Source organism: Argopecten irradians, chromosome 3 (genome assembly GCF_041381155.1).
Source record: "Argopecten irradians isolate NY chromosome 3, Ai_NY, whole genome shotgun sequence".
Classification (NCBI taxonomy): domain Eukaryota; kingdom Metazoa; phylum Mollusca; class Bivalvia; order Pectinida; family Pectinidae; genus Argopecten; species Argopecten irradians.
This window is the reverse complement of record NC_091136.1, coordinates 55,039,567-55,111,655: the sequence shown is the minus strand read 5'-3', so window position 1 is coordinate 55,111,655 and position 72,089 is coordinate 55,039,567. Positions and strand designations below refer to the sequence as shown.

The 72,089-nt window shown below is 36.2% G+C and overlaps 1 long non-coding RNA gene across 1 annotated transcript; it reads right to left on the bottom strand.

Moving 5' to 3' along the window:
- Positions 1–12,704: 12,704 nt before the first annotated feature.
- On the bottom strand, positions 12,705–68,379 carry LOC138319126 (uncharacterized). The gene is made up of 2 exons (XR_011207960.1): positions 68,314–68,379; positions 12,705–18,528 (listed from the first exon to the last, which is right to left on the bottom strand). It is a non-coding gene; the product is annotated as an uncharacterized lncRNA (long non-coding RNA).
- Between the last annotated feature and the right edge of the window lie 3,710 nt (positions 68,380–72,089).

Below are 72,089 nucleotides of genomic sequence, written 5' to 3'. Positions count from 1 at the left end.
CACCTCACTCTTTGGTTGTTTGTTTGATTAACTAACGTCCTATTAACAGCAATGATCATGTAAGGACGGCCTCCCATGTATGCGCTTTGTTGTGTGTATGTTATGCGCGGTGCGTGTTTTCGGAGACTGCGTTATATTCATGTTGTGTCATCTTGTATAGTCGAACTGTTGCCCTTTTATAGTGCTATATCACTGAAATATGCCGCCGAAAACACCAAGCAACACCCCCATCCCCACCCGGTCACATTATACTGACAACGGGCTAACCAGTCGTCCGACTCCCTGTATGCTGAACGCTAAGCAGGAGCAGATACTACCACTTTTATAGACTTTGTTGTGTCTCGGCCAGGGGACAGAACCCAGTCCCAATTTTAATATATCGTCCCCCACATGTTACATCCCCATTTATTGAAATTAAACAACTCTAATGGCAGCCGTATACACATTTAGTAGAGCAAACGGCAGCCAATCAACTTCGCTTCCGGTTTTATTTTTAAGAAACCACGTGTAGTTGAAAGATAAACAAAATTCTACCGTGTATATGCTACATGTATATGCAACGTGAATATCGCGAAAGTGATGCGGTACCAGCAATGGTCGTGTTCAATTTGAATATTTGACAACATGTCGTGTATGTCGACCATAATTTCACTATAAAAACTCTAACTGGCTAGCATTTTGTTTATCTTTCAACTACACGTGTTTTTTTTTTAAATAAAACCGGAAGCGAAGTTGATTGGCTGCCGTTTGCTCTACTAAATGTGTATACGGCGGCCATTACAGTTGTTTAATTTCATAAATGGGATGTAACATGGGGGCAGTGGAGTACATAAGATCCCAATATATAGGTATGTGTACGTTTTCCCGGCATTGCATGGACGATATATTAGAAATATGCCGCTGACGTAGCGTAGGCCAAATCTGGCCTACGATTTCACATTTTTAAGAGATATCGCGAGCTGACTTTATATTAGGCAAACAAAAAAATTTTTAAAAAAAGAGCCTAATAATATAGGCAGGTTTAGCGGACTAAGGGCGTTAGAATTGTACCTGTTGCCCCTATTGCATGATCGTAAAAGGCGACTAAATTTAGGATCTTATCAATTCTCTTCTTCCTAACTTACTTTATCTTCCCTAATGCCTCCCTTGGCACCGCCTCACTTTTGGCCTTGAGTTGAGCGTTCGCCCCTGTGAGGAAGGCTCTGGGTTCTGTCCCCTGGCCGAGACACACAAAAGTCTGCTCCTGCTTAGCGCTCATCATACAGGGAGTGGGACGACTGGTTCGCCCGTTGTCAGTATAATGTGACCGGGTGGGGTGTGTTGCTTGGTGTCTTTGGCGGCATACTTCAGTGATATAGCACTATAAAAAGGGCAACAGTTCCACTATACAAGAAGACACAACATGAATATACCGCAGTCTCCCAAAACATGCACCTCGCACAACATACTCGCAACACACCACACACATTGGAGGCCGTCTTTACATGACCATAGCTCTTAATAGGACGTTAATTAATCAAACAAACAAGCAAATTATCGAATTTTTACTACAAACTATGTTAGTAAAAATCAAATATTTAAAAAATCCTCAAAATCGTATTATTTATATCATAACCTGTTCTGTTCGCATAAAAAATCTTTTGTGGTTTCAGAACTGAATGCTTTTTCATAAGTGCATAAAGTATACATTTTGGTGGTCAATGCATATACTATAATATCATGTGATCCGTTGTTTCTATATATGAGGATACCTCCAAATCACAAACGTGATTTACAAAACGAAAAATCCATACTATAATGCTACAGGTCTATGTATTTCATTATTTTTCGTTTGGTTTTCCATGATATTTGATATTTAGTATTTTCTTTTTAGATTCTAAATGATGCCAATGGTGAACGGGAAGATACATCGGAATTGGTTTTGAGAGAAATGATTAGCTATATACTTGTTAGAAACATAACATCACGGCATCGTTATGTTGCGTTTTATCGCATCATCTGACAAGCTATTTTATGAATTCCGTCATTTAGCCTCTATCTAGGTGATACTTGTGTAATTGTATACGAACAAAGTCATATTACACTAGTTTTATGTGCGTCATGAAAGTCGCTTCGTTTCAGTCACACATTTTAACGTATATGTATTTCCTTTTATATTGGGGAAAATCAAAGAAGTACTGTGTTTCCATTTCAAGTTAAACTGGGATAAATATGTTGAGGTGGATTCCCCTGATAAATCAACGCATTCATTTTTAAAGAGACAACGCGTTAAATTAGAGACCAAATAGAAGAAAATCAGCGGTTACCCGACAAAGATACCAATTCCATGTGAATCCTAAGAAATCATCCCGTCTAAATGCCTATTGTAGAAGCAGTTTTATATAATACTTCAAACATTTTGACCTTGTTTCAGGTGCTTGAAAACACCGTCATGGACGAACCCCCAGAAGAGTGGAGAGTACTCCGGCTGTAACCCACCCGTACTTATCTATGGTGTGGTTGATCGTGATTTATGTGTCACATTGTTTTCCAACCCTAATTCACGAAGACTATAGTACAGACATGTTAGAATGACCTGTTTTTCTGTTTCACCGATCATTTCACAATGGATTATATATATCTAAAAGGTACCTGTTGAAGTTTAGAAAACTTCGGATTTTGTGGAACTCTATATCCAGTCGTCTGTTGCCACAAGACATTCTGATGTTCTCAAGGCTTAATTCGTTTCCAATATAAACTTGATGATGAAATCCTTTTATATACAATAACCAAAGCTTTTAGACAATTATACGATTACAATGCAAATTGTACTATAAAAAATTAGGGATCTTCCTCTAAGAAGTCTTTATCAAAAACCCTTAGTTGTCCACAGCATCTGCAGGTAATTTTGATGAAGTATAGCAATTGACCAACACTTTTAAGCAAATCGTTTGACTTTCAACTTTAGAAGAAACAACAGAAAGACGTGGCTAATGATGGCTGTGTGATTATTTCAGTCTGTTTGTTATTAAGACACCGAGACACCAGAACGATCTGGCTAATTATGTGTGTGTGATGATATCAATCTGTTTGTTACTATGACACCGAGACACCAGAACGACTTGGCTAGATATGTCTGTGTGATGATATCAATCTGTTTGTTACTATGACACCGAGACACCAGAACGACCAGGCTAATTATGTCTGTGTGATGATATTAATTTGTTTGTTACTTGGACATCGAGACACCAGAACGACCTGGCTAGATATGTCTGTGTGATGATATCAATCTGTTTTTTACTAAGACACAGAGACACCAGAACGTCCTGGCTAATATGTCTGTGTGATGATATCAATTTGTTTGTTACTATGACACCGAGACACCAGAACGACCTGGCTAGATATGTCTGTGTGATGATATCAATCTGTTTGTTACTATGACACCGAGACACCAGAACGTCCTGGCTAATATGTCTGTGTGATGATATCAATTTGTTTATTACTATGACACCAAGACAGCAGAACGACCTGGCTAATTATGTCTGTGTGATGATATCAATCTGTTTGTTACTAAGACACCGAGACACCAGAACGACCTGGCTAATTATGTCTGTGTGATGATATCAATCTGTTTGTTACTAAGACACCGAGACACCAGAACGACCTGGCTAGATATGTCTGTGTGATGATATCAATCTGTTTGTTACTAAGACACCGAGACACCAGAACGACCTGGCTAATTATGTCTGTGTGATGATATCAATCTGTTTGTTACTAAGACACCGAGACACCAGAACGACCTGGCTAATTATGTCTGTGTGATGATATCAATCTGTTTGTTACTATGACACCGAGACACCAGAACGACCTGTCTAATTATGTCTGTGTGATGATATCAATTTGTTTGTTACTAAGATACCGAGACACCAGAACGACCTGGCTAATTATGTCTGTGTGATGATATCAATCTGTTTGTTACTATGACACCGAGACACCAGAACGACCTGGCTAATTATGTCTGTGTGATGATATCAATCTGTTTGTTACTATGACACCGAGACACCAGAACGACCTGGCTAATTACGTCTGTATGATATGATATCAGCCTCCCACTGAAGTGCCAAACGGGAACAGCACTCTTTAGCAAAATATTAGGCTGGATTTCTAAGAATAATGATAATTATATAAATAGATTTCAGACACACGAACGAGTCCCGAAGAACCTATCTAGTTTATAGATTGTATGAAAGCCACCTGTGTTTTAGCCTCCTGATATAAGATGACTGATAATTCTCTACCGGTAGCCGGTCCCGAGCCCATGGGGGAAAGGAGGAGGGAATAACCCCTGGTTACTAACAAGTGCAGAGTAGAGGTTGTTACCTAAATCAGGACTTTAAACTACTAAACCACCAACCACCTCTACCGCCGTATGCCCGGGGAATCCTGTATGGTGTACACAGATATCACTTACGTCACAGGTCAGGCTTTTATTATTGTGAAATCGCCGAAAATGACAAACGTGCATGCAGTCATGGTTTTATCATTTCATTGTCATCATATGCACGATATGGGACTTCACTTTCGTATGAACTATTTACCACTAATCGAAATATTTTGACTTTGACTATTCACCGTTTATGACCATATTTATTTTCTTGTTCATTATGAATTTCACATTATCGTCAGAGGATTTCGCCCTCATTTTTGTCAGTATATCCTGCCTGATGCTATTTTGATAAACATACATTGTTTCCATGTAATCAACGTACAGTTCCCCAACGAAAGGTGCACACAAGTGTTGACTGACAAATGCGTGCTATAACATTTTTTCGTCAGTAAGTCGTGTTTTATTCCTGCATACTTAATTGTATTTAATTAAGCCCTAATGGAACTACATCATAGTTATTCAACAGTACAATGTTTCTAAAAAGCACAGCATTGTATCTACCCTGGATCACTTTAATTAATGCTACAATTGTCCTGAAATGATAACTCACAGACGCCGTCCACGTAATAGGCGGTTCATCATACATAATACATACACTCGAAATAGCTTTTAGTCCCCAAGGATTCATATAAACAGAGCTAGCCTGAGGGGTCGGCGGCCAATATTCACCAGCGCCCTCATTGACCCCGGTTGTCTGGTGATCGCTTTTGGTGGTCAATTTCCGTATTCCTATAGACGTAATCATAAAATGTAAGTCCGCTGATGAAGCAATTATCGCTGATCACAGGAAGCCTAGCAATATCGTCGACTTGTACCACAAATCATTTAAGAGGAAGTGACGTGTTTTTATCTGAGACAACCTGTTGTGTGCTTCAATAATGTTTCCTCTCTGTCACGTATAAATAGGAAGACATTTTATTGATTATTGTTTCAAATTTTAAAATACAAGAACATACATATGTAGTACCAATATACGCATTGCATCTCATAATTAATATAATAATTCGATGTATCCTTAAGTTTTATCGTGTGATATCAGTTCATTGATTTGTTTTAAATGGTTTCTAAAGACAAGATTTCAATGTTATGTGAACTTTCTGCATACAATAGTTCATCGTATTAACTTTAAATAGAAAGGACTTATTGTAAAGTTATATAAACCCTGATCTGGTAGCTGCTGGCCGTTCACCTAGGTCGATGTAGCACTAGATAACCTGTACAGACTATAATAATAAAATGATATAATAGAAAGTCTGACATGCAACAAGCTTCATCATGTTCTAGAAAGCAGCAGCGAATACACAGATGACCGCCGAATACCACATTTGATGAACATGACCTTCGGAGACATCCTTCAGCGCCGAAATGTCTTACACAATGCTAGTAGTTTTCATTTCAATTTAAGTTATTAATGAGTATTGTTAAGCAAATGTTCGAAGTCAACTCGTCTTGAGTGATTCTGGGACTTAATGAGACGGCGAATCCGTTAGCTGACCAGCGGTTTGACCTTGACCTTGACACGTTGTGGTCTAGTTGGACGACTAGGTAGGATTAGCCATGGAAATTGAGATGTAGATTCCAGATACGTGTTGGGTCAGACGTATTAATGATGGTACGTAATGATCCTTACACTATATCATCTCCGAGGGCACAACACGCGGAAACCTGGTGGGCTAGTGTATAGAGATGTATCCGGGGCAAGCTGATACTTCCAGGACCAGATCCAAACACATTGATCAGTTAGTGTTCAAGTATATACTTGGGACTGGCGTGTATTTATAAGATCAAAACATTATTTTTATAGATACGCCACAGTATTTGTGTTGTGCATGTAAAAGAAAATAATATGCCTGTTTTAGTATAGAATAGGTAAAAATCATGCATTTTTTGATACAAGCATGAAACTTCATGAAATTTAGCATGCGAGTAGCCTAGACTACCAAAATAATATTTAAACTGTGAGCAATTATACCTACTTCGTTGAAACTCAACAAAGTAATGAAATAACATGCTGTACATCTCAATAACAACATTAAACTTGTCATGTTAGTTACCAAGACTACCAAAATGATATTAAAAGCGGGAACCATTACAAAAGTACCTACTTACGGTAATTCTAAGATGGCCGCCCATTGAATAGACGAAACTATGAAAAGTAAAAATACCTTGAACGTTTTAATATACCCATTAAACTTGGACTACCAAAATACAATTAAAATCGGGAGACATCGCAAAATAAGCCCACTTCCGGGTTTTTTTCAAGTTGTCCATTTTTTTGTAGGTGAAACTTCGAGAAATAACGAAATAACAAACTGCACGTTTTGATAAAAACATAAAAATTGGCATGTGAGTAGCCAAGACATTCAAATTAAGATTTAAACCGGGAGCCACTGAAAAAAGTATCTACTTCCGGTAATTTCAAGATGGTAGCCTTATTAACAGTTGATCTGTACAGTAGTCATTACAAAAACACATGTTTTGTATAACACGATATTTTCATAAAAATCATAAGTATAGTTTCAATCAGAGACACCACATATGTTTTATATAACACGATATTTTTTATAAAACTCATATGTATAGTTTCTATCAGAGACACAACTAACATATACGAGTATGGGTAAACTCTATTAATTATTTTATTCCATTTCCGGTATTTTTAAAATGGCGACTATGTGAAAGTCGAAATATGTAACAAGAAAATGTGAAGTATTGATACATTTACTTAAGGATTAACTTGAATAGATTTTTTATGTTATGGAGATATAACACAAAAATCTGAGTGTACTCTAAATAAACCGCGAAGCGGTTTATGATGAGAGTACACTCAGATTTTTGTGTTATATCTCCATAACATAAAAAATCTATTCAAATTAATCCTTATAATTCAATTTACTAAAGATAATCTCTTCAACATTTAAAATTCATTTTGGGACTCTTTTGTCTATGAAATTATTACGCCGTCATTTCAGCCAATCAGAAGCGACGTTACAAACGGCGACGCCATTTTTTCCTTTATGGGATGATAAAGTAAATTGTTAAGCCAATGAAAATGCTCGTAACAAGCAAAATTGAATTATATTATTATAATTTTTATTCGCCTTTCAAGAGGTTGGACAGAACTTTAACTATTCCGTCTATGCATATTACAGAGCTAACTCCCTTGCGGGTAGGTATCAATATTTACGTCATTATTATTATTTTTGTGAGCGCAGTTCATGTCGTTTTCTCCGAAAAAGTATGACGTTACGCACGCAAACAACACTTTGACATTACAAAAACAAGACCTACCCTTAAAGGAAAGATAAATCTGTATTGTGCAAACACAGAATATATTTCCAAAACCAAAACAATGAAAATGACAACATTTAATATAACCGGAAGTGTTTTTAGTAGCTTAATTATTTTCTGGTTAGGCAAGATACTTGGCTTCATAATACATTAATTTATGTATATTCCTATCTTGTTAAGCTAAGTCAGTTAGCCATAAAATTTTGTTTTATTGAGTTTCATAGTATAAATACAGTTTGTTATTTAATCATCCATATTGCAAAACCGAAAGTGCGTTTTTAGGTCATCTGACCCGAAGGGTCAGGATGACCTATAGTCATCATGTTTCGTCCGTCGTCGTCCGCCGTCCGCCGTCCGCCGTCCGCCGTGCGCCGTCCGCCGTGCGTTAACTTTTCACATTTTGAACTTCTTCTCAAGTTCTACCGGTGCAATTTGGCTGAAACTTGCATGAAATGATCCTGACATGGTCCCGACAAAGTGTTGTTATTTTTTCGGGTCAATCCGAAATCCAAGATGGCCGCCACAGCCGCCATCTTGAAAACACATTTTGAACTTCTTCTCAAGTTCTACCGGTGCGATTTGGCTGAAACTTTCATGAAATGATCCTGACATGGTCCCGACAAAGTTTTGTTATTTTTCGGGTCAATCCGAAATCCAAGATGGCTGCCACAGCGGCCATCTTGAAAACACATTTTGAACTTCTTCTCAAGTTCTACCAGTGCGATTGGGCTGAAACTTGCATGAAATGATCCTGACATGGCCCCGACAAAGTGTTGTTATGTTTCGGGTCGATCCGATATCCAAGATGGCCGCCACAGCTGCCATCTTGAAAACACATTTTGAACTTCTTCTCAAGTTCTACCGGTGCGATTTGGCTGAAACTTTCATGAAATGATCCTGACATGGTCCCGACAAAGTTTTGTTATTTTTCGGGTCGATCCGAAATCCAAGATGGCCGCCAGAGCCGCCATCTTGAAAACACATTTTGAACTTCTTCTCAAGTTCTACCGGTGCAATTTGGCTGAAACTTGCATGAAATGATCCTGACATGGTCCCGACAAAGTGTTGTTATTTTTCGGGTCAATCCGAAATCCAAGATGGCTGCCACAGCCGCCATCTTGAAAACACATTTTGAACTTCTTTTCAAGTTCTACCAGTGCGATTGGGCTGAAACTTGCATGAAATGATCCTGACATGGTCCCGACAAAGTGTTGTTATTTTTCGGGTCGATCCGATATCCAAGATGGCCGCCACAGCCGCCATCTTGAAAACACATTTTGAACTTCTTCTCAAGTTCTACCGGTGCGATTTGGCTGAAACTTTCATGAAATGATCCTGACATGGTCCCGACAAAGTGTTGTTATTTTTCGGGTCGATCCGAAATCCAAGATGGCCGCCAGAGCCGCCATCTTGAAAACACATTTTAAACTTCTTCTCAAGTTCTACCGGTGCGATTTGACTGAAACTTGCATGAAATGATCCTAACATAATCCTGACAAAGTGTTGTTATTTTTTTGGTTGATCCGAAACCCAAGATGGCTGCCACAGCCGCCATCTTGAAAACACATTTTGAACTTCTTCTCAAGTTCTACCGGTGCGATTAGACTGAAACTTGCATGAAATGATCCTGACATGGTCCTGACAAAGTGTTGTTATTTTTTAGGTTGATCCGAAATCCAAGATGGCCGCCACAGCCGCCATCTTGAAAACATATTTCGAACTTCTTATCAAGTTTTACCGGTGCGATTTGGTTGAAACTTGCATGAAATGATCCTCACTTGGTCCTGATAAAGTGTTGTTATTTTTCGGGTTGATCTGAAATCCCAAGATGGCTGCCACAGCGGCCATCTTGAAAACACATTTTGAACTTCTTATCAAGTTCTACCTGTGCGATTTTGCTGAAACTTGCATGAATGATCCTGACATGGTCCGACAAAGTATTGTTACATCTCTGGTTGATCACAAATCGAAGATGGCTACCATGACACTATATCTAATTAATTTCCTATATGTTAAGGCCCTTGGGCCTCTTGTTTGAATAAAATTTGTTGAAAGAAATTGAAAATGATCCTGACATGTCTGACAAAGTGACACCTATATAATTAATTTTACTATTGCCAAGGTAGTCAGATGACCGTTAAGGCCCTTTGGGCCTCTTTTCTTTTGTAAAAGACTGATGTTGTTTTTCTTGATATTTTACTTCTATCAATATCATTTTTTAACATGTAGCTTCGTGATGAGTTTGTTGCGAAACAAAAATGTTCCAATGTACGTCCCTGAATATGACTTTTAAATGATATGTTAACAATTTAACCTGAGTAGTCGCACAATATACTTGGTATATGTTTGTTATATATGTGTACAACATGCTTCAAATTCCCATCAATGCATCAATCATCTTTCAAAACAATATCCTCAAAAACATTTTTACATTCGGTTTTACTTCCATGCCACCTTTTACGGACCATGACAAGATACATTTTCTTTGCATGTTTAAGGTGTACGTTTTATCGAAATCAAGACACACAGCGTACTTAAGACCAACCAAATAGTCTTATTCTATATATAAGAGATAATCTGCGTATCTGCACAAAGAATATGTCTACACTACAATGATTGTATTATTACCATTGTTCTAAAGGCTGCCAGTAAACGTTCATATGTACGTTATATATGTTTACAAAAATTTATAATACACTACGTAAGTTTAATAAAAGATTGATGTTAAAGATATGTGAATATTGGTTGACTCATAAAATACCTGTCTGTTTTAATTTGACGATAATTACCTGTTCTTTACATAATCGATATACCACGGCAGTCTCTTATTACTTGATTCTGAATGTCAGAATCATGCTCCCATGGGTCGGCTAATTTACAGGTGTCTTCTTTCTGATCTAGTTTCCTATATTTATGGGATTTCATTACCTGCTGAAGACATGACTGCTGTCTGTGATGGCCTAGACCTAGCAGTGTCCTCGATTTCACAGAAGACATGGAGGTGTCACTTGTAGAATGAGTATTTTGTCATTGTTGGCAGCTTTGCAATGCTTTGAATTCGTTGGCATTTTCGTCATTTAATTGCTTTCTTTTTGATCTTGTATGTAGTGAGTCAATGAACATTCATGGACAATGCAATGGTACATCAAAAACAGCTTAAGTGACCAATTATTAGACCAATGTTAACATAAAGACACACGTCTATAAAAGCCAAATTACATTTGTTTCTGTTTCCCTTGTCGTAAAATAAAACAAAATAGTGAAATCAACATCTGCACAATGTCGGGACATTGATGAGACTCGGCTATAAATTTCGTTCCACTTTAATTGGTGTAGCATGGTAAATGTGCATCGCTAGTGTTTATACTTTTATTTTGACATTTAATGCCAATTGTGTCTGGTATTCTGTGTTAAAACGATCCAAATGATCTATTGCAATATTAGGTTATTATTGAATCCGTGTGAACTATTTGTATATACAATAAACCTCATCAGTACGGCACATAAGAATTATATGTATTTCTGATAGAATATTACTTTTCCCTTTTCTTTTCATTTCCCACTTTATAATTATTACAGTTGCTGTTGTTTTGAAAAAAGGTGTTCCTTGTATATAGATACATGTAGCATTCATGGATAAATGGTGTTTGACGCACATTGCACACCACTTTACGATAAAATTGGAAAAAAGAATAAGGGTGATAATGTGTCAAACATTGAAAAGAAATCACTTGAATATAATTTACAGAGTAGGCAATGGTCAACCCGATCAACAATACAACTTCATTTGGCATCATTGTCCAAAGACATTGTGATCATGATGAAAATAATGACATGTTGTATAAATTCTATGGTATTAATGCCCCTCGGTACTGTTACAAGGGTTCAATGTCTTCAATAGTCGTAGTTATGTTACATCTATCTCTTTTATGCTGACTTATCAGTGTATCATTTTATCAGTTTTCCCTATTCATTATCCTCAATTCATTTGATGCACACTATAAGTGTCTGTTTTAAGTGTACATGCCTCCAGGAGCCACGCGCTGTTTCCACGATGAACAATACTTATCAGGGTTGTAATGTAGATCGCCAGATGTCCCCAGCCCGCTCCTTTCTCCCGAAGTGAACTCTTCTATTAGATTGTGCCTCATCTGTATCTTTAATGAGCCTCGATTTCCGTGACAAACAGCCATTGACTTCCCCAACCCTATCTAGTATGTTTCACTTCAATATGTCACAATACATTATCAGGCCACAATAGCTATAATTATGAGGTATTTAAAATCATATTTATCGTATAGTACGTTTTATTGGTTCCGGAAACAAAACATGGTCTAAGTGGAAAGGGGATGAAGATTTCGGATATGAAACCATATAATGAAGTAGGAATCCCGACACAAATCATCTGTTTAACGTTATTAGGAAGAGTCTTATAAACTATATAGGACATTCATTTCCCCGAGCTCCGTCCATCCGCACTTTCCCATTTAGACTTGGGAATATAAAATCAAATATGCCATCATATTCAGGAATATTTGAGAAAATGTAAGAACCCTATTCTCGGCTGATCCAGAAAGGAGAAAAAGAAGCATTATATGAAAAGAAAATTTTCAATGTTTTGTTTTTCACATTTGGTTTTCGCCAAACTGATATAACATTACATTTACATTATGTACGTCATTTATTTTATTGCTAATTGTTCATAGGTTATCTTGATGTTGTTGAAGTAGCGTGAAAGCTTGTCAATTCAACCCTTAGTCAAAACAGACTGAAATTATATGGATCTGCCTTGATGAATATTGACCTTTCTGAACTTCTTCGAAGCAATTTTCCATTGTAAACACACATCCCTGTTTCAGTTTATGATGTATGAGAATTGATTTAAATGTCGTGTACGAATAACGATCACCGATCTGACTAGCTGTCTCGCCGTCATCACCACATCCTTCCGAATCGAGACATTTTTGGAAGCATAACACAAAGGATGTTTCAACAAATATTTTCTTTATTTATATTTTAAAGAAAACATCATCAGCTACCAAAATCGTCCACCTGTCCAATCTCTTTCTCAGCATCATTAACATTCATACAATCTGGTCAGGTAAATCCCTGATCACCATCCTCAAATCCACAACCTCCAAAGTGCCATTATATCACATTGACAAAAATATAATTATAATTAATTATCTGTTCATATTATTTGTCAATCATTCTGGTCAATTCGTTACCATTCAATGGGCCAACATCAGTCAATTATCCAGCCACTTCCGCAACACACAGCAAAGTATCCTGAGCTTTACCGTGTAGTTTAATACTAAAACCATGTAAATAAAAACATGAATGGTAGGACTAGCGATTTTGAAATGTTTTTAAGCATTAATGGACTTTAAGCTTACATATAAATTTATAGTAAAGTTCAACGCAAAGGTCAACACAAAGGTCAACAGAGATGACGTAGTAGCAGTTTAAAAAGCGTTTTATCACCAGATATATTGACTGATGTGGCCAAAAAATCATCAGTATTTCACAGGAGAGGTAGTATGTGACAGTAGCTATAATAAAATGTCAGAAGCTTGGACATACAAAAAATAGAATGTATGTATCATGGCTTCAACACGCAATCAATAAAATGTATTAAAAGCTTCATCAAGTAAACAACGAAATATCGCTCATGATAAAACCTTTGGCATACAAACAGTGATTCAAGGTCGTATGCGATAGAGGCTTCGACAAACAAACGCTAAAATGTTGTGTGACGACAGCTGCATCGACTGATAGAAGCTTCGACACCGACAAATGATATCAGATCCAACAACACCTCGAGCCAACATCGCACGTTTATATCCATTGGGCCACTTTAAGGTGTCAATGTAATAGGAACCAGCAACAAAGTCACGAATTAATCAGTAACTATAAGATAACTACGATTAAAACAGTAGTTAAAAGATAGTTATTAATCAAGTAGTTCTGGTCACTGATACTATTTATATAAGTAAAAATGATAATAAAACATTGTAATGATAGAACAATGAGGAGCTACATATGTCATACAAGCAATGGAATAAGTGGTCTCTACCAACTGAAATGATATGACTGTACAGAATGTCATGTAAAGAAAGGCAAACATTTCTGTTAAAGATTTGTCAATATAATGATCACATATACTTAACACAGTTTAATAGCATACACAGTTATGTAACGGCGTATATACTGTAATGCAAAACATGAAATAGAATATATGCTTGCGTGATAGGGAAATGCACAAATGAAAATACATATTCGAGATCAAAGGTATTGTAATCTTACGACGAATGCTAAATAATTATAATTACTCATCTACTCTCATCGATATAGAAAGTGCTTGGTTGGACGATATGATGGATTTAGTGGTCAGAAGGGACAACTATGTACAAATGATTTCAGTGAATCATATATCTATATATACATATGTAATGAACTAAATTGTTAAGCAGCATTTCGCCATGTTGATACCAATGTTTACTATTGCGCCCTGACAATGGATAGCTAAATTACAAGTAAATGATTCTACAGAAACAAAGTTGATTAAACGGACAAATTACCGCAATAATGGATCGGAAATCAACACTACTGGAGATTCCAGTCTTCTGACACCAGAATATGTTACCATGGTTCCTGCCCTGTTGCTAAGAACCATTTGCTTTATCACAGATTACACGATATGACCTGAGAATTGATGCATGCCGAATCACATGGGTTTTTTTCTAGTTCAATGAAATAAAGGGAGATGAGTTGAAGAGTCACATGGTATATGATCAAGTTTGAACTCGGGACTCTTTATTTTGTGTCCATGACCCTGATTGCAAATGCATAAATTAATGAGTGACTACACATAGTCACTAGTCAATAACACAATCAAACATGATAAAAACAGAAGTATATCTACATGCGTCATTTAGAAAATAGCAATTTAAAAATCATATAGGAAAGATTGAGAGATTCTCTTACTTGGCGAGATAAAACTACAATATAATACATGTTTACCTTATGAATGAGGCAGCACAACAATTACTTTGTTTTCCTTGAAACACGTTAACACGAATCTTCATTGCATCTCAATTTTGCTTATGTTTGGCAATCATTTTATTGATTATCAATTAGATTAAAATTATGTAATGCTGTAGATATGATAAAAGAAAATCTACTTGATCTATTAAAACAGTTTCTGAGGGACAAATGTCAATATTCCCTATGTAACAAGAAGTTAAAACGGTGTAGTTAACTACAGTAGTTGAACCAGAAACAACCTTAATTTTGGCCTCATATCCTTTCAATCCATCTTTTTTTTAATCGAGAATACGTTTCGTAATTTTGATTAAACTTCGACAAATGTTATCAATAATTTCCTATTAAATACATTCTGTTATTTTGGTGATGTTTTTAATTAACATACTATATAAGGTAGGGAATGCTATCATCCTATGATACAATGGAAACGATCTAAGTATTGACGAACAAATAAACACATCTAACTGATCTAATGTAAACACATATATTACATGACAAAATGGAATCTATGCGTTCTATAACGACATGATCGAGGCAGCTAGATCATATTAAGGCTGATACACCATCAGATATACCTGAGCTCCTGATAAAGGCTAAATCAAATTCCGTCTTAGAGAGTACCTGTTGTTAAAGGTCACAGATGCCGACTTACCTGGAGCTGTACTGCTGACATTTCCTAATGGTCTTCATTACAATATCAGTTTGATATTCATTCTATTTGCAATACAGGTTTCAATATATATTTTTATAATTGGGAACCTGAAGAACGTGATTTGATTTCGGTCCGTATTGCGTGTTTAATTGGAAAGACACCTGGGAATTGTCCTCGAAATATTGTTTGATGCTTGAGACGACATCTTTATACTTTACTTTAAATAAGTGTTTTACCAGTAGTTTTACTTTGACATGTATTTATTACTAAATAGTGAATATCTCAGTTAAGGAAAACATTCATTTGTTTATAATAATAAAGAGTCTGGATATGTAAGCAGTAAGTTGCATTGTGAACTTTGGAATATGTCTTAGATTAGCTTTTCAATCGAGTAAAAAACAGTTACATGTATTACCTAATTGCTTAAAAAAAGAAGCTGTATCCACTACCATTAAGGAAAACAAAATAGAGAAGATGTGAAATGTAACACAACATCAATACTATACTTACACTATACTATCTTTCAACGAGCAGAAAATAAACGGATTATAAGGATTTAGTTAAAGATGCTCCACCGCTAACAAACGGTATTTTTTCTCTATCAAAAACAGGAGCAGGCTATTCAGTAGTTTTTCCAGTTACAAAAGTCACAATTTTTACACCATTATCATCACTGAAAATTGTTAGGTTCTAATTTTACGTCAAGATACAAATATCGATAATAATTAATTGCATCCCGAAAAAAAATCCATGGCACTGTGTCCTATATGGAATGAAGTTGAAGTACTGGTGCGCATGCACCAAAAGAAAAATAAATTATTTTATATGAGTTTCTGTGTTGATTAGACATATATATACACGACTAAACACCAATTATTATTTCAATGATGAGTATTGTTTAAGCTCTGTCGGCGGTGGAACATCTTTAATATCACACGATAGAAATATTAACCATCAATCGAAACAGAGAGTTTAGGAGGATTCTTCGTAATAAGAGAGGAAAATTATCACTGGAGACGTGTTTTGATTAGAGTTTCTTGCGACACATAACTTTATAACAGAGCTGAAAATTGTTCATTTTCATCACAATAACTTACAACCGTAACATAGGCAACATAGTGTACATCCATAGAAGTGTATTAAGAACTAATAAATATGTAAAGGATATTACGAGAAAGCAACAGTTTAATCAACCTATCTGACTTTCTCAGTAAATTGTTTTATGACAAGAGGTAGGTTTGTTCAAGACAATAGGGTTTTACTCAAAAAACCCATATGGCATAATCCTGAGAAATCCAGGGATTTTACTCATATTTACTTAAAAAGGCTAAGAATGTAATTCTTGATTAATGGCAATACACCCATTTTTAAACAGAAATAATAATTATATCTAAATACAATTTAATTCATAAGTATGTAATGGCAAAAACATATTAATATTCATTCAATAAAAACTAACATTGTAAGAACTGCATGTATTTACAAAGTGCCAGCACTTTTTACATGCCTCTGATTTATAACAGGTAGTTCTGTGGGAGTTACTCCCCTTTTTCGATAAAATCGCAGGTCCAGGAATGACTGCTCAAATTAAACAACACTTGGTACCTATAGGTCTAATAAAATAGGGAGGTTTCAAACCTTACATTACCAAACAATTAAAGCTGTGGACGTTTTAAAATATACATATTTGTACGTAGCATATGTTATACGTGGTAACTAAATATTAATTGCTGATATTGATGGAGACTCAAGATATGTTACACTTGATAGGACATCCACTCCATAAACACCTTATACCTTGTTATAATGACGATATCTTAGTGAGGATAAATAATTCTGTATAAAATGAATGCTGCACTAACCGCTTAGGGCTTCCTTATAAATATATTTTTGTTCAAAATGTCATGTTCCTACAAATACCATTATCTAATTGAAATGTCACAAATGTTGAAAGAGCACTAGAAAATAAAAGCATTTATGAACGTTTTTCCTTTTATGGATATAGTCTATACGATATAACAACGTTTCGATAAGATTGCAGCCATTTCAAAGTCACTTAAAATGAATCTATATCAATAAAGAAGACTTATATACAGTGTTTAAACATCTCGAGAATATGGATAAAGAAAATATTTACAAGATCCATTTTCATCAAGGCATAACTGCCTGGTTACCTCGTAGTTAGTCACAAACGTTCTCCTGCATATACTGCTAATATAACCCCAATACATACGGAATTATACATAGTACAACCTCAGACAAGATAATGGAGTTGTATCTCAAATACACGAACTTGGAGTATGCATGTTGTATTAATATAAATTTTGATATAATATATATAATAGTATATAGTTTAGGTTTTGATATATATACATATATTTATGTAATAATGATATATTTCATTAACACAAAGATAAGATGATAAATGGGGCGATGTGTTGTTTATAACAAAGAAAACAATATACAATGATAATTACATTCCAACAGGTTATTGTATAACGTTAGAGCCGAGGAGTGGAGGGTTGTTAGTACTTAGGTGCCATTATGGTCGGCAAAGGATATGGATGGTTATAAATTACTGGTATATAATCCATACAATACAATGAAAGTGTAACACTTTTTTTAAATCATGGCGTGTATATCAAGTAAAGATCATAGCCCTGATCTCCATAAGTCAACACTTCCTTGGCTTCTGACTTCATTGACACGATCGTTAATGTTTTCGTCTCTAGCTGTGTAAGAGTTCCCCCTGAGATGTACTCGTTTGTGTTTTTTAACAAGAGATATCAGGTTTAAGTAGAGTCAATAGCAGGAATTGTAATGTTTATTCTGTTCCTGAATAAATTGCTTTCCATCCTACAAACCAGTCACAATTTCAACAACCAGTAGACGTTATGTGTCCACCTCATAACGCTATGCCAATCAATGACGCCACACAAAGGTTGCGATATGTTGGACACACGTGAGTGGACAGCAAGGGTCAAGGTCAGTAAGCGCACGAAGGTTCCTCCACTGGAGTCAAAGCGTTATACGAGGAAGTGCTGATCGAACGGAAGGAAAAGATGGCCGGGTCGGAAATACACCGAGGTGTTCGAAGGGTTCCAGTCACTGTCTGAAACATACAAATAAAGTACACGTGTGTTAGCTACATCAATCAAAACTCAAATAAAAAGGTATTTTAGGATTAGTTATAACATTGAATTGATCAGAAGGTTCAATGTAGTCAAGTGTACATTTTGATGGATCGAAGACATTCAGAAACACAATAACTATGCATATGTAAATAAATCCATGTCTTTTTATTTATAAGAAATTTTGAGTTTTGATTTAACATGACATGGATATTAAGCAGGCCCCAGTTTATCTACTGGCCTACTCCTCTTGTCTCTACTATCTATATCATCCGTCAACATCACTCATACCCACACCGCTATTACCCAAAACCATTGCAGACTTTTTCAAACTCCATCCTCGTTAAAATGCGTGGAGTCTGTAGCATTATCACTGTCCACATCCGCTACTTATTACTGGAAACTTAATAAGGTACAGGAATGTATTGAACGCTGATGAAAATTATTTTAATTTCAAGTTTATTTATTGAAGAAATGTTGACATCATTCAATCGATTTATTATAATATAATAAACCCTATGAAATACCAATGTTAACAGAAACGCCTGTTGTTTAGCTTGAGCATCAATACTATATAGAATTATATATTTTAAAAATTGGCTAAAACTTCATTCTACAAACCACTTGTGCTTTCTTGGCGATATTAGTGTGGACTATTTTATTTTATACATGTTACAATTGGATTTATGATATTTTGAAATATATTGGCATTTTGAATTCCTTCTTGATTTTTTAATTATTCTTATAATATAGCGGATTTGTTCAATAGACACTGGAAATATACATGATATATACACAACAAAGCACACCGAGCGCAGGTTGATTAAACACGAGAGTCTGAGCAAGGATAAAACAACCGGCGTCTACAATTCCTTTTTCATGTCGGAATTGGCTATTACCATGTGGATGGTGGACAGCGGAGACAGGAAATGATACTTAAGAAAGTGCAGACGTGCCTGCACTGTGGGAGACTCGATAGTATATCTCGACACAGGAAAAATGTTACAGTGCTGTGGCCAAGGCAACATGCCTCAGGCCAGGCTCGCTGTGATGACAAAAAACGGTTTCAAAGTGCTCAGCATAAGTGCTGCTTCATTCCAATGGCAAAAGATGACAAAGGATTATACGGATGGGAAAGAGTCAATGCACCAGCAACTTTGAACAGCTGAATAAAAAAATAAAAACATAAAAAAAAACGAAATAAAAACAGCAATTTTAAGTTTTTAAGATATTTTATTCAGCACTGGTGCTCTCTCTGATAGACATCTACAACAGTTTGATATTCAAAAGATAATTAGGTTCCCAGCATGTAGAAAGGGATACAGGTCTGTTACAAAGATAGTGTATTAACAGAGAACAGAATAACTAGATCACACAAACACATACGTAGTCAACAGGAAAAGTATCAATATAATGGATTGAGATCAATTATAAACTAAAAGAATATTTTCAAACCACATCTCGATAGAGTTTATCGTACAAATTCCATGTCTGCAGTCCCAAACTGATACTAGTATATATATCATTTAGATAGTTTCATACAATGTAGTTTCAACAAGCATTCTCTTGAATTGGTACTTCTGGCATTTTGTTCTTCTAACCTTGACAAAGCTAAAGGTATGTCTTGTTTTGATATTTCCTAGCTTGATGTCAGTAGCAATTTTCGCTGGCTAAATCTTTCAGGTTTTATTAGCATCTTCTGCCTTGTGAAGAGGTTAAACATAGTATCATTTCATAGTATAGCCGTGAGAAAATATGGCATGAGGAAAAACGATAAAAACTATCTGTACGTATACCCCCTTCCTAGTGGGAACGTTCGCCCCATCACCCTCCCCATCGCTCTAATGACTGGCACCCCACACTTACCATAAATTTCATCATTTCATTTACAGCCAAGATGTATATCAAAGTTTACCGGTAATAGGCCCATCATCGGGATAACTTACTCGTTTTTACCTATTTAATTTATTACTGATATGATTGCCGAGTTATTGGCCTGAATTATGATAAAGTATGGACACAACAGGTAACCAGTATAGTGCTGGTCTGCCATGAGACAGGCTCTCTCGCTTGTCTTCAGCTCACGGTTGAACGTTGATAGATCAAATTAGGCACGCGCGGCGATCGCCAGTAATGGCTACCTTGACCAGTAGGTGGCCTGTAACTGATGATATCGTTTTAATTGCGGACTCGGTAAACTAATCGCATTAGACTGAAATATCCATACTAAATCAAATAGCCCATGCACTTTTAAGAAATACTATCTTCTCTTTCCCCTTTCGCCTTCTGTTGCTTATAAAGCAATTGCTCTTGAAAAAGATCCTTTGTTGACATAGGAAGTAAAATGTTCATTCAATCATATCATTTCTATAATCGCTACCATTACACTGTCCAACAGGACACAATTAAATGCAATTTACTAAAAAAACATCTTGTCAATTTGAAACAGAATTGTGATTTATATATAAATCCGAAATCGTCTGGTATCCATGTTTAATGAGAATATGCTTAAAAAATGGTAAGTGATATATCCCTATCCTATTTGTTACTGCCGTTGTACTAATGTTTACTAACAAAAAAACAACTTTATGAACCCCACACTTTGTCAATAAGATCAATCAGATAGCCCCGAGGAACAGAGTTCTTATCCTCAACTAAACTAGGCATGTCCTCTTTAGAGCAAGGTCTCCATTTCCCAATAGCTCCTTCGGCCATAAAGGCAACGTCTCTTTATTGGTAAAGCAAATTGACATCAATCGGTGGAGACGATCAACAAAAATGCCATCTATAAGCAATGTACCTGTAAAAATTTAATCGTTTTGGTATTCTCTTTTTTATGGTGCCTGAAAAATGTCACAAATATGCTATGGCCCATACTAATCAACAATTATAAATCCTGCAAGCTGTACATATATGAAATTATTCCACCCACAAAATGTGAAAAATAACCAACCACAACTTCCCTTACATAGGATATTGACATTGTACCAGAAACCTATGTAGCATGACCATCGATGAGACCTGAGAGTAACATGATATTAGATGACATTGTGTAAACAGTCTGATTCTGGCATCTATTGTGACAGCGCTAGGTAGGTATAGTGGTCAAAACTGACCGCTGTGCTATTTCCTACCGCCTGATATAGAACCTGCTGACAAGCATGTTGAAGATTGTGATAAAGTTTCTCCCACTGACTGTAGGAGACCACCTAGCTGCACGTTAGTCAGTCCTTTGTTTATTTTTCATTCAGATATCATTACATACCAGAAGTATTTATACCAGACATAAATACCACAGGGCTGTCACACATGCATATGTCACTACATAAGATCCTCGTATATAAACATTATACCGTCCACCATCTGTAGATGTGTATGAATGAAATTCTTCCCCTTGACCGGCGGTCAAAATTTGACAGGATAAGGAATGCCACCCATACACTTAGGTTTCACTGACCCCGCATATCACTGGCCAATATTGACGTACGATAGTAGGAACTCAACAAAAGCATAGATAACATTAACAAAATATCATATCCGAGTGAAATATATCAAGGACCTCAAATTTATTGATTTGATAATACAATGTATCAATATATGCATATTGTCTATCATGGCCGCATATTAGCCATGCATGCGTTGTGTCCTGCACATCAATCTTTTCCAACTAGAGTTAACATATGTGTTTAACACAGAACATCATATGTTGTTTTAAAATTGTTGTATGACACTAATCTAAATATCGATTTTACTTGACCTTGCAGCATCAACTTTCTATATCGTAAAAATGATATGATATTAAGATTTTATAAGTGTAGATGGCCTATGTATGTTTGTTATTCAAACATGTGAGTGAATAATTGACTAAATATTCTTTTATTGTTCAATCTAGAATATTTAGTGCAATGTAACGAAAGTAAGTTACTAAGTAGCAGAACAAAGGTATTTATGAACGTAAACTACTACAAAGCTGCTAACGTTATCTATATACGTACATACAGATCAAAGGTTGGCCACATCGCGTTTTAACTTTACCCTTTCTCGATGAGAAGGATTTCAAGTGGTCGATCAGTGACGTAGGGAGTTGTCGGAACAAATGTTCTGGGAATACATAACATGCAAACATTATTACAGCGATCCGCTATGACTCATTCCATGTAGGACAGATTCGGTATGTAATTGAATAATCATGAAATATGACATTGGTCTTATATTGATAGCTATCTTGAATGTTTCTCCTGACAATCAAAAAGCTAGTGAAGTGTTCCAGTAATAAGAGTATACCTATACCAATAATGCAGAGCGAGGAATTTAATGTTCTGTCTTTTATCGCCAATGGAAACAAACTGATATGAGATATGTCCGCGGAGAAGTACATTTAGATTAAAGGCTTCAAACAAATAGTCAAGACGGCAAGGCATCTTTTATACCAGAAAGAATTAAACCTCTTGTATTTGAGGGATTTATTATTTCTGAAACTCGCTTGCAGAAACCTGATCAGAAGGATTACTTTAGAATATAAATTGAAAATTCTAGCCTTCCAGTTCTGCAATGCGTTTTTGTTTTTGCTATAGCTGCCTGCAAATTAAGACACATTGAGAGAAGTAAAATCCATGTAATAAATCGGCTTTGCCGATCAGTCTTCCCAAATAGGGTTTCTCTGCTCTCCTCTTACATCAATAACGAGGTTGTTGCTACCAGTGCCGGAATACACCTGAAGGCTCCTAATGGGCAATATCATATCTCATGATTTCAGGTGCAGTGCTGAATCGACATAATTATCTCAAGTCCTTATGGACCCTGTTTTACCTGGGGTCAAACCTTGGACCCGCAAAAGGCTATTCGTGTGTGTCATTAGCGTTAACAATATGATTGGCGATAATTTGACTGTCGATTGGACGTCGTGAAGGTGGCACTGGTACAACAGTTAACGGAATTCCGCAATCGACTGATTGATAGAGGTGAATCACCATCTCGAACATCATGACCAGTCATTAGAAAGGACCCTGTTCGAGAAGGGTCACTAATTTGGGTTTGTTGTGGTAACAATAGAGCTGACCTGGCTGTGTTTGGCTGACCACTACCTGATAGGTGGAGTACCTGCAGGTGACATGCACAGAGGGCCTGACCGATATGCCCGATATCGCCTTTGTGTCCGGGACCAACAGCCAGGATACCTCGTCACAAATTCTAATAGATATGACAATTCGTGATAATTATCAGAATTGGATACCTCAAGTCTTGACATGATGTCAAAGGCCGAATCCTTCCCACACTTAAGGGTCATGGGAGTCGTTGTGGTAACAGTTATTAATTTGACAACAAACTTTTATTGTTGAAGGGAATACTACGGGTAATAACGGCATTTAAATGATAAATCTGAATCCCCGGGGACCTTTATTAACGTTTTGGTCAAATGCTGTCACCATGTGTCACGTGTGTTATTTATTGTATAGTATTTACTTGTCACCACATTACTTTTAAAGCAAAAAATAGCGACACTATATTTTAATTGAAATTTATTGCAATTATAACACTTCCGATGCTTAATTAAAGCAAATTTGAGTTATACGAAAATGCCATCGAACGCCATATAAACTTTCATTAAATTCCACTTTGCTACAGCTATGTCTAGCAAATTAATGAACCAATACTTCTCCGCCGTCTAATTAAATATTAATAAAGCTTTCACAAATGCTTCTGTTATATCTGTGTACATTTTGTACATCACGTAATCCACTGCACATGTCGTAGTTTCTACATAATATATTACAAGACAATATCTCCCATGCGTGTCTGAATAGTTCAGTTGATATACTTTGTGTGCTATAAATAAGTATCATATTTTAGAATGTTGCAATAGTAGCCAAATCAGTAGAGTTTTATTTTTTCAAATAAAAACAAACTGTTTTCCTAATGCAATTATTTATTCTTTAGCAATAAGTAAAAAGATATATAACTGTTTCACGTTTAATAGCATTTAACAGTAATAGCTAGTCTTACGTTTATGCTGGAATGTTCACCAATTCTAAAATCCTGTAGGTGCACAAGGTACCAGTGGTTGTGATTTTCTGGTTTGAATCATGATGAGCAATAGCTAAGAGTAGACGCCGATAATGGCTCCACTTAAGTGATTTAAAGTGCCTTTTTACGAAAAATCACCATCAATTGTGCATCCCGAGTGACTCAGTGATGTAAACAGTCAGACAATGGGACATAGAGGCTCGTAAGCGGAACTTTGCCGTCAAAACCAATGGTTTTAACCTTTTGAAATGCAACATTATGTTTTTTAAAAGTCTTTTTAAATAATGTACATGTATATGCTTTACAGTCCTATCAAGATTTTTTGGGTTGGGTTTGATTTTAGTTGAGTTTCAGTTTGCTGATCTCCTATCATTTCTATCATTAAAGATGCTCCACCGCTGACAAATGGTATTTTTTCACTATCAAAAACAGGAGCAGACGATTTAGTATTTTTCTTCAGTTACAAAAGTTACTTACTTTACACCATTACCACCAATGAAAAGTTTGAGCTTCTAATTTTACTTCAAGTTAAAAATATGAAAAATAATTAATTGCATCCCGAAAAAAATCCGTACCACTATATCCTATATGAAATGAACTAGTGAATGCGCATGTACCAAAGGCAAAATAAATTATTTTATATTATTTTTGTGTTAATTAGACTATCATATACACGATTAAACACCAATTATTGTTCAAATGATGAATGTCATTTTTGGTCTGTCGGCGGTGGAGCATCTTTAAGTATTTGGTCCATCGACAACGAGGACGAATGAAGTATGACATCAATGACTTATACATTATTTTCTGAAGTCTACAACAAGGATGTATGAAGCATGACATCAAGAACTTTTAAAATTATTATCTGAGGTCGAACTACAATGTATATGTTTAACCTTCTATATCAATGCCATATCAACATTCTATGTATCTTATAATCCAATCCACCAAACTACCTTTCATTTCCATAAATTTACAAGAAGCGACATTACAGGAAATATTTTGCAACCTGATATGTTTTACAAATATATTTCTCAATTGCCAATACGCAAAATCTTGATTTTATAGATAAGTGATAAAACGTTACAAATTGTACTGTATTTATTTTCATCACACATTTATTCCAATATCTAATTTCATCTAATTTCATTAGCACTATACAATGCATGCTAAGGTAGCAAATAGTCTACCTTTACGGGTCTAGAGAGATGACGGATGTGTATTAGCCGTGCAGCTTAGCGGTCGCCTGACCGCGTGGCAGACCTTTAGTCCCTACTGACATCAATGGTGAAGTACAATTATCGGTTTTGTTGGCTCGCATGTTAGGGTTAAAAGAGCACGGATACAATGTCCCTTTGGGACTTCATCCATGATATAGTTTGAAACGGAAAGGTGTCAAAAAATGGAAACGTTTCCTTATTATCTAAAAAGGATACATTTGGGCAATTAGTACAATTCTAGCGGGCACGAACTTTAGTCCGAGCTCTGAGGTGTCACTCGGCTTTGTCCATCAGATAATGAAACCCACTTGGATCCTTTGGGGCCTTTTCGGCCGGAGTGATAAGCTTTGATTTGTGATGGTAATGGATGCGAGACGGACAAGCGGTCATCTTTGCTGGATATGCCTTATCACCATCTTCTCATCCCTACATTATTCAATCCGGCCATACATGCAAACATTACTACACCAATGCAGACGAAGCCTTCCTTTGATTATACATAATTTTACAGGTAAAACAATAAATGAACCAATGAAATACACATAAACCAGTAAATTGTCGTTTAAAAATATTAGCGTTACCATTTAATTGACAATCGATACGTTTGACATCCCCTATTTTACACTAGAACCTGTAGGGTGGAGTACTAACTACCAAACCATGCATGTCCAATATTTGTTTATGATCAGAGGAAGAGAAAGTCGATCTAGCCATTTCCATTTAATGTGTGGACATATATCCTCACTTATGCAAAAATAAACAGTACAATACCGACCATAGCGCTCCGATTATCATGTCTGTCTTAGTGAAAATCAGAGCAACCAGGGCTACGCATTTAATGTTAGGAAAATAGAAAAGATAAAGCGTATTGTTATTACATTTTGCTATTGATTAATATCATAATTATTGTACTCTTGTCTTTTGTAATATTTCAACACTTAAAATGAAGTTCACAGATTTTAATCATCTGAAGGCAAATTTCTGTAAATTAAAGAAACATGTTAATTAATGTAGCTGCATTTATTTTCTTTTGCTTTTTATTTAACTTTATCCATCTTGTGTGCATAGCAATTCATGACAAGTAATTTCAAAATCCTTATATGGATTTACAAGAATACAGACTTAGAAGTTTTGTAAATGAAGAAGTGGCATTTCAGTAAAACAAATATCAATAATGATAGCGGAACAGTTGACACTGTCATGACCTTCGCCTGGCTATCATCGTAGATGGAGTAGAATCCTGATGGACAACGCTTACACAAGACGCCACGGTCTATGTCTCCAGAGACCGGAGACGGTGATCTATTAACATCAGGACGTATGCATCCACATTCACACAACATCTTATTAAATATATGCTGTCCAGGAGTAATGGACGAAGGAGTGTTTTATCACTCATTCACCACTGTCTTGTGTCAAATTAATCCCAGCTTACATCAAAATAGCCATCACAAAAATAATGAATTGGTGTCCTTTCCATTTTCTCCTCATGGAGACCAGAGCAAATTACTTAATGAGAACGACGTTTTCTTCTCATTTAATCATTACAGTTTAATGGTGGCTACAAGATCGGCAAAATGTTTTGGATAAAGTACAAGAAAATTAATCACTTCATTAAAGCTATTTTTTCCTCACACTCACAACTGTAGAAAAAAATATCAAACTCAATGATCAATTTGAAATTTAGAAACATAATCTAGAAAACACATTTCGTTTCAAAATGACACAATGCATTCTGCTGAAACATTGGTCAAGATACTCCAAAGTGTACATAAATAGATAAAATATAAACTGTTATTTAAGTGTAGTTTCAGCTGCGAGTCGGTGATCAACTGTAATATCAGTTTAACACCAGCTGTGGTATCAGTATAATACCAGCAACTTCGGCATCAGTATTACACCAACTGTGGTATCAGTATTACACCGACTATGTATGGTATCAGTATTACACCAACAGTGGTATCAGTATTACACCAACTGTGGTATCATTATTACACCGACTGTGGTATCAGTATTATATCACCTGTAGTATCAGTATTACACAAACTGTGGTATCAGTATTACACCAACAGTGGTATCAGTATTACACCAACTGTGGTATCAGTATTACACCAACAGTGGTATCAGTATTACATCACCTATAGTATCAGTATTACACAAACTGTGGTATCAGTATTACACAAATTGTGGTATCAGTATTACACCAACAGTGGTATCAGTATTACATCATCTGAAGTATCAATATTACACTGACTGAGGTATCAGTATTACACCGACTATGGTATCAGAATTACACCGACTGTGGTATCAGTATTACACCAACAGTGGTATCAGTATTACATCACCTATAGTATCAGTATTACACAAACTGTGGTATCAGTATTACACAAATTGTGGTATCAGTATTACACCAACAGTGGTATCAGTATTACATCATCTGAAGTATCAATATTACACTGACTGAGGTATCAGTATTACACCGACTATGGTATCAGAATTACACCGACTGTGGTATCAGTATTACACCAACAGTGGTATCAGTATTAAACAACAGTGGCCTCAGTATTACACCAACTGTGGTATCAGTATTACACCGGCTGTGGTATCAGTATTACACCAACAGTGGTATCAGTATTACACCAACAGTGGTATCAGTATTACACCAACAGTGGTATCATTATTATATCGACTGTGGTATCAGTATTAAACCAACTGTGGCATCAGTATTACACCAAAAGTGGTATCAGTATTACACCGACTGTGGTATCAGTATTACACCAACTGTGGTATCAGTATTACACCAACATTGGTATCAGTATTACATAAACAATGATATCAGTATTACACCAACAGTGGTATCAGTATTACACCGACTGTGGTATCAGTATTAAACAACAGTGGCATCAGTATTACACAAACTGTGGTATCAGTATAACAGCAACTGTTGTATCAGTATTATAACAACTGTGGTATCATTACACAAACTGTGGTATCAATATTACACCGAGTATGGTATCATTACACCGACTGTGGTATCAGTATTAAACAACAGTGGCATCAGTATTACACAAACTGTGGTATCATTATTACACGAACTGTGGTATCAGTATTACACCAACCGTGGTATCAGTATAACACCAACTGTGGTATCAGTATTATAACAACTGTGGTATCATTACACAAACTGTGGTATCAATATTACACCGAGTATGGTATCATTACACGGACTGTGGTATCAGTATTACAACTGTGGATTCAGTGTCAGTACAACAATAGTTGTCATTACAGTACAATACTAGCTATGGTATCTTCATAATAACATGATTAATTTCAGTATCACACTATCTGTAATTTCAGCATGAGCTATCAGTGAACAATCTAGGTTAATTAAAGCTGAAAAAAAAACACTAAAACCATTTATCAAGCTGATGTAGTGTGCAATCAGGGTGCCGCGGAAGCTCCATCTATCAGGCAGAGTACTGTAACATGGCGGGTTTATTACTAAAACATGGACAGATCACATGTTCTGCCAATGGATTCATATGAATTAATGTCTTAAAGCATGTTCTCCGTGCTTGTTGTACGTGGCGGTGAGCTCCTGTAATTCCAGTATCTAAATGCTTGTCTCGGAGTTCGTCTAGTATTCAGCACACTCGCAAATTTACCTTATCGGTACAAAACGTCAAGCTAATTATTCAAGATTGGCTGCTCTTTTATGGAACAGTTCAGGGAAACGAGCAGATTAGGTCATCTACAAATTTGAATTCGTATGAATCATCAGCGCGGAGTTGTTTTTTTGTTGTTTTTTTGGGTTTTTTTTCTTTTAGTTTGAAGAATTTACAAATGTAAAAGCATGCAGAACTATAACCATTGTTTAGATACAGTAAATCCAATGGTCAAGGTCACATCGCGTACAGGACCCGTTAGCGTTGTTAAAGTCGTTGACCTTTACCTATGCATCTATCCTAATGAACTATTGTGCACCAGTATGCGGGCTGTCACTGTAAGCTGGAGTGTATTGTCCACTGAATTGCGATGCTGTATTGGCATTAATGAGTTGATACCCTGCTGCCATACGTTGTCTTTGGTGCCAAGAAATTGTTTGTATGTATAGGAATTTTGATTTGTCAAAATTTTAATGCATGTAATATACTGTTTTTTGTTTTATGTTTTTGTTTTGTTTATTTATACAGACTGGAAAAATGTAAGTCTGAAGAGCGTGAATATATTTTCAATCTTATTTTTCGTGTCTGGAACTAAAGCCCAATCAACATCCTTTGTCATCCGAAAAAGAATAAACACATTCAAATGATTAAGATGGATCTTAACACGTAGAAAACCCTGTTCATAATACATGACTGACGCTTGGTTGTTTTACAGGGGAAAAAACATTTTCTATGATATAAGTTATATTTCATATTAAAACAATTCTCTGGAAAAACAAGGAAATGATTTAAACAATTTTTTCTCAAACTTTTAACAAGTTCTACCATCGTATTATTTTGCCTCTGAACATCTGAATTCGAATCATGTGTGTTGATTGTGTTGTTGGAGGCGCGTTGATTGGTAAGATAAGTGGTTTACTAGCGTTGTTTAGAGTCACATTATCTCTGTCTCCTCATACGTATCAGTTTAATCCGGCCAGCGGAGGGCACAGCTTCCATTACCGGTGGGAATCATCTCAAAGCAGGAGCATTACTTTGAATTAACGATTCGTATTTCTTATTAGTGGGCGCACACTTGATAGAAAACATAATTTGCCTCTCGAAAGTACATCATAATTTCTAATCATGTAGCCTTAGTCCCGTTACTAGCAGCCCAATCAACACCCTTTGTCAACCGAGAAAGACCACATTAAATTGAAAAAATCGAATTATGGCAAGCCCTACAGCACCTCAATGTAGTGGTCAGAAAAGTGTTGAATGACCATCAAGACTTCTTACAATTAGTGATGTATTTGGTCAAGACAGATGCGGACCGATATGTTTGAAATGACTGTTTCCTTTCAAGTGTGGGGCTAAAACAGGAAAGGTTTCTCCGGGCTTTAGGTCAACTATTATGTCCTTTTGTGCTGGGTGTTGGAGGGAAACACTGGCAGTAATTAGACTTACGTTACAATTAATGTGTTATTCTATCGGGACATGACCATAAGCAATAATTATCTACACTCTATACATGAGGACTGCAGATGGTATTACACTTATAAACGGTTCCCTATAGGCTAAATGACATCTCAATTAGGACCCTACCACACAAAAAGTGCGCGCAAACAGTCTGTCAATTTCATTGTTGACAGTATTATGGAGCATTTGATTTTCTTTGATGTATAAAGCATTTCTGCCACAGCAATAACTGAAGAACCCGTTTTTTATTACTCTTCCTATCTTCTCCTCTTGGTCATCAAATTATATCTGTTAAAAACAACTGATACTCTACAAATGTGATAATGAACATTTCTTCCTAGTTCCTTTGTATACATAAATAGCAGAGATGACAAATGGAGATCACCATTTGTATATTACCCAACAGACGAAGATGTCGGTTTCCGCCGTCGTAGAGAACATAAAGTCAGTCAACGTGCTGGTTGTCGTTCTCGACACGTGCTTCCGCTCTCGAGTTACGTAAGACATGTCCGAAACTTTGTCAAGCAGGATATGCGTACGTGACCTAGAATACGCGAACAGACTTAAAATTATTCAATTTATTACAGGCCTAACGGACATTGGAAGATCAATCCTGCTTTAAAACCGTTCTATTTTTGTCTAGCCGTACAGCAGCAGACAAAGCATTACATAGCAAAGGTAATCAATGCCATTAAACCGGTTAGGTTTTCTTCGTGCACTGGCTTTTGAGTATGGCTTTATATCAAACTTTTAAAGCTTCGGTAGATATTAGCCCTCGGCTTCAGTACCAAAACAGATTTATATATCAACTACATAACAATCGATACAACTATTAGACGTGTCAGTGAAACATATGAAAGTTTTATCGTCTGTGATTGCAATTGAATTCAAAGCCAAAAAACACCAAACCATCCAGTGACTCATTGGTGCATTCTGCTTTGAGAAAGCCGCTATTCCAATTGGATTGTCAAAAATTAAAACAGGTTGATGGATCTAGCATGTGCAGGAAGGAGTTTGATATTCCACAGAAAGTATCACCAGAAACCATCTGTTCTGGCCGTAAGCTTCTAGAAGATCGTTTCACAGGATGTCCGTCGCCACGATACACATATAACCGGGATTAACATACAGATATATGTGCATTGCTATCCATTTAAAAACATCTGGCGGCTTATTTTACACAACATTTCCCTAACTAAATTTTCAAAACAATTTCGTTCAGATTTTATTTTCCTAATGCCAGTCTAGGTATCGATTCCAGGCTGTTTTGAGGAGTTATTAGACCTAACGCTGTATTGGCCACTTGTCTGTATACTTGAGGAGAGACACCTCTCACCGAATTGTCGTCTGGTAAAACTCTTTATAACCCCTGCTGTTGGTAGTAATAGCCCTAACGCTAAGTCTTTCTCTAAGTCCTCATTAAAATATCATCAAAATACTCAGTGCGAAAGTCAGATAAAGGTCACATATCTGGCATTAAAGTTTGCCAAAGTTTACAGGTAAAACATAATGGAATGGATGGATCTCTAACATGTTCCATCACTCTGAAGCTGCTCTATTATTATTTACCAACCATCACGTAACTGTCATGGCTGTCGACGTCCTTCACCTTACCACAGTATTTGGAGACTGTCATTTATTTCAGTGTGAAATGCCTTTTCTGAATAATGGTCGTGGAAGGATCTGACGCGATATCTCGGCTATCTTTTCCAGTTTGGTAGCTCCAGACACAGCAAATGAAATCAGAATTCAATCCTCATATCTGCTTGTGTCAGCCATTGATTTTGTGTATCCGTACCACTGCCTAAGCAGCATATATCTTTCACCATGTATATCTCTCATGCCTAATAGTTACGTGTCATGCTTTTCAAAATGCTATGTACTGTCTGATTTATATATTTTATATATTTCCTACCCTTCAACTTAAGTATGGCTTTTCAACATTTCACGAGTAGATATACGTACAGATGAAACAATTATACCGCTGTGATTGCCAACTCATTGCGGCTCCCAAATAATTGTCTTGATGAACAACTTAATGGCGTATGTGTAATCAGCAAGTCGTATCGACTTTCTGCTGTCACGTGACAGGTTCACGTCAATACGGAACTACTTATCTAATGGGTAATAACACAACTGATACCTTCTTTTAACCTAACTCGTAGACAATTAGAGATCAGCAGTTTATTCCACACATGCAAAGTACTACAACACAAGGCGAGTGTTAAGCACTAAAATATATCAAAAGAAAGGGTTTTCAGTCCTTGACAAAAGCGGTTGCTTAATAAGGAGGTTTAAAATTTCTCATTGTATTTGATGTAAAATGCGACATGTGTGTGCTTAATCTTGCGGATTTCCTACTAACACCTGTGATTTTACTGTTATAATTACCAAGTTCCTGTTATTAACTACAAATTCCAAGGTCGTTTCCCGCAAAATTGACCTTCAAGAATTTGGCAGGCCCTATTGTATGTTAGTGTTGGCACCGCTGATGGGCAGTCTGGCCTTCTGAAACAAGGTTCATCAACACTCCATTCTGACATTGGCAAGTCAGTCGGCCATTTCTCAACTTATTTCTTGCAACACAATGAGGATAAGTAAGCCCCAGACTTATTACTTTATAATGACCGAAAGATAATTAATCTAAAACCTGACTGATTGGCCTTGAACGAGAAGAATGGAATGCAGTTGTATTATCCAAGAAAATGTTGACGATGTTGGCAATTTCGACAGAAAAACGAATAAGGACGATAAGACTTATGTTGGCGCTTGTTGGAGCTCCCGACCATGGCATGACATGGGAAAGCTTTTAGCCAGTACTAGATAAGGACACGCGACTAGAGCTAGTTCGAGCTCCTGTTATGGGACCAGAACGGGTGCCCTACAGCTCACACATATTTCACTCATAATCACCTCCACATATAAACTCTAAGGCCTTGTTTAACTACAAGATAATGTTACAGCAGCACACATATACTACAGTTGATATATTCAATCTTACAATGGTACAGCTGACGCGTAACCGAATCAAAGGCGACGTCTTTACTACAAGCCAGATAATGTAGCTCCAAGGAATTGGACAGGAACACTTGTAAATGTTTCTTTCGTTTAATTCACAACGTTTACTTAGAAGCTGCACATTTATAAAATAGTTGCTAAATGAACAGATTTGTTGCTGAGTAAATAATTGGACAGCGTTCAATTGTGAAAACATATGGGTTTCCTCTCAAGACTTTACATAGTGAACTTAAAGCCTTAAAATAAAAACATCAAAACATACCTTTATGTATTGGAGTGTCAAGTTAAGAAAAAATATTCCGTGGTGAACTTTAATGTGAGACATGATAACGAGAGCCCATAGATGTAAAGTTGTGTTGTTTAATTACAGGTAATGGAGGAAACAATTATTCCTGATCATGACATTTGCCTACTACAGCAACATCAAAGGGAACATGTAAGCCTTAAGCCTTCCTACGTGTGTAATAAAGGTTTTTACAAACATGGACATACAATTACTAATAGGATTTGTCAGCAGCTATCCGCGTCTATCTAGCGCAGTTTTTATCAAAGGATCCGGCAGAGGTCTGGTATTTAGTCAGAACTATTTAGATTTTAACCTCATTTTTTGTGTAGGTCAAATGCTTCACCTGCCAAGTTCCGGTCATAGCTGGGATCATAACCATCGGCTGACCGATGACCAGTCAGCCTCCGCATTCCTGGCACGATACGCCTGGGCTGACCGCTAGTTTATCACTTTCCAACAGAACTTTATAGATCATTAACATAGCCCTATCTGTTATAAAGATTCTCTGTTTGTCAGACGTACACGCGTGCACATTTACAGTTGGGTTTAGAACGGGCGATATCAAGGAAATCAGCGCAAGGAAAGCTTTATTATGTTTATAAAAATATAGGGAAATAATCAGAATGACCATCAACGCGAAGGATAAATCGGAAATCAATCGGATTGTTGGAAATAAAATTGAAATCTAGCATCAAAGTCCTATGGCACGACTCAGTTGTATTTCGGATCGTTTCTGTGGCAGCACAAATAAATAGAATAAAGCATGTACACCATGACGTCTTTGAGTGGAGTCCGTGCACGAGGGGTCAATATTGACCACGGCTACACAGACCACGGCTGATAATGTTTCGTTTATTTTACCTGACTTCTATAGCAACTAATACCATGTCTGTTTGTGGACATATTTGTCAGGCGTCTCTGTGATACAGACCTTGTGCAAACACAATCTGGATACAGATTATAGTGGTGGTCAGTCTAGCCCTTATCATTGACCTTTGTTTCATATTTGAACTCGTTAAAAAAGTCATGGTAACTCGATCAGAAAAATCATTTACAGTTATCCCTACAATATTTCATATGAAGATATCTGAAATGAACATTTATCTATTTAATGTTGAGATTGATATCATCAACTTGAAATGGTAATCCTTTTATACATTCTTGGCCATGCATTCTGTCTCGGTGGCGAGATCTACAGTCGGCTTCACGCAAGCTTTATATATGACTACACATTCTGTAAGAGTTCCAATACTTTTGATATCCACCCACAATATTAGAATATCAGATTTTTTATTACAATCATTAATTTACATTCTTTTTAATATTTTCTCTCGTGTCCTATTTCAAAATTGATTTTAAATCTGTTCAGAAAGTCAGTAAATGGTAAGACAAGGAACTGAATGTTGATAAAAATATTAGTATAATTTCCTCTTGGTAAAAATATTCATGACCTAAACTACACAAAAGATCAGTCTGTCGACAAAGGTTCGGAGATGTGTATTCAGTAAAACATATTTCTTGTCTTACTTTTGATTATATTCTAGCCCTTTCATTGAGTTTCTTGGAATATATGCAAAACAGGAGGAATTTGCCATCAGCACTAAACAGGATGCTTATAATGGATCTCTCCACACGTTTGTTATGGTTTTAATTAGAAAACAACAGCGTTCAGGCTCGATACAAGTGCCTCCTTCTTACAGCGCCACATACACGTGCTCGCTATTATCTCGGAAGCTGGCGAAAATCTCCCGTTATTACTTCTGTAAGATTACGTCATTACACGAACTGACAACACAATAAAACACTAATACATCTCTGGGAAAATTATCTAGATAAGAAAAAAAACGTGGCTGTATGCTGGCAGCACCACCTGTACCATAGTAGAACATCAGGAGCTTCGCAGGGCGATACATCGATGGAGGATAGCTTAAATAAGTCTAATTACGTGTTAGTAGTTATATGTATTGTAAAGTATATATAATTTATATGTCATTTAAAACAATTGAATGTTGAAAACACTTAATTACAATACGTTTAAATTTGTTTACCATATCGCATTGATCAATAGAGTATAATGTATCAGTAATACAATAAAATTCAGTTCAGATCTTCGGTGAGCATTATTACATAAGGGCATAGGCTGAACAAATCTGCAACCACAATGCGGTATTGGAAAGTAATTACAACTTTCTATCCTCATGTTGCCAGAACAAAAAACTTCTGATTTAGACTTCCGAATTGCAGTGTTGTATGATCATTCTAAAGCGATGCGAGTCCTTATATGTAATGTAGTGTATCCAAAACATGAGTGTGATAAAGAAGAAGTGGATAGATGTCTGGTCTCTGTGTACTTGTGGTCCCATTGTCTGTGTTAATTACACAGATGACAGCTCTCCCCATCAGGGAAGTGTCTATAGATGTAAAACTAGCCCATCGTGTAGACAAATAGTTACAAATGGGAAATTTAATGGGAGAAAAAACATGCAGAAGTAAAAGTACATAGGAAGGGTAATATACTAACGGGCACGTGTACAAGAACATGTGTAGTGGAGGGACGGATGAGGGAGACATTGTAAGTACAGCCATACATATCATATCAATGTCTAGGTAGACTGCTTCTAAATTCAATGTCATTGCATCCAAAACCCCTTAAGTTGTGCTTCTCGTTGTCTTTCGCACTACCCTTCAGTGAGATAGCAATATAAACTGACAAGAGCTTCTACAATCACAATGAGGGACAACCCGAACATACCGCAGTCTCACAAAACACTAACAAGAACTGTACAAAACTAATTGCAGACAGGATCGCCCTTAATTAACCTAACTTATTAAAAGGACGTTTAGCATTATCAAACAGAATTTTAGACCTCAATACTACATTGAGTAAATTATAAAGAATGGCACGCTACATAAAAATATTCATTGTTTTTACAACTACAGTGATCAAAATCCTAATACAGTTGTATAGTAAGGTTGTCAGTGGTTCAGTGTACTGAGCATGCCCAAACAACATTGTTCGATTTAAACTATGTTGATATTTATCTAACCGAACCATGACTGTCACTTAACCTTTACATCTCACGAACAGATGTGATAAATCGTTAGTACGTGTGGACCATGTCCTTCCTTGACAAAGGTCCTTAAGAAACATTATTGTTTTGTAAAGTTGTATGGAAACTAACATCCGCTTAATTGCGTGATGTAGAACCTATTACCATATTAACGGAGAGAGATTTCCGGACAGATTTATGCTGAACTGGATACAACACTAGAGTTACAGGGGATGTCAATGGGTCAAGGCATAAAGGTACATACTGAAGAATTGCAACAAGCTACGTTTACTTATGATTAATAATCTAGTATTGATGTCAACTACATTCTCTAAACTAGATGCAGAGAGAGGGAGAGTTATCTATGTAGAGCAATCATGCCAACAAAGGGTGTTATATAGAATATTGTGGAATTTGTCAGCTCACAATAGATCAAGCATTCCCCACATACGATATATGGTACATCATCTAGATCACAGAAGATGGTTGATCAAAAGATGGTAATATCATTGCTTACAACTCGAAATTGTTGCTAGCGCACAAATGTAACAGACATTACTACCATGGAGTTAAAGGACAGTTTTTATGTAATTATTTAGGAAAATGTTTAACGGGGTACAGCGGGGTGGTGCAATGGTGATAATTGCCGTCCCGCAGTGCTTAATACGAGGTTCCATCATGCGGTCCTGAGGTTGAAACCACACTGCCAGGCGGTGCCAGCAGTTCTCCGAGCTAATCCAATGTATAGCTGAATCAACGAACCCAATAGAAATTTACTTAAATACTGATACTACTGCCAGATAACTTTATCAAAGTTTCCACGACCATCTACTTTATCTGGAAACTTGCCAAAGCAAGGCAAAAGACAAGTGTTGTTTATACAAAATAATTACATCTTCGCAGCAATAAATATGTCGAGCAAGCACGATTTGCAAAAGTGTGACTTGTAACATTGACATGTTTCATGTAATGTTTAGTGGTTTATCTACAATAGTAGCATTTTGATATTTCAAAACAAACCAATTAGTACTGTAGGAATACAGTGCTGTTATAGAATGAAGACTTGATAGTTAATCTTGCTAACATCCCAGGTCCAAGGTCTCGCCAAACAAAAGGGACCAAGGTCCTTCACTAAACAAAAGGGGACCGGGGCTTCTCCAAACAAAAGGGACCGGGGCTTCACCAAAATATCCTGATACGAGGGCACCGTAAGCATTCGTTTAAGTTCGAGAGCTGATCACCAAAGGTCTATTTTACAATTGCACTACACCAAGTGAATGACTTGGCATTCATCATCATATATCAATTGTTCTTTAATATTTATATGACATTGTATTGGGAAATTGAACATTTGTTGGACCGAAAGAAATAGCGCACCGTATTAGAGATTTGTGAGATATGAGTCGATATGTTTTCCAGATTTAACGGTGTCAGTAAAATTAAGGCTATCACCAAAAGATGTAAAGAAATAACTGTCAGTAGTAAATAGCCATGTGACGTTGGAAAGCCAGCATGTTCGCTACTTTCATCGTTGTTTGAAGAAAATAATTGCAAGCATTTGGAATTGGATAACAAATTAAACACATACATGTCCACCTTTCCTTGCCCTGTCCCAATTACGGTGGAAATGTTGTAGAATTAACACCATAAGTCTTCCTAAAGCTATCATTACGGATGAATAGTTGGCTTAATGTGCTGGGCTTATATTCAGTCATAAAGACTCCGGTAATGATGGAGAATGGTAGAGATGAGAGACGCGCGCGAGTACCGGTAGCTGGGAGGTTATGTATAAACATGTAACGCCGGCCAAGACGTTCTCACACACTAGCTGAACTAAGGCTAATTTTATCATGGAGCCTGATAATAGCAGCTGTTTTTCATTTGAAAACGCTGGCAGAGATATTCCGCAAATCTATTTCTTCTGTCGCCTCACTGAGGGTTTCTCGCTGTGGTGTATCCCTCTTAGTTTTTTTATTAGACACCATACCATCTTAGAAATTATTATCAAAGTGTGATAAGAAAAAGGAAGATAGAAAGCGTTGATATAGCTGCAGAGCGTAAGTAGTGTTTGGCGCTACAGTTGTCATCTATCGCCTTCAGGATAATTACACAATATACACAATATATAGACACTATCCAGACTGCTGATTGCTACATATTGAATAGACTCATCTTACAGAATCAAAACCCGATGATGTTAATGATCGGTTTTCATCTGGTTGTCATATTACGTCCAAATCCTCAACCTAAACGTTTTATAGAGGCTTTTTAGACAAGTGCCATGCGTCGTCAAAACCCCACCTTACTTTTATTAAAACAGAATTGTCTTAACGTTATCTAAACAAGAGGCCAATGGGCTTTAACGGTCACCAGATATTTGATAAAAATTGTCATTTACTAGCCAACTGACGTCTTTTGATCATGAAATAGGAACATAGATCAAATAGGTCTACATTCAAAATATCATTAAAATTTGTGCATATTAACTCACATTATCGTGTTCACAAGGTTCAATGATTATTTTTTTTATTTTTATATTTTCAAACATTTTACACTGTATAAATAAATGGACACACACACAATCACTTGCATATACACTCATTCACAATACTTAAAACATCAAGTTGTACGTTATGATTCTTCATATATAAAACATTACATAGCATGCCATGGTGTTAACCTGCATAATATGCATGTATGTGTACAAACATGACACAATACACATACATGCATGCAGACATACATACATACGTGCATGCATGCATAGGTACATGCATACAAACAAACTCTAACATAACATGTGTACACAAGCATACACATATGCACATATGTACCATCATACATGCATACATACAATCCTGTATGATGCATACATAATACAAAACATATGTGTATATACATATGCATAAGCATCATGGCAGTGGCATTGCATAACACACAAATACTTAGCATAACATATATAGCACCATAACATATATACATTTACACATATAGATATATCCATAAAAACATATATTAACCAACCATAACGCACATACATGTATATGCATGCTCTCTCTCTCTCTCTCTCTCTAACTCTCTCTCTCTCACACACACACACACACACACACACACACACACACACACACACACACACACACACACACACACACACACACATACATACAGACAGACAGACAAGCAGACATACTAAAGAAGAAAGATAAGAAAGAAGAGGGAGGAGGAGGTACCGTTACACATACACGTATATTACAGTTTAAATATATTATACTAAATAAATGGAAAAAAATGTTCTGAAGAATCGTTGTGCTGATCAGCTATATAAACCCCAACAAAAGATAAAAAAGAAAATTAAAGTAAGTTAGCGGTAGTAAAAGACTAAGCGAAAGACTAGAGTAAAGGTATATATACTCAAAGGTCCAAAATAGGTTTCCATTTCCTGCAGCCTATTTCAAATTGTATTTTACCATGGTCACTTTGACTAAAAAACATATATTTTTTAACTTAAAAAATAAATATCCTTAATTACATTATTAAGAGCATTGATATTTAAAGAGTTGCTAAGACATCTGGTTTTATAAATGTAATGTTTTATATTCATCAAAATTTCATTGTCAACAAAGCTCCAATTTTGTAAAACTATTCCAAAAAGAAATGAATCTTTGTTATATGCAAAGGAAATAAACAATAAATCTAATAAAGTTTCAAAATTTTGAAGCAGAGTTTGCACCTCTTTACATTTCCATAGGCAATGTATAATTGTCTCCCTTTCTGTATTACATAAAGCACACATAGGACTAGGATTTATTCCTATCTTATGAGGAAGGTATAAGTAACTAATATATGATGAATAATTCTGACTTGAAACCATATCAATTTGGAATTTTTTGTTACCTTAAATGGAAGAGTATATATTTTTAACCACATTTCTGTATCAAAACATTCCATTTTCTAGTACCAGTTGGAGTTGTTGATTGAGATATGATAAACCTATAGAAGTCTTTCACACCTTTTTTGCTTTTAAAGAAAATTTCTAATAATTGTGGTATAAAAGGGTATGAAAGTTACTCTGGTTTTATTTCGAGATTTCTTAAATAGCGCTTTATTTACAATATTAGTCCATGGTATTGTAGAAAATTAGTATCAATTCCAAATTTTTGTATAAATTTGTCGAAAGAAAGAAAAGTAAAATTGTCGAATTTTTCATCAAATCATTTAAAATTGAAATACCTGAACTAAACCAGTTGGGGTAAAACACAAATTTATTATCAGCTTTAATATCATTGTTGTACCAGAGAGGTGTTTTGAGGATACACTCTTATCTATGTAGCCTCATATCTTCAGAGTTATTTAATTTATTCCATGCTTTAAAGACATCTTTCCAAAATTGATTACGACATCTGGATATATACAATTTAACATAATCCTTCCCACAATTATATATCTTATGTAAATCTAGAGTTGATTTGAGGATCAGATACCATTTGCCTGAAGACGAGAATAATCTTCTAATCCATCCTAACTTTTATGAGTGAATGAAAGCATACAAGTCAATTATCTTAAGCCCACCATCTGCATAATTTTGAATCATAACATCTGATTTGATCTTGTGGCATTTACCATTCCACAAAAAATCAAATAATAAAGAATTCATTGTAGCTAAATATTTTTCTGGTGGGTTTGGTAAGGTTATAAATAGATGATTAAGTTGCAAGATCAATAAAGATTTAATAACACTGATTTTCCCAATTGGAGTCAAGCTCCGACTCTTCCAAGCAGTAAGAAGTGATTTGAGTTTTACAATTTTTTTTGTCAAAATTCATTTTTGGTATCTGATCTAAATCAACTGAAAATTCAACCCCCAAAAAAAATGTAAATCTGGTTTTCCCCCACTGTAAATTCAAATCTTGCCTATATGTTACATCACTGTATTTATAGCTCCGTAACCATATAACTTGTGTTTTACTAGTATTAATATTTAAACCTGAAATTTTTGCATAGTTATTCAACTCCGATATAGACTCATTAAGAGACCTCTCTGACCCATCTAGTATCAAACCAGTGTCATCTGCATATTGCACATTCAAAATTGGTACATTATCTACATCAATGCCTTTAATATGATTATTATTTCTAATTCTTGCAGCTAGCACTTCTGCACATATAATAAAAATGTAGGGAGATATATGTTCCGATAAATCCCCCCTTGATTAATTGAAGAATATACATTATTGTTAAATAATTTTAACCACTTTCTTGTTTCTGGTCCAAAGTTAAAATAGTTAAAAACAATAAATCTCCATGAAACGGAGTCAAAAGCCTTTTCGAAATCTACTAACATCAACATACCTAGAATATTTAAATCTTCAACATATTGCATTACATCATACACTGTGCGGATATTTTCACTTATATACCTACCAGATAAAAAGCCAATCTGATCTTCATTGATAATTTCATCTAAACTGTTTTGATTCTTTATGAAATTACCCCTAAAGCAATTTTATATGTTCAATGATTATTATCGCAAAGGGCAATACCTCCATAATTAAGTTAGAGTCGAATCATACTGATTTTTGAACTCGTCCGAGATCTTTCTATTGTTAGTCTACATACAAAGTTCCATTAAGATCGGTTTATATTTACTCAAAGTATCCAGTACACAATAATAATTATTAGTGCAAAGGGCAATAACTCCGTAAATTACTGTCGAATACAGCCTATTTTCGAACTCGCCGAGATCTTTCCAATGTTAGTCTACATACAAAGTTTCATTAGGCATAAGCTCGGTTTATATTTGCTCAAGTTATCGCGTTCACAAGCAAATTATAATTCATGGTAATGTGTAAACATTGTGGAGATGAAATGGTACACATAAAGGGGTTGTTGGCAGCTTATTAAGGGGAGTATATGGAGTTGTACTTTACAACACCACAACAGGGTGATAAAATGGTTGCACATTATGTGCAAGTTGGCTAGTGTTAGAAATAACAAAAGAAGGAAATAAAACGGGCTGTATTGTACTTTAAACATGGTCATATCTCGGTCAGGACCAAAGGATAGAAGATTACCGGATCAGATCAGCAAACAGTCGCTCTACGCATTGCTAAGTACACTAAAACCAGCAACAAACTCTTTTTATTTACTTAGATAAAACATTGTTATATTCTTGATTTTCATTTCGCACGTTGTTCGAACGATGATAATCTTAATCTTAAAGTCATACAATTCTAGTGTATTGGGATCCATGTTCTTTCGAAACACCTGGTCGGCCTTCTTATTCAGCAGTTGACGTATATTGATTTTATTTTTATAAATGTTCATGGGGTTTCATTAATGTTACGATAGCTGATACAATACAATGTTGTACAAACACGAATAGAATTATGATATACCGTGGATTGACTATTCAATAATTAAAACAGATTTTGATACTTTTGAACTACATCATACAGGTATTTCTCGGGCTATTATCAAACAATGTATCGACGGTACTAAACGACAATATGGTGCCAAATTTAAATAGGGAAGCTATATATTGTGTTTTGAATTACTAATTTATCTTGTGCAGCTGTTACATAATTGGCCATGCCGAAGGCCAAAATGCAAATGTTTACGATATATATATATACATTCTATTTGAAAACATATCAATAATTTATCATTTCAATATCAGTGTATATAAAATGAAGGGTTTTCCGAGTTTTGTAGATATTTCCGGTTTTTCCTAGTTATCAATTGACTGGAGATAAAACGAGTGATGACGAGTACGTAGGTATCGATCTATAGCGCCAGACATCCGTTACTGCGTAATCTTTCCACATACCACTCACACCAGGCTTCATTAGGACTGACATCAGGCTGATTCTCTATTTAATTTACAGCGTTGATAGATGATGTAATAGATCCAGGAATACCACTGACAATGTAACCACTCTCCGAGATCAATATAATGTATTATGTGAATCAAATACCACTATAGCCTCACTTATATATCCAGGTATCACCTGTCCTCATCATCACAGACTTACGAAACCCTGATCTCAAACATTGCTAAAACACATGCTGGTCACATCCTATCATTACAAACCACGTTATCAATATCCTACCTTAAACATAATACTCACAGCACCCAATCCTTACAAAGCCAACAATATTCTATCACCACAATGTCCGGTACTCCACGTCCAATGCAATTTCTCAATATTGTATTCTCACAATTCCGACAAAAACAAATTATCAATTTTTTCTTCGATACAAATTCTCGATATTTCATCATCACAATCTTTCAAAATCAAATACATGTACACAATTCTTAACATTCTATCCTTACTCAATCTTATCTCCCGAACTATGGGATAATGTTCCTAAAGGCACAAACACCATAATGCAAATTCTGGAAATCCCATAATTCCAATCAAATCCAGCACACTGTTCTTCACCCAAAGAAAACCAAATCCTAGCATCATCCTATTCTGAACATACCATCGTCGTAATACAAATTAATATTTACCTATGACGACTACTTTCTTATAATATCATGTTCTCATTCTCAACGTCACACTTTATATATTTCTCTTGGCTTCCATGTACAATATTTAGCCCTAAGTTGTCTGTTCTCGCTATCGACATACATTCCCAAATAACCATCTGTGGCACTATGATCTGTTAAATAGGAAAACTTATGTAAATTTAAAACAACATTTTCATGTTTTTAGTTATCAGAAATAATGATTAAGTACATATGCAATGTAAACAAAGTCCATGGTAATGCTGAAGAAGGGGGCAGGGTAATGATTGTTTGTTTTCCTCGGAAAACACAATATATTGACTTACTTGGAGCTTGCGATAACCCTACTGGTGAAAGAATTCCTATTTATATGTGAGGTAATGCATTCCTAGAATTCTGAGGTAAATGTGCCTCCTCATTCAGGAGATTCCTAGCAATAGAATTTATTTTCTCAATTAGCTCGGCATTGAAATCCTTCACAAGCCATTTGGTTAACCCCTTGCAACTTCGCTCTCATCACTGAAGATTCCAGCGTTCTCTAATGAGATGTTACCTTGTTCAAATTCAAAACAAAACAAGACCCCAAGGGTAAATATCAGCCTATTTTTGATACGCCTTGATGTTTACATTTAAATCTTTAAATGTAAATATGAAAACATATTATCTAAAATCAATCTGAATTAATGTCTGTATTAATTGATGGTGTTGTAACTTTATTGGTAAAAGGTGTTTTTGTAAGTTATTGAAGAATATGTAGTTATAATATAATAAACAATATCGTGAAAGGATCAAACTTAACTTCATCGATTAGAAAAAGAAGATACTTTCGCCTTTTGTCCATGCGTTCGCCCCTGTGTGGAAGGCACTGGGTGATAGCCCTAGCCAATAAATAGTCTATATAAATGGTAGTTTCTACTCCTGTTTAGTGTTCAGCGTATTAGTGGGACGACTGGTTTGCCTGTTGTCATGACCAAGGGGGTGTATTGTTCGGTATCTTCGGCGGTATGTTCAGTGAGACGGAACTTTAAAATTGATTGGTTGATTAATTAGATTAACACACTATTAACTGCAAGTGTTATTTAAGGACGGTGTTGTATTGCCTGTGTGAATTGCGTGCATGGATGGATGCAGTATACTTATCTTCGTGTTTGTAATAGTGGCATTCTTGCCCTTGTTATAGCATTGTCTCTACATAAGCATGCTGGGTCGATCTGCGATGTCATAGGATACCAAATCAAGACAAGACATGTTACTTCTGCGTCAATACTAATTACAGGGCACCTTATTGTGACTGTATTATTACACTAACGAGAACCTACCTTCAAAAATGTTCTGAAATCTCTTACAGGCTGAATGGACTAAGTAATTCGAAGCGATTCCAACATCAAAGCTAAAACATGAGCTTCATCTATATCTAATAACAGTAAATCAATGCGCATTGACTTGGTGACTTACAACACCCACGTCAGAGGCATTTATATATCATACAACATATCAGATACCAATGCAACAAAATGAATTATATAAGTACAAGTATTCATAACATTTTATCTCTGCAATAATGCCTTGTTGTGTAGTTATTACTCATTAACAAGTGTAATACGATACCAGCAGTGTAAATAATGGTTAGCTTTATGTAACACTAACTGATCAACGAAACACTTAGTGAATCGATGTTATTTCTGTATAACACAGTAAAGTGCATCATCTATGAATGTATTGGTTCACAAATAGGTCCATACTTCAGACATAAAATGGTACATTGTATTTTAAGTATGAACATAAAAATGATAAGATCTTTGTGTGCACATAACTGCAGTCCAATATTCTAATCACACAAAATGGATAATGTTCCATTTTTACTATAGATTTGGGCTGCTGCCAGAAAGCTATATATGTTCCCGTCTGAGCAATTTCGGTTTATTGAAGGCGTACATAGATCTCTACTAAATTGAAACTGTTGGGATTTTATTGTCCCTAACACAAACATGTAATATGCTAAAGAATGACTTGCCAACACGAAACCACGAGTTTGCTTCATCTTCTTCAAGGCCAAAGTCATCACACTAGTGTAGATAATAAATATATCAATTTTTATTGTATTTTTAAAATGTTACACTGACATTTTGCTTAAAAGGAAGAAAAAAAGGTAGAAAGCCATTGCTGCTGAATGATGATATTTATTTTATTTGAATTAAACGTGGTAGATTGTCAGTCTTCACTTAATATTTGAGTATAATGGTCGGTTAAATTTTATTCCATTATGCCCGATTTGTGGTCCGTTTAATTCTTATCAATTAATACTTGCCCTGTGATCAGTTATATTTTATTCCATTAATGCTCGCCCTGTTATCCGTTATACTTCATTCCATTAATGCCCGCCGTGATCTGTATATTTTATTCCATAAATCCACGCCCATGATCCGTATATCTTATTCCATTAATGCCCGCACTGTGATCCGTTAGACTTTATTCCATTAATGCCCGCCCTGTGATCCGTATACCTTATTCCATTAATGCCCGCCCTGTGATCCGTTAGACTTTATTCCATTAATGCCCGCCCTGTGATCCGTTAGACTTTATTCCATTAATGCCCGCCCTGTGATCCATTAAACTCCACTCAATTTATGCCCGCCTTGTGATCCGTTAGACTTATACCCCATTAATGCCCGCCCTGTGATCCGTTAGACTTTATTCCATTAATGCCCGCCCTGTGATCCATTAAACTCCACTCAATTAATGCCCGCCCTGTGATCCGTTAGACTTTATTCCATTAATAACAGCCCTGTGATCCATTAGACTCCACTCCATTAATGCCCGCCCTGTGATCCGTTAGACTGTGTTCCATTAATGACAGCCCTGTGATCCATTAGACTCCACTCCATTAATGCCCGCCCTGTGATCCGTTAGACTTATACCCCATTAATGCCGGCCCTGTCCGTATACCTCATTCCATTAATGCCCGCCCTATGTTCAGTATATTTCATTCCATTGATGCCCGCCCTGTGATCCATTAGACTCCACTCCATTAAAGCCCGCCTTGTGATCCGTTAGACTTATACCCCATTAATGCCCGCCTTGTGATCCGTTAGACTTATACCCCATTAATGCCCGCCCTGTGATCCGTTAGACTTTATTCCATTAATGCCTGCCCTGTGATCCGTTAGACTTTATTCTATTAATGACAGCCCTGTGATCCATTAAACTCCACTCCATTAATGCCCGCCCTGTAATCCGTTAGACTTATACCCCATTAATGCCCGCCCTGTGTTCCTTATACTTCATTCCATTAATGCCCGCCCTGTGATCCATTAGACTCCACTCCATTAATGCCCGTCCTGTGAGCGGTTAGACCTAAGTCCATTAATGCCCGCCCTGTGGTCCTTTATTATATTGATTCATGCCCTGTGGTCTGTTAAAACCGTAATATCACGGTATACACACGAGATTCGTACCCTGTGGTCTGTCACCATTCATACCTTAAATGGCTGTCATAGTTCTTATATACACAGCTGCTGTTACAGCGACAGTGATAAAAGTAGTTATGAAAACTTCAATAAGTCCAGTTGTGATTAATTTAGAACTTTCACAGATCCTAAATTGATATGTGTGAATGAATAGCGGCAGGGGTGGTGTGTATTGGCCGTACTTACATCAGACCAGCCTCTGTGGTAACATTGCACCATCTGTCTCCCTCGGATGACAGCATAGATAACAGAGGCCCTCCACATCAAAGGATACCGACAGGAAGTAAATTAACAGGCTGAAAAGAGCTTGTCTTCCAAAGTGATGTCTGATAGTCATAAATTCGACATTCTTCATCCACACCGATTGGAAACAGACACTAAATAACTCATCCTCCATCGTTACAATGAATTCGATCACAATTTCACCGGCTATATATATGGACAGCATTGGCGTCAAAACAAAAATAGTATGCATTTACATATGTTATTCGAGTTTGTGCTAAATACTTTATGTTTCTCTTAGTATTCTCAATACCATATGGTATCCCCAATCTTCAGGATTTTTAAAGAAAGTATCAAGCTGCTTTGATTTGTTCTAAATTATTGTCTGCGAAGTTGTTTAACTTTACCGATACTTTACTCCCTGCAGGAATTTACCAAATAAAAAGTCAGTTTTGTAAAAGATCTTAATTAAAATAATTCCAAGTGAATATACTCTGAGATTGTAATTGGATATTGGACGAAAATGTTTTTCGTAGGTATAAAAGAAAAAAATACACAAATTTCTATTCAAGCTTCAAAACCCACATATCATGCAAATAATAAAAATACGGTAACTATTAGTTTTTAAAATTATATAACTGGATAATATGTTTTTCTGTTGAAATAGTACACGTTTCTGTAATAGCTTAGTCGCAATATGACCTACTAACTGATATGCACTACTTTAGTGTACAACGACCCGGAAATATTAAGCTGCATTCTGGGTACTGTACATACATATTTTTAATATATAGCAGTACAAAATGTAAGGTTCAAAGTTTAAACCATGTATAAAAATGTTGTAGATATAAAGAAGTGTAAGTGGAACAGTATTGATTTTTCACAATGTCGAAGGTGTGTAGCAGTTTAAATGTTGTACAATTTGTTATATAATCATCCTTTATCATGTACAACAGTATTGATGTTCTACCATATTGTTTCGAAAACTCTTACAGTTGTTTTGCTATTACCATTACATATGTATAGATTTTGAGAAGGTATCCCTGAATGGCTGTGTCCATCACCAACATGTTTTGAACCTCGATGATAACACAGACCGCTGATAAGCACTTCACAGATTGCGATTTGACATATCAGTGTGATGTTTGATACTTGGAATCCATTACATATAGTAGGTATATACACTAACAAGTAGACCGACGTGTAGACAAACTATCTACGGCATCAAAACCTAACTAAATTTCAGTTTATCTTAAGTAGTGTGAGCATATGCTGACAGCCAAGACAAATAAACATGGACAGCTGAACATCATCAGTCAATACACTGGTACATAGGAGGGATTACACAATCAACAGTTAGGACTTGTGGGGCTGGGGTCAGGAAACTTGGGGAATACTGGAGAAACAAATATAGGACTTGTGGGGCTGGGGGTCAGGGAACGTAAAGGATACAGGAGTAACAAATCTAGGACTTGTGGGGCTGGGGGTCACGGAACTTGGAGGATACCGGAGAAACAAATCTAGGACTTGTGGAGCCTGGGGTTTAGGGAACTAAGAGGATACCGGAGTAACGAATGGGGTTAGGAGATATCTGTGTAATAAAGTTTGGACTAAAGCTAAAGTTTTACACAATCATTGATAATTTTGTGCTTAGGACTGAACTCATACACAACCGCATTATTGTTGGTATGGTATATTAATTCATTGGTAACCACATACAAGCAGAAACAATGAATAATGAATACATTTATTACGGAAGTATAAAGGTATCGTTAGTAAAATGACACTTTTGTTGCATGCACAGGTCGCGCAATATAACTAACTTTCAGAATTTGTTGTGTGTTTTTGCAGAAATTCATGGTAAGAAATGCAATAAGATAACTAATTGATTGTACTATCATGCATTATCAGTAAGATACATTACAACTAACGGCCTATCATTTCTTAAACAGTCGGTATCCCTCTTCAGATCTGGCACTGATTACACAGCATACATGGCAGTCACGTCTACCTGGCAAATAGTTCAACCATTCCTCGATAAAAGTCAGAAAGGTTTAGTATTAAAACGGAAGGCTAACTGATTGATCACGGGGACGGTTCGACAGATGACCATTTCTTCGACCACTTTGTAACAGTTAATTTTACCCAATAGGAAATGATGGATCATGACCATCACGTGACATCTGACCGTGGTCAGTCTGGGTTGGATGGTCAGACTGGTCGTTCATCATATGTATGTGTGGTCATATATTACAGTAGGTAGGTGAACATCAAATAGCAAAATAAATAACATTGTTTTGTTCGTATCGCAGAATAGTGAAACAAATCTCTTTTATATTTAGTTCAATATTAATTTTATTGAATTCTAATACACGGTTTTAATCGAATTTCAATTGAAATTATGAATAATTAAACGAATATGATTTAACATGCATTGACAACTTTGCTTTCTTCTCTTCAAATGACCTCATTATTGAAAAGCTAACTTTAGAATTTAGAAGATCAAATGAATCAGGAATACGTATATGGTAAATGTGAGTTTTCAACCTCCTAGGAAATATCAAAGTATCAAACCCTCGTCGACCAAGAGATGACCTGTCAAAGCGCCTAGCTGTTTCCTCAGACCATTACACAGATTGTTTATATTTGTAAACAGTTTCCTTGGGTGGCGTTATTGTAAGAGTACATCCTCGTTTACTCACCATGGTCCTTGCGAATGACTCTGTTTCCATTATCAGCTGCTGGAAAGGGTCATTTGCACTCATGTTGGACCCATGTGTCGGCATACCGCCGTCTAGATTAATACAATATTGGGTTCAAAGTGGCAATACAGGCAAAAGAATGCCTAAGTCAATATGTGTCTGTGCTACAGTAACTAGCTATTTGTTAAACATATAATCCGACAAAGCCTACGAAGAAAAAAATGTTGAATCTAATAAAAAGGGTTAGATATGTTCTTAAAAAATAACAACATTATGATATCTAGGAACTGACAATTGGTCCTTTGTCACCTTTCAACAGAACTGTTGATACGAAACCGTCCCAATTCATGCAATTCTTTTTCTCTTTGGTGTCTCGCACCTAGTGTCATACTTTTACTTTTAGTGCCTATATTATTGCCATGAATTGCTATCTTCGGTGTACATTATCTCCCCCAATGCCTATACCTCGTTTCAATGCGTTTAGTTCCAGTAGAAGACTAGTACAGTTAGAAAGCGATCGTGACATGTACATTCCTAGTAATTAGGTATCTGGGGAATTAAGATGAAAAGCGCTGGCCAATTGCTTTCCATGAAATAATGGACAGGTTTAAATATCTTATCAATAAATACCTACAACATACGCGACATGGGTGAAAAGCGTCTCTATCGGCAGGTTAAGTATGTTGTAGTTTAATTGTAGACTTAATTCTACTGGCTTTATTAAGTCCTCATAATGGTCAGTATTATAGCTGAAGATAGTATCAAAGTTATTCTGCTGATAGAGCATGAAGTCATTTCTGGAATAGGGTAATTGGCCATGGTACCAGGCTTCTTGATTGACCTGATTATATGACTTAAGGTCTGTTACATAGCCTAACAAACAGTACCTGGCTGAATACCTGGCTACACCGCCGTGTCTAAAAGCATGTTTTACTTATCAGTCGTTCAGTATATCCACTGATCTTTACGCGTTTCTTTTGACGGGATGGAGAAAGCACTTGGAATAAAAAGAACGAAACAAAATCAACAAGATTTAGCTTGAAAGATGGTTTTTGCCGTGAAAGAAAATATGCCTTATCGAAACTAGGTTGAAACAAGTTTGTGAGAGAAATATCAAAGTACAAAAGATTTGTCAGAAAATGCTTCCAGCTCATCATAACCCGCTGGTTGATACCAATCTGTACTCAACTGTCTCCTTCAAATCTCAAATTGCAGAGCTTCGAGCTACTAAATCAGAAACTGTAGCCATACAAACACACCTCCCGCTGGAAACGTCACAGCTATCATTGTAACTTTGATCTACTTCAGTGTCGGCAAGGATTCCTAGGAAGTGGAAAAACTATTTCTTATGACTCTGTCTGATCTCGTAGAAAAAAAAAGTATACTGCAGCATAAATCTGACATCCACTTCTAGTATGACAGTTAATATGCATGTGACAAAATACAACGCGAACTTCAATTTTGAATTGCCATGTTTGTATTATACTTATTCCTCGATCATACTGATATCATGTGAAAAGTGTACTAGTATATATGGATAGGTTTAATGGACATTATAACCATTATATTGGTACGGTAACTCATGAAGACAAGCAAAGACAAATACGCTGGTAATCTATAGTGTAACCGTCACATGTCCTTAAAAGGATCGTGAAAATATAGTAGTTGATCAGAGTGTGCCAGCACATTAAAATGTTTGATATCACTAGAAAACATTTTTAGCAAAGTCGCTCGCAGATATCCTGTCAACACAAGACGTGTAACATTAAAAATTAACTGCTTACCATTAAAACTGAAAACTGTTCAATACTCTGTGAAGCATCACAGTTTTATTGTGCGCATGTTAACAGGTGTCCGATATCTATGACGTGATCGCCTACCATGTTAATTATTCCCGGGAGGGAATCATTAACAGGGGGAGGGGATCACCTAGCCCGAACAGCTGCTGTTATCTTCATCATTACACATTACCAAAGCTCGCTCCGATTTCACACACGGACGACCACGCCAAGCTGTTACCGCCACCCCTATCTGACCCTGTTGTAACCCGTATTACTCCTGTTAATAAGCAGTAGTCAATACATCACAAGGCTATTTTTGTATCAAGGTCAAATACGGTAAAAGCCTCCCATATGATTTTTATCCATTTATTTCTTTTTCATTTTAGCAAAAGTGGACTTTAGGACGATACTGAGTTAATAATCAAGTAGGTATTCATATCTATTTAGGAGGATTACGAGTCGTCATTCTTCTTAACACTAGTCTCAAAAATATCAAAAAGAAAGCTATACGTTGGTCAGAAGTTGTTATGACAACGAACTGAAATATTTCCATTTAGAAATATGTTACTGTTATCTTTTTTTGTAATAGTTTGACAATATTTTTTAATTGTTCAAGTGTTGCATCATCCATTCATAGTTCTCGCTTTTCTTATTTTTGTTGCATTTTGGCTGATTGGTAAAACATTCAACCATTTCGATTCCGGACATTTCCCCTTTCTTCTGTCCCAACGTTTCCTGTTGTGCTTCGTTTCTTTATTCACTGTAAAACCTACCAGTAAGATTACATGACTTTCCCATTTACAGGGAAGAGTGACATTGGCACAACAATCTATAGCCTAACCCTTCCGTGTGCCCGAGGAATTAGCGTTTGATATATTCCGCAACACTTCTTTGGATAAGCTATCGCCCTAACGTCCATCTGCATTTGTCTAGCGAGTATTGTGAACTATAAGTGCAGGTCATATAATTCCTTTTGAGGTATGTGGGGAACTCTCCCGGGGCCAGCAGCTGAGGGCACTACAAGAGTGTTGAAATGTGTCCATGTCAGTATCCTTCGAACAGACATTTATCATAGATGTATCCCATTTAATGCAAACATGTAGAGGCAGTCGTTCTGTTATTATATCTACTTGTCAATATCTGGACCCCTAGCGTGCCTTCTGATGTTGGCACATTGACAGCTCAGCAACCCATGCTGCGAGGGGACAACGAAATAATTTTACCTTTATAGTCCTGTAGCTGCTGTCACAGGCGATCACCACATAGTTTCTGCAGAAATCACGTGCAACTATCACAGAAAGAAACATAAGAAACTATTACAAGTCCTTGGTTGTGGTTAGCTTCTACATGAATGATATAGTCTGTAGGCTGTGGTATGTCCATTGTACCCCCCTTTGTAATACACGTAGTTTTGTTTTTCTTTCCTGACTTGCAGTTCTATACCTATTGGACCTTAACCGATGGAGCCTTGATTTTCTGACACTTAGTAGTCCAGAATACCCAAACATCCATCGTACATAGGGTATGTACTATGGTCACAGCATGATGACAACAAAGGAAAAGGAACTCAACAAAACTTACATGATAATTTTTTTCTACACGTACGTCAGATTGTGATACAATACACTGCCGAATACGGTTCATCTGCCGTAGGGTTACCCGATATCAGAAGTGAGTTTAAGATCAACCTCACAAGCGAACATAATCGATACGATGTTGTTTAAGGAGTATTCTAGTCGTTAACTCTACTCAGTATACTCCCGATTATTTTTTTATGTGTCACCTGGCGTTCAGACTTAGTCAATTCATCTCATAAAAACTATGTGTTGAAGTATTTATTAATATCTTTGAAGTTTTAACATAAGTGGTAATCACACGCATATAAAAATACAAGTCAGAGATCCGGAACAGTAATAAAACGCCAATAAATAATATCTGATTTCATAAGTATCTTTATTACCGCTGGGATATCTGATGATGACTAAAAACAAATTAACACGGTTCTAGATGATCCTGTTAACTTGATCTCCATCATATAACCTAATCATAGCTTGGCTTCAGCCGGTCGGAGCCGTCTCTGACAGATAAAAGAAACAAATCTGTAGGGTATATAGGTATACAGAGTATGTAAGGGACACTTTGATAGTAAGGTTCGTCGGTATTTAGTACTACAGCCCAGAATAGTCGCTTCTATTCAGGTGTCTTCATCTAACATCCACCAATATTTCAACATCAGATAGCAGTTATCGCCTGTTAGTGATTAAAATCAAATTGGTCCATTTTTTATGGGCTAAAATCTTGTTTTCTGAATGCTATCAGTCATAGGACGAAATGCAGATCTGAACATGCTTTCTGAATTCATCACAATTACCATCACGAAGATAGGACATTTAACGACTATTTTTTTTTTGTTCGACAGCTGTAAGAAATTCTAAACTATGAACCGATTCTCCTACTTCCTCTCTTTGCTTTATTTGATAAGCTTGCTTGTGATTTTCTTAAAAGATTCATTTTAGTGATTTTAACAGCAAAAACGCAGTAAAAAGACTTAACGATAAAACCGTTTGCGTCACGAACATCAGCAGAAACGTTTACAGGAGCCAGTCATTCTGGGGATCTTCACCAATGCATCCAGGACCACTGTAAAGCAGGCCGAGACAACTTCCTATACATCTGCTCTAGGAACATGTATTTCGGTTTGTAATTAAGGCTTCAGCTACCGTAACGTAAAACCGCTGCCATGTTAATGACAGCCAAACTCGTGAGACCTGGTGAAATACCTTATCGTTTCCATAAAAAAGCAGCACTATTTCATTTCATGAAAAAGCCTTTCAACGAAACCTTGGTGCTGCAAACAAGCAACATGGCTTTCATAAGTCAGTCATTTAATGTGCTACAGCAAGTGATTAGAAATAAATTAAATTTCAGTGCAAAGCTTCCCGATGCCTCGATGCTTTGTTCTCACTAATGTCCCCAGAACAATAGCTCCTACCTGGTATGAGACTGCTTCATGAATAATAGATGAGCAATTAGTGGGTAAGGTTTAACGCTTGAATGTCAGAATTTAGGCAGATGGAAAATGAAAGATTTGGTAGTGATAATGAAACCCAGCGTATCATCACATGGTCAGTGCACTGGTGTCAAGGGTCATACTGAAACTGTCAGGGTCATCAGTTTTATTTCACATGTAAATAAGACTGTAAATGATATCAAGTATACAGGTAAAAGTACAGGTAACATGACTACCACGGTAATATACACTACTGTAAGAAATGTGGCCTTACTTATGGTTCATCATTATACTACAGGTAGGGTTGTCCGCGCGGTTGGTACTATTATTACCTTCAGTTATAACAGGATATATAAACCCATCCACATGCAGTCACAGTTACAGGAATATTATATCTGTGATGTAAATATAGCGATAAGACTACCGATAACTATGACTTTTTAAATGCTACAAAATTATTATGATGCACTAGTTTATTTAACTCTAGTCGCAGGAAAGATAAAATGATGCATATACACGCATGATAAAACTGCATATAAACCTTTCATAAACCAGGATTCGATTAAAGAAATAAACCAAAATAACAGTTTACCACAAGTAAGAGTTTTAGGTGATATTTAATAATTTTGCTAAATAAGGTTCTGTTGTAAAAACAACCGCGGAGATGCATACTCATTGATGGCATTTGATCACATAACGAGTGTTTAATGGAGAAACCATGACTACAAGAATACTTTTGTAAGGTGACGGTACATACACAATTTTGAGCTGAAGTTGCCATGTCACGTTCATCAGCCATACATCTCGATAATCAATATATCAACACTTTACTCCTATATAAAAGTGGCTCATTTTCTTTAAGTTCTAGATCTTCAGTAAAATGTGTCTATACGTAATATGTTGGCCTTCAAATAAAACAAATCGCACGAAGCGTTGATTATACGAGTTGATTATATGAGTGGGAAAGCTAGAGTTCATGAAAAGGACATTAAACATGAGAAAATCATGGCTGTCATTCATTATAAAATCATGAAGCATAAGTCATCAAAGGGTTGTATGCATTTATCCGAGGTCATACATTGACCTTTGGTCTATAGTAATGAGACCAATTTGCATACTTAATAAAAATGTTTGCTTCCATGATTTAGAATGGAGAGAGAGATTTAGTAATCAATGAAAGCTAATGATATACGGATGCTTCCAAAACATGAAAATGATGTCAAAACTGCAAACTTGTTATCTAATGTGCATGTGCCAATGACGCTCCAAACTACTAAAGATCAGACAACAACACAAACTTCCATAGCATGAATTATCTTTTGGATAACTTGGGATACACGCTCTCCATAGCCCTACATATAAATATGGTAGAACTTTCACCTTGACCGACCCCTTAACTTCCAGCCCATGCTCCCTTTACAACCTTCATACCCTTCACATATACCATACCCCCTCTTCTCTTTCCAATACATCACTTTTACATTCAGTCCTTCTGCATACGTAAATAATTCCTTTGAATTAAGGAAATTGGATTTGTTACTTTCAGATGAATGATTTCCTTGAGCAGGAGCAGGTGCTGTGGTGGCAGTGACAAGAGAGCCCTTTGAGCCAGAAAGTTCTGCGTCAGTGCCTGCATAACAAATGAACATGGTGGTCTGATTATCATGGATCCCTGGGGTGCTAGCGGACCTGTCACCAGCCAAATCATAACAGATGGCGCCAATACTCAGCACATTCTTACACTCAATCATTTCACATCACGCCTCGATTTTTCACCTAGCCTATCTTACTTTCATGTGTTTCAGTTTTTGTCTTCAATCATTCTGTTCGTCTTTCATAGCGTCAGTATTTGCGTTGTTTTATCTTGTATTTTGATTCCTTTATCCATTTTTTGGCTCTATCCGTCTGTCTTTCTTTATCGGTACCTAATCTCACACTTGCCATTTACCTTGGTCTGACAAATTACACGGTAATTAATATCAGCCTGTTGTAGCTACGATATCGTGCGCTTTCTGACCCCTTCGCATTCCTGTATTTTCACTACATTCCACTTACTCTCGGATGGAAATGAAAAACAAACAAGTAAACACCAAATAGATATTTCCGTTACATTTGAAATTTGTTGTTGTAAATTTTTGAACGTTTGTCCTATTTTACTGTTCATTATTCAATGCTTGGTTCCACCAGTCTTTCTACCACAAAAGAACGAAGGCCAAATGCGTATCGTATACTCTTTTGTAGAAGATCAAGCTATTTGATGACGTTATAACATGATATTAAATATAGCGCTAGCTCACTGATGTCTGTTCCAAGAAAACTACATGGCTCCTTTTAAACTGTGCTAAACACCTGCATATTGTGAGAATTATAACCAATCTTCATATCATATTGTAATAACATGTTTACTTTAAAAAAAAATACAATTAACATACGCAAGTGCATTATATCTTTGCGTGACATTTTGATCACTGGACTACTATTTATATATTTGATCGAGGTCTGTAAAAGTGTAATCATCCCCTGATTTTAAATAATACGGTCTTCTCAGACACTTTGATACATTAACGTCGTTCATATTTCAGTGCCGTATGAATTTTGTTAAATTTTATAATTTAAAGCCATTAGAACTACACAGTGATAAGAAATAAGGGAGTGAGTATAAATACAGGAACACTGGAGCCGGGGCGTTATTTCATTTCACTATAGGGTTATAACTGCATCGTAATGATCACCCGTGAACTAGATACATATTACGTGAATTCTATCGGGAATTTCTTTAAACATCCTTATATGGATATATTTGCTACGTTTACCTTTTAACAGCATGCTGGTAATGGTTATACACAGACGTATAAATTGGTAAACGTGTGGAGTAGATTGGGGATAGCGGATGCAGACTTAAACAAATAACAGTTTGTAAAAAGGATCAAAAGGACCTCCTACATTGTGATGTAGTCTATTGGGAAATGACAACGCAGAGTTTACACAGAAGTTTTTATCTGCAGACGATTCTATCATCCTCGCCATCTGTCAAAGAGGGACTGGAGGCTGTGTGCTTGTCAGGTGAAAGTTTTAACAGTTTACAAGAAAGTACCATGAAATGTTAACCAGTAATCTGTTACATTCAATGTGTCTATGTTAAGTAGGTCGGTACGGTCACCTAAGGCAGGTGAGAATTTAAAATAAAATCGGTCTGCTGTAAGAAATTCCGTTTTAATCACTATTCTCGGTTTTCTGTTTGATGGAGAATCTGTGTGACACGAGGGGAGGAAATCTCCATCACAGAAGTATGTACAATCACCAGGGCCTGTGTGGGGGTCAGAGGTTACCCCTCCTCCCTGGCCCCCACAGTTAAGGTAACTATAGCACACACGACACACAATGCACTCTCCGCTCATTAAAGCCACGTTGTCAGCAGAATAAAAAGTATACGCCGTGGTGCCCTCGGCTTTTTGTGTGCCGACTATAAACAATTTAGGTGACATTTATGTATGGTATCAATACAATGGAACTACCAAGTTGGATGTAATGAAATTCCATTTCCATTTAAATACCGGCATGATGAGGTAACATTATTTCCACTTCTGGCCCGTAAGGTTAGAGTAAGAAATAGGCCAGTCTGGCTGACGATGTAGGGCGTGGCCGAGGGACAGGTGTTACATCCCGTCACACACAATCACGCCAGGAAACATTGATCTAGTCGTATTTATACTGCATCCAGACAATGTACAAATTAATCAAAATTAACAGATGCATATTAGCATAATATACAAATTTGTATGTCTTTGAAGTGTGGCATTTGTGCGTGTATCAGTTCTTCCTGAACATATTAAATATTTCAAACTTTAAAATATACCAGATGGTCGGATATTCAATAGAAATAAACCCAAATAAACATAATAAATGAACCTCTCTTCCGTAATTATATACATTTTATGAACGGATATTATTTTGTACATTATAATAACGCGTCTTGTGACAATTTCCATGGCACTTCTAAAATCTATAATTTAATTTTCATATAACTGTCCTCCCGAGGGAGAAATTACATAATTAAAGCAATATGAATGTTTCTTTCTTCTTATGCAAATCTGCTTATTAACTATCTTGAGGCACAATATCAACCCAGCTTAAATGTAATAATATATTCCCGTATAACTTCTCATGAGTTAACTTCGGTAAATCCCTGTCGTTTGTCCCACTTAAATCCCTCAAAACATTCACATATAAACGCATTTTGTTTACTATAAGTTTAATATAATACAATAATAATACAGCGTGTCTAGATAAAAACAAGACGTACAGAGGGCCTGTATCACTCATGGTTTTTTAAAGTTATTATCACAAAAACTCTTGTCTTCCAATTACAAATAGCAAAATTAAAATTGTTTAAGATTGAATCCTCATCATATAATGATGTTATCAATACTTTATGACTATGAGTTAATTAATACTGAGTTTCATAGAATTTTTTTTTAATTTTGAATCCTTACTCCAAAAGGATGTTACCAATTCAATATTAATATTAGACACCGCAAAACTCGACACGTACGCACGCCAACTAGCAGGTAAAAACTAATTTTCGTAGGATATCTCAAATATATTCCGGAACTTTGTTTTTTTTTTAAATATATATACCCTGATACGAAATGCATATAAATATTGTAATAATTATTCTGATTGCCTTAAGGAAAATATAAACAAATAAACAAACAGAAAGAAAGTGAAATAGCGTGAAAGAGATATTTTGATTGATTGAAAATAAAGAATGAAAGGAGAATGATATGTGAAAGCCCTCCTGCCAGAGGACAAGATTTGGAGAAATAAATTATCTTCGTTTTTGAAATAAAAATATATTATTTAAAAAAAAAGCAATATTAATATTCTCCAATGCTTAGTTTTAGAGAAAAAGTCGTTTATATGAAAACACCCAAATTGATCCTCTTTGGTTCCGCCCCTCAGGACCCCAGGGGTCAGACCAACCATTTGTACAATTTTGAATCTACACCCCATAAGGATGCTACAAATGCAATATGAGACATATTGATGCTTACTTTCAGAGAAGAAATCTTTATATGGAAATAGCCAAATTCGAACCAGGTGAGCTAAAAATGGCACTATATTTTTTAAACGTTAGGAATTTTTTTTTTTTATTTAAAGTGTTGGAAAAGGACAATTCGACATATTTCGTGTTTCTTTCTCGTAAGGTTGTTTTCCATACACATAACCGTTTAGGACAATTTGGGTAAGACTAAACTTTACTTATCCTTTATACTCGGTTAGGATGGTGTAGGCCAAACTTCACTCTTTATTTTTATGCTCTCTTCAGAGTAGTATATACACATTTTCTGTTTGCAAACTTCACATGGATACTTAACTACATTCTCAGAGCAATTGTGTAACAAAAAAGTTGATACGTATCATTCACCAGTGTAAGCAAATTATCTCATTTGTATATCATGTGTACTAGAATATATAATGTCTCTCAGAAAAGATCACAGTTGTGTATTCTCAGTGTGTTACGTAACATATCAACAGAGAATATCTTTGTCAATCTGACAAAAGGCAACATCCTGTACACATCTAGAGGTATTGTGTAATTATCGTACGTTCGTTTACCTCAACATGCCATACCATCCTTCTGATTCATGAATCTTGCTCTTTTTGCCACGCCCAGAAAGGAACGTTAGGGTATAGAACAATAACACATACCAACCCGTGGTCACTGTGGCCGGGCCAGGAACAATAGCGTGGGTATACTTGTACCTATTCGCATGCATGGCACTAACGTTCCAATCTGTGGTCACTTCTTTGGCAAGACATTTGATTTATATGCATTTTCCTAATGTGCAAAACAAAGCGCAAATGGTACATCAGCCATCCAGCAACAGTATCTCAAGCACTATAAAGCACTGTTTTTACTGAATGATGACTGTTCAATTGGTGCCGCTACTTATCGTTATAAATACTTTATATATTCACTGCTTTCCCACACCCATAAAATGTGCTATATAGGGTCCCTTTCGATATTAATCAAACAAAACAGCTTCCTGTGTGTAGATAGTATTTAACTACGATTAATAATTTTATCGGCTATATTAGTCTGAAATGTTTTGAATAAGAAAAAAATAATCATGCAGGCATCTAAAGTATAGTCACCACACATACAGGCATCTAAAGTAAAGTCACCACACCACACATACTCGCATCTAAAGTATAGTCACCACATATACTCGCATCTAAAGTATAGTCACCACAAATACTCGCATCTAAAGTATAGTCACCACACCACACATACTCGCATCTAAAGTATAGTCACCACAAATACTCGCATCTAAAGTATAGTCACCACACATACTCGCATCTAAAGTAATCACCACACATACTCGCATCTAAATTATAGTCATCACACATACAGGCATCTAAAGTATAGTCACCACTCATACTCGCATCTAAAGTAGTCACCACACATACTCGCATCTAAATTATAGTCATCACACATACAGGCATCTAAAGTATAGTCACCACTCATACTCGCATCTAAAGTAGTCACCACAAATACTCGCATCTAAAGTATAGTCACCACACATACAGGCATCTAAAGTATAGTCACCACACCACACATACTCGCATCTAAAGTATAGTCACCACACCATACTCGCATCTAAAGTATAGTCACCACATATACTCGCATCTAAAGTATAGTCACCACAAATACTCGCATCTAAAGTATAGTCACCACACATACTCGCATCTAAAGTAATCACCACACATACTCGCATCTAAATTATAGTCATCACACATACAGGCATCTAAAGTATAGTCACCACTCATACTCGCATCTAAAGTAGTCACCACACATACTCGCAACAAAAAGTGACTCCAAAAAAGATATTTTTCATTTTCGTGCGACGATTTTTATTTAGATGTTTAACTAAAGTAAACAGTGACAACATTAATCTCCCTGTCAAATAATACATGAAAACTAATATTATATTGCTATCCATAATGATTACACAAGAAAGCAAGACGATACGTTCAGGCAGGATGAGCGTTAACGTTTGACATTATGATCTCGTCCAGAAATACTCTGTTGTAACCTTTACTATTTAGATTCTAAGTTCTGATAGCACCTGACACTCAATTGGGAATGTTAGTTGACCGGATGTCGACCTAGATATTTGAGTCTTAGCAATTAAGCTTACTGTTCCGAAACACCTAGTTTTAAATTCCTGATAATGATACCTTTTCATGGCAATACAAGTTTCGCCCACCCCTTCAATTTTAAATATATTTCTATTTATTGAATTTGACTTTATCTTTGTTGGTATTTTCTCCTGATTCTAATTTACCGACCAGAAAAGTACACTCAACCCATTTAAGACTTGTAGTATAAAATACTAGTATACCAATACGGCCACAAAGGTCTTCACGTTCCAAACTTCAAACGACCTGGAAAACAGTGTTGCCAAGGCACATTAAGATAAAATACTACATGGTTCTACTACTGCTTTACAACCATCAATTCCTTAGGCCAAGTTTCAATCCCATGTGTTGTGGAGAGCAGGAAGGTGCCAGAAGACATTAGGGGGCTAGGATGACCTCTGGGTCGACCTTGTTTAATGTCACCCTACATCCCCTACTCTATCATTAGGTAGGCACAAAGCAGAATACATGTACATAGCTATTTACGTACAGCAACTGTATACTTGGCATGTGAGAAACTATATATCCCAGCTTTGGTTCCAAACCGACACACGCCAAATTCTCATGCTTTCTCTACAAACATTCAAGGTAAGGGCCGTTCAAGATGGCAAACATACGCACAAAAATCATGTTTCTTTTGAGCCGATTTGGCAAGCGATTCACCCCTTAAACATTGAGTTTTGTTAATTTACGCATGCTGACATGCAGCGCAACAGATAAACCGACACGCAGAGAAAAAATCAAATTTGATTCCATCTGTAAGTATGGAGCTTTGCCAACGTTCTAAGGTTCCAGCACCATCCCTACACCTAATCACTTTCCTTTTCTTTGAAACCATCTAAACTTCTATTATTTCCTTAAATAAATGTCCCTTCCGTTTAGATTTTTTTATTTCCTCTTTCCTCGTAGCGTAGCGCATTTCTTGCCAACAGTTTGATGAAACAAAATTTGGTAAAACTAGACAAAATTGTCTTAACTGTGTCTTATAGAACATTACAGGGCTTACATATTTTCATTGGAAGCCTACAAACGAGCCCTGATAATGATTATTTATCTATCAGAACCCATGCAAGTTATAGTGTTTACACAAATGATGCCAAGATAGATTCTTCAGTATGTTTTTGGTGAAAAGAAAAGTAGAATCACTCATTTATGATTTCGGGATTCTTTGATACAATTCTGATAATTTTTATCGGTATCAGTCATATAACTAACAGCCAAACATAAAAGGTTTTCTGGCTTGTGGGAAAGTACTTCAAAATAGCTGGAATAAAATCTAATAAAAACAGGTCGACGAAAATCTTTTGATGTGGAATTCTCTGTTTATTGTGAATGTTTCAACAAGAAATACAACAAATACAACACATACATGTATTGTCTGTATGATATTGAGATGGTTCACTTCTTACCCATGCAGGATCTGGACAGGCGTTAAACAATGGCACTGTCAGTCTCACTCAAGAGAGACACTGAAGCCAAATTAACCAAGTCAGTGACAGGAGTATAGGACGAGAGGAATAACCCACACAAAGAAAGGGAAATTGACACACATAGATGATCTCTAATTTTTAGTGATATAACTCCGCACAGAACTACACGGAGGAAAGCACTTTATATTACATCTATAATGACAGTATGGATTTGGTCTCTGAGGGACAACTCACGTTGAGGAAGAGGAAATGTGTCATTCCTGTCAGAGACAATTTGGAGAACGGCCTTCTCTGTACATCAAAAGTGAATATAAGAAAGACAGGACAAAAAGTTTGCGTAACCTGGGGGAATTTCAAAGTTGAAGTGTAATGGCAACCGGATAGATTTAGGCATTAACACCTCATTTTAAACAAGAGACCCCAGAGGGATCTTGGCGCCCAAAAAGACTTATCTATGTCTGACAATGGAAAGAGGGATCTTTTCACTACTTTTCGAACTTTAACAACCAAAATCTTAGATGGCTGCCTGGCCGCCATTTTATTAACCGATTGGTCCCAAAATGTAATATGCACAACTAAGATTCTAGGGAAACCTACTTATGAAATTTGAGAATGATTCCTTCAGTAATTTCTGAGAAATAGCGATACCAAACTTTAACTTTCAAAATCCAAGATGGCTGCCTGGCGGTTATCTTGTTGACCGATGAGTGCGAGCCAAAATTCAATTTGCATAACTAAGGACCTAGGGAAACCGACATATGAAATTTGAGAATGATCCATTCAGTACTTTCTGAAAAATAGCGATACTAAACTTTAACTACCAAATCCAAGATGGCTGCCTCTGATGATGATGGGCAAATACAAATTCTCACCAGTTTTCTACGAAATGGCAGCAGTACGTAAAACGCTGTCACCGCGTTCTACCTCGTAAACGTCAGTTCCTGTTTAAAACTGAGAACAAAGCGTTCATGTTCCACATGAAGGAAGTCGTACTTAAAATGCGTCCCCATAAACAAGTTGCCTGACCTGTTACCGATATCTTAAATAACACTGACTGATCGTGTTATCTTGTCAAGAGTGGTTTTCACATTTTTACATATTTAACCGTCTTCTATCTTTACGTACATCTTTAAAATGCAATAAACATCTTGGTTTGATAAGATGTTTTACTTTCTTGTTAACCATGCACACTTTACAGTACATTCGATATCCTTGTGATTATTTGCCGACTTATTACACACATCAAGTGTGAACAAAGACGGTTTCAAGACAAAAACAATTCAAACACTGTTGAAACCTGATATACTGTTATTTTCAAAGGTTAATTAGCATCACTGTTTCGATAAGGAATCTATTTAAAGGTTATGATTATTTTGATGATCTAAAATCAATCTTTAAAATGATGAAAAACATTATCGATTTGTTTCTCGTGAATGTTGGTATTATGTTTAATTTCAAATTTGCATACATGCTCTCGGCATTCTTTTTAAATTGAAAAGGTATATGTCTTGGCTTGTCCAGAGGAAAGTAAAAACAAACATGCAAGTAAAGGTAATATTACATAATATTACGTTGATATTTCAATGTTTACATGTTAAAGGTGAATAATATTGTCATTATCACTTAATAAAATACATTATCGTCAGGTATTCAAATGTGACGGGCATTACATAAATACGATATTATATATTCTGGTATCCATCCTAACAGAAGTTTGTACAAATGTAAATGTTTCTGTAAGGACAAAGAGTTGGATTTCGTCTCACACAAAGTCTAATCATCGTTCCAGGCTCCGAGTGGTAGAGCCCTTTCCACACACCAGCAAGACACTAGCACGACACAGAAATCAGGCACTCCTTACTAGTAATCATGCTAATTTCTACCCTCATCAGAATACCGGAATGTAATTTTCCTATAGAAAATGCAGCAGAATGCCTCTCCACAAGCCTCTAGAAAACCTTTGATAACTCCTATCAATCTCTGAGAGGATATGCACAGGGTCGATCTCTGGGACTGGGATAATTTATTCACCCTGATAAAGGTGTCTATCTAGTGTTACCTTCTTGGACCATCAGGAAAGCTAGCAAATCAAACCGACCCCGTGGTCACCGGTTATCCAAGTAGGTTATGTATTATTTAAAGACAATAATACATTTTTTTTAATTTATTGTCAGAGTTACCACCATCCACATGACATGCGCGCGGATTGACCACGTGGTGATGCCTGGTAATGTGACGCATTTTAGGGGTAAGCAGAGCAATATCCTTGAGCAACGAAACCTAGATTAATGTCAGAACTCAAACAAAACAAGTCCCCCAGTGTATGCCATAATTTGTTGACAAAATTAAAGAATTTTCTCTGACTAGCTACAAGGTCACACATTTATTATTTAAATGTCTTTTTACAGAGATTCTCTCTTTCAAACCACTTCATGCTAAGTTATACACGCTTCTAAATAGAGCGTTTGTTTCGCTTAGATTTGTAGTAGGATATCACGACCACATTGCATTAATTGAAACCGAACGCATGCCGCCCATCAATATGTTCCTAGCCAGAGGTTGATAAACATGCATGCCATAGAAAGACGACAAATAACCCAGCTATACAGATTTTCGAAGAGATAGATAAAGCATGTTTTACACATGTACTTCAAGGTCATATGTCATCCATTATGAAATTCTATGTTGGCTGAAGAATTTTAAAAGAATATCAACGAAATATATGTATTGCTTTTTAAGTGTAAATTGAACATCAGTTATATCAATTATAAACGCCATATTACGTAATATGCCGTTTATTTAGCAAATGGTCGATGGAAGTCGTGACTAGTATCACTGTGATTAGTTAATGGATTATTATCAAAAATAAATGAACACAAATTTGGTCTGTTTATAAGACATTATTTATGACAAACCGTCATTGACCTGAATAGGTAGAGCTGGCATTAACTGTAGATTCCCGCCACACGATCGGGTAAATCAGAAGTTATTGTTTCATTAGATTCAAGAAAGACAAGCTGAGCATCCCATCTCTCTGCTAAGTGGTACAATGTTATTGGCTTGAATTTGATTTCCATCTCACGGAGTACAATAACAACATGCAACGTGTTTGGCCAGGAAACAGTAGACTGTGGGCCAATTGTCAGGCATTCATTGAAAAACGAGCAGGCAACGCTGTTATTTGTTCACAAAACAAAATGGGACCTAAACCAACAAACATTTCTCACTTCAATCCCCTACGATCGGCACTTGAACCCGACTCTCAGGCAGTTTTTATATTACCGGTATTTAAGAAAACTTAACGAAAGTAATTAATCAGTAATATTGAAAGTGTGACCAAACACAAACACAAAACATGTAGTCAGATGCCATGTAACGAATATCGCTATTACCATTTGTAACAGATAGACAGCATGTCACATGGGCAGTCTGCTTAACGAGAGGAAGTTTACACGTGTTTACAATTACATGCAAAATAAATGTGCTTTATAAATACACTGAAGTCATAAACTAGTGGTACTTATTATTTATCTATATCCTCGAGTTGATAAAGCCACACAACATACTATTCTTATATTTCCTCTTAATGTGGGAGAGATTTCAAATCGAAGGTTCTGAAATATGAAGGTTGAAATGGGAATTTTAAAATGTTACACGTATATGGACAGTATATGTTGGGTACATGAGCACTTATATACAGTAGATATAAAAACTTACCTTTATTTTCACAACTCGGGCCCGGCCAATGTTATGTGTACATTGCTTCTTTACTACATTTTTCTGAAACACACGTAAAAACGAAAAATATATCAGTACATCATTTTCTCTAATTCATCTTTATTGCAACACTAGTATTGAATAAATGTATGTGTGTGTACATGTAAGTTATAATAATATTGATCAGAAGGACAACGCTTCTTTGAGGAATTACAAAGTTTATTGAAGAGAGCAGAGTAGATGATAATGTAGCTGGAGTAGTAAGACATGGCCAGAATGAATGTGATGGGGAGCTCTGGCAGCAGGCCTGGCGCGGAGGCCAGTCTTATATTGTAAAACACTAATTATAATGTAGTTAGTGCAAGACCTAATGAGGCACTGCAGCAAGTGGTAGTCGGGTCTCTATAAGTCACTCTAGCTATGCTAATCAGCAGTCATTTCATACCTTGCTGACACTTTTAAAGTACAACACACACGAAGGAACTCGTCAACTGAGAAATGTTTTATGGTGTTCTGCAAAGTGTTATATTGTTCTTGGCATCGCAATAGAACAGCACACTGGAGGCAAAACAGACAATTGCCAGCTTTATCAAAATGTAAACTCTTAAAAGATCATTATAATCTAGGCTTAATTAAAGGCATAACAAGTAGCGTACCGTAGATTATTGGATAAGTCGACGATAATCACAACAGCACGTATCGTTACCTGTGATACCATGATCATCAACGCACATAACTTTAATCACAATCGTACATTTATATAAAAGCCATTAGAAACAGTTTGCTGAATTTAATCAGGGAAGCCAATTATCATAGCAAGCGCAAATGGTCCCGCAAAATGTTGATATGGATATCATTGCATTAAAGTATCATTAAATGAAATAGTATTAACACTGAAAAACATTATAATTATTAATACAAAACATCATTAACTGGAATTTATTTTTCTGAACTTGTCTTCATATTAGGAAGTATGTTAAACGATTTTTGAATTAGATATTTTCACGCGTAAAAGAGTTGCTCAAGTAGTTTATCTGGTTATGCATGATGAGACAATATACTTTAACAAGTATCGAAATGTCATACATAAATATTTAGTTTTATTTATCCAGAATAGTTACAAAAACCAACAATGTTTATACATCAATATCAGTAGGTTTCTGAAGATGACAAGGCTGTATCGTTAAAGAGGAAAATCATTTTAATGTAGTAATATTTGATTTATATATTGAGCACATGAGTAACCAGAGAATTTATGCTCACTACCTGCCGAACACCTACGGGGAAAACAGCGTATGCATGCTGTAACATGCGGAAGGTTTCTTAAACAAGAGCTTACTGTTATCTGTATGAGAAACTAGGAAGGAATGTCGTATATAACACGTGGAGTGTCTTGGAATTGTTTATTATTTTTCATATGACAAAATAAGAAAAATACCATATGTATCAAGTGGAACACCTCTGAACTCTAACTAACAACCGTTCTTTGTGTTCCCGCATCAAGCAGAACTCCTTTGAACACTTTTTACATAAGAAACTTCACGAAAAATGACAACAGCAAATTGTAGCATTCAGTAGATTCTTATGAGCATGACCGATCTTGTACTGTTACTGTAGTAAACCTTATCCAAAGTAAAATGAAACCACGCGACAAATAGTATTGCCTTTAGCTCCAAGGTATTAACCGTCCAGCGTGAAAAATGGACAATGCATAATTACTAAACATTACTAAACATACTAAACTATGAGACACACAACCATGACGACATGATGAATTTAGTGCTTGATACGATTTTCAACTATCCATACTGATGATATTGTACTGAACTGTATTATATAAAAACAGCAATACCGACACAGCATTGAAATATCCTAAATAGAACTTAGATATCTGGAATTGACATTATAAACACATTACACCACGTATTCAATTACTAAATGTTCAACCCCCCCTCGAATGACAGTAGCCATGATGTGTATCTGATTATTGAAACAAATATCAATGTTTCCTAAAACATGTCTCTAAACCAGGAAACATTGCATCAATTTGACAACAGGCTTGTGTCGGGAGGCACCAGAATTTAGACATGCAAGAGTGCCTTGCCTACTGGCAAACAAGGGTTCACGACCATAGCTCTGATATACGCAGAGTATTTCCTATAAAACATCCTAGTTTACAGTTTTGTTATTGCTACAAATACAATGCCGTCATCCCCATAGACCGATTAAGACTAAATAACTATCCACTCGACAGTGTGACGTGGTAACGCGAACCTGCCAGCGAGGAATGTATGCCAACCCCAAATGTATTCCTAGCCTTAACATATTGATTAATCTTCCTTAATGCAACGGCAGCATATTTCACAGGCTCTGATTCCTTCTCAATGTGATTATAGTGGAACGCTTGCTTATTTAACAGTAGTAATTCTGGTTTATCTCAACGGTGCCGCAGTGAGGGAAGACTTTATAAAATCTCCACCATACATCTTCCTATAGAAATTTCTAGTGCAAAGCTAAATTCAATTCCCAACATGTGAAATTCCATTTCCTCAACCAATTTATATTTATACATCCATAGGCGAAATACACAAAACTTCTATCTACTTTAGAGCCCGTGTCATCAATTTTACTTGTTTTAAAGTGTATGTTTTTTATATTGCAGAAGGTTTGAACAGCTGCTATTCCACGTCAAGCTCCCGTACGCCAAGGACAGCTAACAATGTGCAGACACTCATTCCAATTAAATTGTAAACAGACCGGGCGCATGCCTAATGTTTAAAACACTTGAGATTACGGACTAAGAAACCTGAAAACTATATATAGCATCAATAGTTAGGTAATGAACTCAAAACATTTCTAGTAGTGGCAATATAAACCTCCCAATGCCTTTCATTTCCTTAAAACACGGGATAAAAAAGCATGCCACGATAGATTGTATCAGGTAAAAACACACACATTTCCTATCACTCTTTCTTTCAGATTGAAGCGAATAGAAGCAATAAAATTTGATAAATGGGGCATTCTAGCAGCTTAAAATGATTTTTGAATCTATCTGCATACCCTAAATCCCATACAAACCATTATCCTGAAAGTTTTTGCCTTTCTTAAACTACCAGTTAAGGACAAGGATGATATATCACCTATGTAGAATGGGGAACCATTCTGACAAAGAACAACTCACCATCTCTCTTCAGAGAAAAAAAAGGTTGAAAAGAACCAATGAAACATGTATGCAAACCTAGAATCAACCCTGATCGACAGAAAAATGCAATTATAACTGGCACGGATCCAGGAGAGGGAAGAGTAGAATCGAAGCAATGTTTCTTGTGTTTCCATGGAGAGAAAAAAACAGCCTAACTACGTTAAAGAATTTATGTGTCACATTAGATGTTGAACTGGTTTTTGTAAGTAGGCTGGAAGCACAGTATTCAATTTAAGTATCTTATGTCGGACACGGCTGAATATATCGTGAAGGATTGTCAATATAAATTTGGCTAAAATGGACAATCCGCAATCAGATTAAAGTAAGTTTTTTCACAGAAGATATGTTTTTTGGCAAATACACAAGATCAGACATTCACTGTTTTTTGTAAAATCTAGTTAAAGAGACGATAGCCTTGTAAAATTGTTCGGCGGGATGTCAAAACCACATTTCGTGGCTTGATTCAGGCAAATTTTAAAGTACAATTTGATCAAGAGTCAGTGCCAAAACAGTCATTCAGACGTTTTTGCAAGGTAAGCGCAAATTACCAAATCTAATTATAAAAATCAAAAGA